This window comes from Mauremys reevesii, linkage group 1 (assembly GCF_016161935.1).
Source record: "Mauremys reevesii isolate NIE-2019 linkage group 1, ASM1616193v1, whole genome shotgun sequence".
In the NCBI taxonomy this organism is placed as follows: Eukaryota; Metazoa; Chordata; order Testudines; family Geoemydidae; genus Mauremys; species Mauremys reevesii.
The window spans coordinates 279740522-279794747 of record NC_052623.1 but is presented as its reverse complement, the minus strand read 5'-3'; the positions used below and the strand labels follow the sequence as shown (position 1 = coordinate 279794747).

The 54226-nt window shown below is 44.0% G+C and overlaps 1 protein-coding gene and 1 long non-coding RNA gene across 3 annotated transcripts; one reads left to right on the top strand and one right to left on the bottom strand.

The window, feature by feature from the left end:
• Window positions 1-12002: 12002 nt before the first annotated feature.
• Window positions 12003-26229, top strand: MRPL42 (mitochondrial ribosomal protein L42). Of its 2 annotated transcripts, none has more exons than XM_039496508.1 (6): window positions 12003-12158; window positions 15841-16028; window positions 18675-18738; window positions 22826-22910; window positions 24200-24363; window positions 26105-26229. In XM_039496508.1, exons 2-6 carry the CDS (start codon window positions 15944-15946, stop codon window positions 26148-26150), a joined length of 444 nt encoding a protein of 147 aa, XP_039352442.1. In that variant the 5' UTR covers window positions 12003-12158; window positions 15841-15943; the 3' UTR covers window positions 26151-26229. The 2 variants fall into 2 exon arrangements, with proteins under 2 accessions (XP_039352442.1, XP_039352452.1); XM_039496518.1 differs by lacking the exon at window positions 12003-12158 and adding an exon at window positions 12403-12604.
• LOC120375697 lies at window positions 26230-43995 on the bottom strand. The gene is made up of 4 exons (XR_005586693.1): window positions 43673-43995; window positions 35961-36043; window positions 34478-34610; window positions 26230-26358 (listed from the first exon to the last, which is right to left on the bottom strand). It is a non-coding gene; the product is annotated as an uncharacterized LOC120375697 (long non-coding RNA).
• Window positions 43996-54226: the final 10231 nt, after the last annotated feature.

Below are 54226 nucleotides of genomic sequence, written 5' to 3'. Positions count from 1 at the left end.
ATTTTACTGTACTGTGAGAGTCTTGAATGAGCGGTGCTATACAAATCCAAAGTATTATTATTAATGAAATTATGCAGCATCATGTGGACAGCTGCTCGCTAGCATGACATAAGCTGTAATTGTTCACGATCTGGTAATTTTGCAGGTGTGACGGGTTGGGTCACAGAAACCCCTTTTGGAACTGTCACCTGATGTGCCTAGACTACCTCTGAGCCCATTTTCTCTGCCAGCGTGAGAATTCAGTACTTTGCCTCATTTGACCCAGACACGCTTGCCTGCTGCAAACACAGATCCAAGTTTGAACCACGTCTCCTATAAGCTGCAGGCTTAACTGAAAACAGCTTAAGAAGTGCTCCTGTCTCCAACACTCAGATAGCCAGCTCCCAGTGGGGTCCAAACCCCAAATAAATTTGTTTTATCCTGTATAAAGCTTATGCAGGGAAAACTCATAAATTGTTCACCCGCTATAACACTGATAGAAAGATATGCACAGCTGTTTGCCCCCCCCCCCCCAGGTATTAATACTTATTCTGGGTTAATTAATAAGTAAAAGTGATTTTATTAAATACAAAAAAGTAGGATTTAAGTGGATCCAAGTATTAATAGAACAAAGTAAATTACCAAACAAAATAAAATAAAACACGCATGTTCTAAGCCTAATATAGTAGGAAGCTAAATGCAGGTAAATCTCACTCGCAGAGATGTTCCAATAAGTTTCTTTGACAGACTAGCCTCCTTTTAGTCTGGGCCCAATCCTTTCCCCTGGTACAGTCCTTGTTTCAGTTCAAGAGGTAGCTAGGGGATTTCTCATGACTGAAGCCCCCTTTGTTCTGTTCTACCCCCTTATATATCTTTGGCTCAAGGCAGGAATCCTTTGTCCCTCTCTGGGTTCCCACCCCTCCTTCTAAATGGAAAAGGTTAAAGATGGATTCCAGTCAGCCAGCATACATGTATACAGGAAGACTTACAAATAAACAGAGCCATTTACAACCAATTGTCCTGGTTAATGGGAGCCATCAAGATTCCAAACCACCATTAATGGCCCACACTTTGCATAACTACAATAGGAGCTCAGAGTTATATTTTATATTCCTAGTTTCAGATACAGGAATGATACATTCATACAAATAGGATGAACACACGCAGTAGATCATAACCTTTGCAAAGATATGTTACATGGCATATCTAGCATAAAACATATTCCAGTTGTTATATTTACACTCATAAGCATATTTCTATAAAGCATTATGGGGTGCAATGTCACACCAGGATTGTCCTCTTTGGCAGTAATTTAGATTGATATGTTAGTTTATCTGAAACTGAAAGGTCTCACTAGAAAACTGACTCTAAAGCTGATAAAGCTTTAGGAGAATGTTAGCATTGCTACCCCAGGACATCTGTACCACACCATGCAGCCACATATGACAGTTCTCACAATGGTGCCCTAGTGTTTCACCCCATCACTGTGACTGCACTCGCTCTGAGAACAAGGCTAAGCATCATGTCATCCACTAATGTGCCATTCTGCACAGTTGCAGTCCCACTGTAAGCCACAAGTATAAATAATTAATTTAATTATGTGGTTCTCCCAGGGCAATTCTTCAATGCTCCCGTTCACCCTTCAGTGACAGCTCTGGCTCTGGTCAAGTTACTCAGGTCCAGATCCTCTAAGATATTTAGGCACCTCGCCCTAGCTAATTTGAATGGGAATTAGGTACCTAAATATCTGTGAGGATCTGGGCCTCACTGATTGGCTTCATGTATGGCTTGACAGGCGCTGAGATTATTCTTAGCTCCCCCCAATCTTCTTTCCAATCTTCTTAAAGTCCGGTTGCAATTCAAATGTTATTTCAAAACTTAAACAACATTTTATACAATGGAAGGCATTCTGAAACTTTAACTGTCAATGATATTTAAAAACTTCAACAAAAGAACCAGCAAAAATACACCAGGGATATATTAATACACACACATGCTCTACATCCACATAACAAGACCTAGCTCTTATATAGTGCTTTTCCTGAGTGAATCTCAAAGTGCTTTACAAAAGAGGTATAAGCCTCATTATCCCCATTTTTACAGATGGGGACACTGAGGTACAGAAATCTGATGTGACTTGCACATACACTATACAGCATGCATGCATGCACAAATATACAGGAATGCTTCTACCTTGTGACAGTGACAGAGCTTGAAATGGGAGGCGGGGGGGGGGGGGAGATTTGCACTTTGTCTCAAGTTTCACTTACCTGGAACATCAAAACGGGGTGCCACTCACAGTAACCATCTCTGTGTCAAACCTGAAAGCATTTGATTTTATTGATGAATTTGCTGCCTGGATACAGGCCTTATACCACTTACTTGAAGCCAATATATCAAATTCTTTTGGCTGTACAGAAGCACTAGACACAGCTGATCTTTGTCACCTCTGTTATTTACACTTGTAATTGATAGCTAGCACTAACCAGATTGACAGATCACAGAATACATCAGATTCACGTACGAGGGGAGAGGCAGAATAAAACATCTTTGTGTGAAGACGATTTATTAATACAACATGTAGCCTAGATTACAAAGTTGACAGAAAATTTAGAACTCTCTAGCTATATAGTCATTTGAGAATGGGATAAATGCTCCTAAACAAATGGCACTGGGTTGAAAATATATAGAAAGGGACTGGCTTTTGGATATTTGACTCGGGTCTGTTATTTCAGGAGTAAGGGCTTATGGACTTGTCTCTCACTAATGTTAAGATATTGTCTTTGACATAGGATAAAACCATCAATTTATGGATAAAGTATCACGTCTAAATATGATTATTTTTTGTAATAATGTAGCACCTTTTCTATTAAGGATCTCAGAAGACTTTCATACATTTTAATTAAGCTTCGCAAACCCCCTGTGAGATAGGTAGCTATTGGACACATTTCACAGATGGGCAAATTGAAACACAGAGAAGAGACTTCCCAAGGTCACATTGCAAGACAATGGGAGAGCTAGCACTAGAAGTCCTGACATTCAGGCTCCTGCACTAATTACCATGCAACACTTCCTGCTTGAGTATTCCTCTGCTGGTAAGCTAATTCCTCAGAATGTTTCCTACTGACGTTCTCATCTGAATTTGTAGGAAAGTATATATGTGTTTTTGATTTGGCAGAAAAGCCAGTCTAGAATAAAACTGACCACCATATGATTTTCCAAAGCCGTAGGCTCCCAGGGGCTGAGACTCACAGTCCCATATTACCACTATGTGCCTTTACATTGGCCCTCAACATTGAACAGTTAATGGGCAGCACAGTCTATCTCAGATTTGGTTAACAGAGAATGAGACTTTCCTCTTCACTATCCATGACCTGCTGAGGCAAATGAAGTAGTTGGTAGTTCTTCGAGTAGATGCAGACTTGTATTCCACTTAGGTGTGTGCGCGCCCAGCATGCCAGAGCCAGGGATTTTGAGAAAGCACCACCCCGACCCTCCTATCAAGCTGTGTCTTAAAAATCTCTAAGGATGGAGATTCCGCCACCTCGCTAGGTAACCCATTCCAGTGCTTCACCACCCTCCTAGTGAAACAGTATTTTCTAATATCCTTATTTAGGTAGATTCCAAGCTCCATCTCCTTGGGGTACTACTTGGGAGTCATCTAAGTGGAATACACAGTGCATCTACACAAAAAAAAGAAGAAATAGTTACTTACTGTAACTGGTTCTTGGCGATATGATGCAGACGTGTATTCCATGACCCACCCTCTGTCCCTTCTGCATCAGAGTCTCCTCTCATGGTTGTTTGATGCAAAGGAACTGAAGGGGGTCAGGGCAGCACCACCTCATATAGCCAGGGGAGGGGCCACAGCCACAAGGTGCAAGTGGCAGAACTCTATGGGTACTGCTAAGCAAGATCTCTGGTTCCAGCAGGCTGGGTGCACACACACCTAAGTGGAATACACATCTGCATCACATCCCAAAGAACCACAGTTGCAGTAAGAAACTGTTTCTTATTAACTGCGTTTCCAGATGTATTTGGGAGGTGTGCAGCCATGCTTCTTAAGAGTCCTGAAGCAATTCCTGTCTGTCTCCCAAAAAGCTGTCACCTGGCAGAACCTGTTTCTAAGAATAGATTTTAGGAACATTATGTGTCTGAGGTGAAATGGAGTTAGTATACTGTAGCTTAAAGAACTGTTTGCTGTTTTCTAGAAATAGTCTTGAAATATACTGGGGGAATTTGGTTGACTTGGAAAAGAGTTTTTTGCAGATACCGCCAATTGTGACCTTTTAGAATTTAGAGATGGGGTTAGGTTACAGGATTTTCAACTTCAGTCCTAGCTCTAAAATGGACACATTTCAGGAAGAGAATTGCTCAATAACCCAGTGGCTACTTCATTTAAACTAATTAGGTCAGAGGATGTAAAATTAGGGAATCTTAAGATCCAGTGGAAAGAGGCCTTGGGAATCACAGGCTATTGGCAAGTAGATTAGGTTTATACAAGAGATAGTTGATTACATGTAGTCCATGGTAAACTATTGCACAGAATGTTACTTCTGGGGGAATTCTGCGCCACTGCATGTGTACGGAATTCATGTTCCCCCAGATTTCTTTGCTTCCCCACAGAAAAATGACTTTCTGATGAGGAAGCAAAGGGAGGCCATAAGAGCGGTCATGTGCCCCTCCTGAGCAGTATGGGTGCATTGTTTTGGGCACCTGGAGCAACTGGCAGAGAGGTAAATCAGTTTGGGGGCTAAGCTAGGACAGGCAAGGCAGGACTTGCTCTTCCCCCTGCAAGAAGTGACTAGGGCCAGGGCCAGGTCAGACACACCCCCAGAAACCTCCTCCAGCTGCAGGAAGCACCCACCCCCCTGCTTCCTGCCCCCATTACTCCTCAGATGTGGGGGAAGGATCCCTGTACAGGGAGCTGCTCCCCTGTCCACCCAAATCCCATGCATCCAGACTCCCTGTGATGGATTCCCCCCAGCGTGCCACCTGCAACTGGGGTACCACTGAGCCAACCTGGCCTACCAGCCTGGACTCCCTTTACACTGGATTGCTGTGACGGGCACCAGCACACATACAGGTAGGGACACACCCAGCTGCAGCTTCAGGGTCATCTCCCACCTCTGTGCAGTCAGTGGCCTGTGCTCTCCACTCCATGCTGGAGCCTCCACTTTTATTTACTAACAAAATCTGCAGATTTTTAAAATATTGTATGCGGTATTTTTATTTTTTTGGCGCAGAATTCCCTCAGGAGTAATTGAATGTATTCCACTCCAGTAGTGTACCAAAAAGATAGGAGTATAGAAGTGAGACACAACCCTAGCTACCAGCTTTTCATACTCTTGGGGGTAGTTTTTCTTCTGAGTTCAATAAGGCACCATACCCCTTGCAGAGGACCATGTGGTGTTTACACTGTGAAAAAATGGCAACGGAAAACAAGTAACACAGGCAGGGTGGCAGATATATTGATAGAACTTTTTGAAAATAGTGAGATAGCAAATTCTGTATCTTTTATGGTTCATTGAGAGATGCTCCGATTAATTGACTCTAAATTAGCTGTTACCACTCAAGAAAGAGATCTTGGAGTCATTGTGGCTAGTTCTCTGGAAACATCCAATCAATGTGCAGCAGCAGTCAAAAAAGTGAACAAAATGTTGGGAATCATTAAGAAAGGGATAGATAGGACCGAAAATATCATATTGCCTCTGTATAAATCCATGGTATGCGCACATCTTGAATACTGCATGCAGATGTGGTCACCCCATCTCAAAAAAGATATATTGGAATTGGAAAAGGTATAGAAAAGGGCAACAAAAATGATTAGGGGTATGGAACAGCTTCCATATGAGGGGAGATTAGTAAAACTAGGACTTTTCAGCTTGGAAAAGAAATGACTAAGGGGGAATCTGATAGAGGCCTATAAAATCATGACTGGTGTGGAGTAAGTAAGGAAGTGTTATTTACTCCTTATAACACAAGAACTAGGGGTCACCAAATGAAATTAATAGGCAGCAGGTTTAAAACAAACAAAATGAAGTATTTCTTCATACAACGCACAGTCAACCGGTGGAACTCTTTGCCAGAGGATGTTGTGAAGGCCAAGACTATAACAGGGTTCAAAAAAGAACTAGATAAATTCATGGAGGATAGTTCCATCAATGACTATTAGCCAGGATAGGCAGGGAGGGTGTCCCTAGACTCTGTTTGCCAGAAGCTTGGAATGGGGTGGATGGATGGATCACTTGCTGATTACCTGCTCTGTTCATTCCCTCTGAAGCTCCTGGCATTGGCCATTGTTGGAAGACAGGATACTGGGCTAGATGGACCTTTGGTGTGACCCAGTATGCAGTATTCTCATGTTATGTTCAGTTCATGAATGAGTGCCACTGGGCTACAGGTTTCTAGTGTTAGGGAAAATGTAGTTTCACAGCCACCTGTGGCATTTTCCAGACTTCTCTCAAAATGAACACTTAGAAGAGCGTGCGTGTGTACATCGTCTCCAACAAATTCACATAGCACTACTTCAAGATAAAAATGATCTTTGTACAAGCAAATACACTGGTATAAATAGCATTTGTTCTTTCTGCATAGGTTCTTATACTGCCCTTATCACCATAGTATCTATGTACTTTCCAGGAGTGTATTAAGCAACATGACTAACATCTGTCACATGGTTTGCTCTTTCTCATGCTTACCCTAGGGGAAGAACTGTGTGTGCAGGGTAGTGTAGTGTTTTGTTTTGGTAGAGCTTAATTTTTTTTAGTTTTTTTTTTTAATTCACACGCTGCTCTGTATTTAAATTAGAGAAGACAGGTTGAAGAAGTAAACTTTGGACTGGAAGGTGGTGAGGTTTGTGATAGCCCTTAATTTCTGGGAGAGCTTGCTCCACAGTCTTGTCCCAAGAAAGCTCTGTCTCCTGAACAGATGACCTTTACCCTTATTGTACAGAGCTCCATTAAGCCTGAGGAGCAGAGTTGTCAACCATAGTCAACCATCAAGGTGTACTGCCTGGCTGTAGTTCAGATAGGAGGTGACGTATGCTTGTATAACCAAAGTACATCATTGTCTGCCAGATGGGACAGTCTTCTAGACAACTGGAGATACTAAAACCTTTACCCGTGGATGCTGTTGTGTGTGAGAGGTTAGAATCGGCAAGAATCTAGAGGCATTTCTAAGATATGGACTGAACTGATCAATTGATATGTGTGCTTTGTCATCCCACCTGGAGCACCCTCCTGCAGCCAAACAGCTCTATCTGCCTACGTTTCCCCTTTCAGGCACCCCAAGGACTCCACAACATTCTTTTTTGACTCAGAAATAGGGCCAGTTTATTACAAAAACATAGTACAAATGGTCCATAACAAAAGTCCCCCACACAGTCCATTTCTCACCTCTCTGCATGTACTCCTTAAAATCCCAAGCCAACTAGTCCTTCAACACCCCTCATACCACACTCCATCACACCTGGGCTCCTTGTCAGTCCTGTTCTGTCCCTCTGTTAGGACAGCCATCCAGTTGGAGTGCAACCTTCGTTTTCCAGCGGGAACCTCCACAGCCTTTCTACTAGGAGATCATCCTCATCAGGGGAGCGTTCCTCACTCCCTGGCCCTCAGCCTTCTCCAGCTCGGAAGTCAGCAGGCAAATCTTTCTGCTGCTCTCCTGCCTTCAGCCCCCTCCATCCTGGCTTGGGGAGGTCAGACAGGAAGCCTCTCTTGCTACTTTTCTGCCTTCAGCCTTCCTCAGAAACCACCTACAGATTTCTTCAGGGACCTCCTACATTCTTCTGATTTTTAATAGCTCTCACCATCTCCTTTTTCTGACTGACCCTCCAGGAAGTTCCCATTTATGTGGCCCATGTGCCTCTCTTGACCCAATTAGAAAGCAGCTGACACAGGTGCACTGGTTTCTTCCTTGTTAAAGGGCCAGTGCAACCCTGTGACATGCCTTAAACGAAACAACACTGCACCATGGTTGCAAGTTCTTCAAAGTGCTTTCTTCTGCCCAACAGCATAACCTCTGTCTTTCTTGGGTTTGGCTTCAACCAGCTGTTCACCTATGACTGTCTACTTTATACACCACTGGTAGCTGCATGTAGTGTACTTGTAACTACATGCCGCAGAGAAAAGCAACCTGCGTTTATACCATGATATGTAGGTACATGCAAAAGTGTATGGCTCTGTCAGGGGTGATGCAGAAAGAAAAGGCTTTAGTAGCTCTCTGCTGCCGGAGCCTTTCACTGCAGTGAGAAAAGGCCCTGGCAGGGTGTAGCCTTTTCCCGCTGCCGGAGTACTTCCCTGTGGCAAGGAAAGGCTCTGGCAGCAGAACACTTCACTGCTAAAAATAACAGCGTAAATACCCACACCCTTCAGATGTGTCTTTACCCTACTTGCCTAAACCGTGCCTCATCATCTACACTGCTATTTATACCCATGCTAGTGGGCTATACAGGTATATACTCTACATGCTGCCAAAAGGAGAATGCAGTATAGATTGCTCCTACTGGAACTCTGCATCACTACATAATGGAGAATTTGCTCAGAATTAATATTCCCTGCAGAATTTTATTTTTTCATGCAGAATTTGTGATTTCTACCGGAATGCTTCCTTTGTCCAGTTTTTCCAGCTGGGACTCTGCTGTCAGCCCCAGGGGCTGACAGCCCGAGCTACATCCACCTGGAGCTGACAGCCCAAGTCCCAGCTGTGCGTGATTATATTGTGTTATTTTGACAAAATATGCAGAATTTTAAAATATTGTGCAGAATTTTTAATTTTTTGGCACAGAATTTCCCCAGGAGTAGTAGATGTACCCTATGAGCTGATCTACTCTAAGCACTGGGCTGTCTTGGTGGTAGTGATATGTGGAAAGGATAGATAGACCTGTGTCTGATCTGCATATCGCTGGCACATGAGTGCATAACTAGGTCTGTACAAAATTTTTTGACAAAAAAAAAGAGATTTTCTGACACTGAAACATTTTGCAAATTTGTGTCAATTTTCCTGAATTGTTTGAGTTGGAAAAAAACTTTTTTAAAAATCTAAATGTCCTGTTTTGCTATTTTCAAAATGAAATTAATAGATTTTTCAATTCAAAATGACATTTCATTTAGAAATTGCCTTTATTTTATTTTTAAGCATTTAAAATATATAAAAATGCTTGAAACCAAAATGAAATGTTTCAGGTCAAAATGTTTAGTTTAAAGGTAATAATTGGAGATATACCAATCTCCTAGAACTAGAAGGGACCTTGAAAGGTCATTGAGTCCAGCCCCCTGCCTTCACTAGCAGGACCAATTTTTGCCCCAGATCCCTAAGTGGCCCCCTCAAGGACTGAACTCACAACCCTGTGTTTAGCAGGCCAATGCTCAAACCACTGAGCTATCCCTCCTCCCTCTTTATCCACAATTAAAAAAGACTTTTCAATTTGCCAAAAATGTTCATTTTCAATATGACCCAAAACAAAGGTTTTATTTAGTGACTCATTGTAGCGTTGCCAGCAAAGCAACAACTTCATTATTTGGACAGTTCTGTCTAATAAAACATCTTACCAGGTCACCTAGGGGAAGCATGTTGAAGTTGAATAGGACTCAAGAGAGAACTGATCCTCCACAAGTGACAGAGTCTAGTGGTGGAGGTGCAGTTTCCCATCACTGCTCTTCAGCTGAGTCCTTCTAGGAAGGACTTAAACCATTTTAGTGCATCACTGCCACCTCTCTCAGGTGGGACTGCAGCATCTCATGATCAGCAGGATCGAAAGCTGCAGAGAGGTCCAGGAGGATGAGAATGGATGTCTGCCTTTGACAAGAGATCATTCACGGGCAAAAATGTTTTTCTGCTGGAATTGAGAGGTCACAATTGATGACTAATGCATTCTAGTTAAAATCCTACATGTAGCCTTGCAAATTTAGCAGTGCAACCAATTATTCTGCAGCAATAGACATAACTGCAGAATGAGGTAAATTTTGCTGAAGGGGTTGAAGCTTCCAAAGATGACTGCCCTGAAAAAGATGACACCTAGGATCAAAGGTAAACAAGATCAAATTGTGTGACGATATCTCGAAGGCCCTAGAGCAGAGGTTATCAACCTATTTATCAGTGTGGGCCGCAAATGCCCAGCCGGTCGGCCCAGACCAGGCTAGTCAGCTGCCCTGGACCGCCGACCAAGCCAGCTGGCCACCCCAGGCAGCCCGGAACTCGGACCCCGCTGCGCGGGCCCGGGGGCCTTTAGCACATAGCTGGGCTGCAGCTTTGTGCTAATTGGGCTGCAGGTTGAAAACCGCTGCCCTACAGACTTTTAATAGGAGAATATCTGAGTATCTCCAAAATGGGAAGTGACCCCACTGAAGGAGTTAAGAACTGGCTGGCTGAAGTGACCTCGAAGGACAGGGATGGTTCAATGGCATGCCAGTAATGTATGACATTGATCTATCTCCTTCGTTTTTGTAGTTTTATCGTTGTTACTGGGACTCAAATGCCAAATCAATACTGCATCTCCACAGCAACTGAATCGCTACACACTTCAAGCATCTGAAAGGTAAATAATTCAATTTTATAAGAGAAATAAGAATGCCTTCATTCCCCTTCCTGAGCAATTACAATGGAACTGGCTCTTGCTCCAGAAGCCACTCCAGTCTGAAAGATCCTGTACCATTACTACAAAATAAGGTTACAAATATTCTCCCAGTTCAGCAAGTTGATAGACTGAACCGCTCAACTACTATGCAATCTAATACAGAAAGCTGCTGCCAGCCCACAATTTTATGAAATCAGTAATAATTATCAATGAGAAAGGTACCTTCAAATTATTGTATCAATATATTTTATTGTCTAGCTATCACTGAATTATTACTAAATGCTTAGGAAGATAATTCCGCATGGACATGTTAATATGTCATTATGCACTGTAGGAATTTTATGCTTTTACTGAAACATCTCAATTTAGCAACTTGCCTAGATGGACCACTTGTCTGATCTCCTCTGTGTAAATTCCTGTTTCCATCCAATAAAGTATCTGTTAAATGCTACTCCAAATATAGGGACCATTAGGAGAGAAACAAAAGCCAGTAAACAAGAATCTAACCATGCAGCATTTAAGGAGACAAAAATTAAACAAGCCATGGTCATTGCCTGTAAACTGCCTAGAATTAATGCTGGATATTTATCAGTGACCTATGAAGATAACCTGTGCCCAATCCTGCAACACTTATTTCAGACAAGACTCCCACTGAAGATTAATGGAAGCATTACCTGAATAAAGATGGAAGAAAACAGCCTTTGAGGTAACATTATGGAGATGACCTTGCACTTCAGCTAAAGGCCATGTGGCTGGGCACTGCTGGGCCTGACACCACTAGGGTTGGCAGGATGCTGGGCTTGGCACCCCTTGCTGGTGGCAGAGGCAGTGCTGGACCTGGCACTCCTGTCTGGTGACAGGAGGGATAGAGGGGTGGGGCTGGTCCTGGCACTCCTGGCAGGTGGTAGGCAGTGGGGCTGACATACCTAGCTGGTGGCAGGACAGAGGGGCTGGGCCTGGCACCCCTATGGCAGGGTGGGGGCTGGGCCTGGCACCTCAAGCTGATGGCATGCAAGAGGGAGGGGCGGGGCTGGGTCTGTACCCCTGGCTTGGCAGCAGGCAGGGCTGGGCCTGGCATTCCTGGCTGGTGGTGGGCAGGGTTGGACTGGGTTGGCACCTCTCATGGCACATGAGAGGGAGGGGTGGGGCTGGACCTGACACTCCTTTGGCAGGCAGGGTGGGGCTGGGCCTGGCACCCCTATCTGGAGGCAGGTCAGGGGACGAGGCTGGCAGCCCAAGCTGGTGATGGGCAGGGGTGGACTTGGCATGGCACCCCCACTGGTGGCAGGTAAGAGGGAGGGGTGGGGCTGGCTCTGGCACCCCTGGCTGGGGCTGGACGCTGGGGCTGGCAGGGCACCCCTCGTGCAGGAGCTTTGGACACTGACTCTTTGTATTGTGCCTATACACCGATGTGGACTACATTTCCCATCGTGCCTGTCTACGTGAGAGTGTCTACGTCACCGGAAATATACAACGCTACTTCCGATCGCCGCGAGGACGGCAGTGGGCCGGTAGATACAGACTGATTAATTGAGCGTTTCTCAGTTGAATCTGTGAAACCCCGCAGAACAAGATGATGGCGCCGCTCTCCGGGCTGGGCCAGGTAACCGCTGCTCCCACCCGGCCGGGCGCGGCCTGTCTCTGGCCTCCAGCGGTGCTGTGATTGGTGGGCTCACGGGGCCGGGGCGCCGAGGGATGGAAGGCGATGATGGGGCCGGGGCGGGAGGGTGAGCCGCCGGAGATGTAACGTCACAATCTGTTTCTGCCGCCAAACCGAATTGCTGTTCGGCTGTTAATGAGCCTGCGAACTGAGCATGCGCAGTAACGTCTGCCGTGTTCTCTGCCTTTACTCCCCCTTACTGGGATTGCGGCGCGGGCACTGCTGTTCGCGGGGCTGGACGCCGGGGGGGGGGCTTATATATTAGAGGCACCGTTCTTGTTCATGGCTTTGCAACTCTCATGCTGATTGCGTGGTTAATACTGCATCAGAAGCATCTGCAGCCGCCCATTTGGATGGGTGTCATGGAAAACCAGTTACAGCATTTTAATGTAAAGGAATTAACAGTGACTTTTCCTCCCTCAAATTCCCTTATTCCCTTCCCTTACTAAGGGCTTGTCTGTGTGAACACAATAGAGGTGTGAAGTTAATGCACATAAGTCACAGCTCCTTAAATGGCTGTGTGGATGCTCTTGTTCATAAGTAAAGTAGCCTTTGTTTTGATGACAGGGCAGCCTAGAAGATTACGGGAGTCTTTCCCCAAAACACGATATATTAATCATCCATCCTTTGATCCGTCTTGAATATTTTTAAAGGCTTTTATAGTCCCAGTGTAACTTAGTTTTGTTTTTTATTTGAAGCCTAAAGAAAAGGAGGAAAGCAGTGGAGCTTAACTTTTCTGAGTGTGGCTCTTTGTAAAAAGCCTTTATAGTATTTCACAGGTATCAGTTTTGTGCTGACAAAGTTTCACTATATGGTTCAAGATTAATTTAAGGTGACCATGGTGCTTCTCTGTGCTATAATGAAGGCCTCACAGTGTTGTGGTAGATCCTGCCATGCATTCAGAAATTGTTGGCACTCCCCTGTATAAGCAGTGTACACAAAGTGGTGGCACTCTTGTCCCATGAGAATTAACCAGTTAATCTACAGTTTGGTGCTTTAAATTGTAAAGATTCCTTTTTGATCTCAGCTTCTATCTGCTTGCTAACCACACGTGCTGTACACCTTATCTTTATTAACTATGTGGTCCAAGGAAAATTTAACTTACAAACACAGCATTATCTTATACCTCTCTTACATTATGATGGTAATATTAATAAGTCTTAGTGCGATATGCGAGAGCACAGGCTGCAACAAAAAATATTTTCAGCTCACTTAACATTGTGATGTTATGTCTCAGCACATTTGAAAAGTGCAGAGCAGATGTCCTGATCCAGAAACATCCAGAAATGGGGTGTGGCAGTTACTAGACATGTTCTGCATTTGTTTCTGATGAAGTTGTATAGGATGTCTTTCATTATAGGCAAGCTACCTGGCAGGTCATTCCCTCTACACACCTGATTGGCATAGCTATTAGGACTCGAGGAGAAATGTTTTAAATACACCTCTATGCTGATATAACGCTGTCCTTGGGAGCCAAAAAATCATAACACGTTATAGATTAAACCACACTTGCTTTGATCCGGCAGAGTGCGCAACCCTCCCCCCCAGAGCACTGCTTTACCATGTTGTATCCAAATTCGTGTTATATCAGGGTAGAGGTGTATATCTGTTTGACAGCAGTGCGAGAGCCTATACATTTCTGCTGTGGGGGTGGTTTTGCTGACAACACTGATTCTGAAGTGTTCTGAAAAGGATGCTGATGTTCTTATCAAGATCTGAAGAAGCCAGGCCCATACACTGTATATTATAGAGACTGAGGACTAGATCAGGGGTAGGCATCCTACGGCACGCGTACCAAAGGCGGCACGCGAGCTGATTTTCAGTGGCATTCACACTGCCGGGGTCCTGGCCACCAGTCCGGGGAGATCTGCATTTTAATTTAATTTTAAATGAAGCTTCTTAAACATTTAAAAAACCTTATTTACTTTACATACAACAATAGTTTAGTTATATATTATAGACTTATAGAAAGGGACCTTCTAAAATGTATTACTGGCATGTGAAACCTTAAATTAGAGTGAATAATTGAAGACTCGGCAGACCACTTCTGAAAGGTTGCCGACCCCTGGACTAGAATCACAGAGATACTTAAAGGCCCAAGTCCAAGTTTTAGGTTCCACTGTGATTGCTAAAACTTCCAATGAACCTTGTAGGTGCTTAAACTCACTCAGTGCCTACATTTTCAGGATAAAAGTTCCTACGGTGCCTAACTTTCTGCCTTTGAGCATGCACAGTGCTTCCTTACTCTAAGCATCCAGACAGCTATCTCCTGCCTAAGCTGCAGGGCAGTTTGGGAAGGGAAGATAGGTATTTGTCCACATAAGTCAAGTGCTTAGCCTGATCTGGTAGGTGTGCTTAGAGGCTGCTTACTAGAGTGGTCCCATTCAAAATCTGGTTGGAGGAGGTGGTGGTATCCACCTTATAACTTTTAGCACAGTGGGTAGAACACTCACCATAGGTGCCTCCTCCTGCAAAGCTTCTGCTGTTAGTGCACCAGTGCTCGCTCACTCACCCCTCCCTGGCAGCGCAGATAAGTCTCTCTCCCCCTTCTCTGCACGGAGCAGCCAGGGCTGGGTCAAATCAACCCCCAGAAATCTCCCCCGAGTGCAGGAAGCTCTACACTGGGGGGGAGGGGGGGAGCCTGCATGAAGAGGGGGTCAGGCTCAGTGGGGTGAGGGTTCTGTGTGGGGGATGGTGAGGCTTGGTGGGAAGGAGTTAGGTGCAGTGGGGCCGGGCAGACGGGGGAGCAGCGCCACGTACAGTGATCCCTTCCTGGCCCCATTGCTCCTCAGCCACAGGGCGGAGGGGTCACAGTACGGAAAGCTGCTCCCCCTCTTTGCCCTCCCCCCACCTCCCTTCGCATCGAGCCTATTCCCCCCTACACCCAGAACCCTCCCACCGAGCCACCCCCACCCCAAGCTTGCCCCCCTGCATCGAAGCCTCTGGCAGCCAGACCTCTCTGCACCCAGAACCCCCACACCCTCCTCCCCGAGCCTCACCCTCTGCATTGGGAGCCCCCTAACCAGCTGTACCCTGACCCCCACCCCACCAAGCCTCACTCCCCCAGCACCCAGACTGCCTGCTGAGCCCCACACCTCCTCCCCCAGCTGAGCCCTAACTACCTTCACCTGGACTCCCCTACAGAGCCCCATTCCCCCTGCACCCAGAACCCCCCAATGAGCCCCTGTGCATCCTGATTTCCCCCCACCCCCACCACACACACACACCTGGACCCCTCCACTGAGCTGCCCACACCCAGATTGTGCCACCCAGAACTAATGTACTCTTGAGGGAATTCTGCACCAAAAATAAAAAATTCTGTGCACAAAAAATTTAAAATTCTGCATAATTTTATTTGTCAAAATAACACAATATAATCACTGTGTTATTTTGATAAATAAAATTATGCAGAATTTTAAATGTGTTGTGCACAGAATTTTTTATTTTTTTGGCACAGAATTCCCTCAGGAGTACTATTTAGTAAGTGGATGCTAATTCTTAACTCATTACAAATATTTCCAGCACTTGTTGAACAATATATAAGGTGCTGTTCAAGTCATATCTTTCATAGATCTTGAATCTTTTATAAATAAACTAATTGTCAACCCTTCTGTCTCCTGAACAGTGATGAAACCTGCTCCTTCAGAAGTGTGCACTGGAGTAAAAAGGATACCATTTGCGTCCAGAATATTTCTTTCTCCAGCACCAATTTTCTGTCTCCTGTGACCATGGCAATAGCATTGAGAAGAGCTGTGTGGTCCAGTACTATGTGGATGCATGTAGCAACATTCAGTAGGCAGGCCTCAGTACAGAGTAAGAAATAGTGCTGCTTTATGAAAATCCTATGTTTAGAAATTTTCTGGTTTTCTTCTTTTTCTTTTTTAAAAGACTCTTGCATTGATACTTAGTTCTGAGCAAAGTTTACAGTAACACAGGCAGGGAAGTGACCTTTATATTTCAACTCCATAAATATCAAACTTTAACCAGGTATGTGCTGTGTTACTAAGTCACGTTTTACCTTGGTTGCCCTTGAAGTTTCCAGTGTTGAACTTTAAAATAGATTAGCTCCATTAACTAAGCTTTAAAGAGCATTTTAAGATTAGGAGGAATCTGAGATTTGAAAACTTGATTTCTTAGGCTCATGTTTACCTTCTCTTGAACAAGGAGCAATAATATGCAAATGTTATGATTTTGCGGTATTTCAGATTGGCTTTTGGGGAGGTGTTAGTGGAAGATAGCAATATGTGGAAGAAAAAGCGTTGGGACTCTGGAGTTGTAAGCACTGCCAAGAAAATCTTATAGTATCTTCATATAAAGTGGAAGATGAGCTATGTCGCTTCTTCTAAATTGTGACCGCAAAAGTTGGAAGAAAAATGTTTTGTCAGTTGTGCTGATTCTGGGTTTTCTGCTTCCCAAACTCCTTATTGTTTCCTGTGAATGTAATTCAGAGCTTGAAGTGTGGTGGTAATAAAATCTCTCGCTACACTGAGGCTGTAAGTGTGAATGAACACCAGGCAGTGACAACAAAAGAAGAGTTTTCCAGTAAAACTTTCTGTTGTAGATTAGGCCTAGCTTTAGGTTTCTGTGCCTGTTTTTGTGAAATACGTGGGAAGTAAGACACTTGTGTCGTATCTGCCATAAGCAATGGAGTATTAATATTTAACAATATCCATACTTGTAGTAAACAGTAAAATAATGGAACATTAGAAGAACTGTATCCAGACTAGTTATTTTTATGATCACTTTCGGATGTTTGGAGTTTCAGAGTTTGGAGTTCATGAGCCTAATTTCTTACACAGATATGCATGTCATCCTAATAAATCCCTGAAAAATATCAGTTTAAAAAAAAAACCATAAATCTCAGTTCAGATTACCACTACATGTACTTCTTGATAAAATCATCTTCAAAGTGGAGACACACTGAAATGCTAATGTTTAAAAATAACAAACCCCCACAAGTTGAAGAGTACATCATAAGATAGCTATAAAATGTATGAGTTTGTTTCTGGTTCTGGCCAGTTCACAGGGTAGTAAAGAGGCATGAGCTCGTGAATTACTGTTGAACTAAAACCCCAAACAGTTTTGGGGAAAAGTGAAGATGCTGCAATTCTATGAAACATGAAAGCATTTTTGGAATTGGATGTTGTCATGGATAACGGTCTTTGTATTCATAATTTATCTTGTTCAATATATCTGTTAGCCTGGCAAAGCAAGGCTCTACATAACTTCCTGGCATTTCTGTTTGTCTGTATGTAATGTGATAGTTTTTGAACACTGCAGCTGATCAGTTCCAACATTTCAGGGAATGTTCTAGGCATCAGTGGGCAGAATCCTATTGATTTTGGTGAAAATCGGAAAATCAGGACAGCCTGCTTTACAGGAAAATCAGACTGCCTAGTACTGCAGGCAGAGGAATCTCTGTGGTGCCCCCTGCTGCTGCGTATCAGAGGCAGTATCTTAACTTGCATGGGGAGATTGTCTGTCTGTAGCCTGGAGTATAAGAAAAGTAAGCATTTTAGAAGGAGTTTTGAGAGTCAGGGAGAAACAGGGACATGGAGCAGGGAGGAGTGTGGTTGGGGGAAGCAGCAGGAACTGGAGGGTAGTGGGATGGGAGAGGAGAGCAGGGACCTGGGGGCGTAGTGGCAGGGGGTTGGGAGTTGTGGTGGTGGGGAGTGGTGAGGAAGCAGGGACCAGGAATGGGGGAAGTAGATATGGAAAAATCAGGGACTAGCAGTGGGGGGGCAAGGGCAGAGACTGTCTATAACAAACCCTAGGGTTTCAGCTCAACCTCTTCAAAAACAGCCTGGAAGGAGAAAGGCAGGCTCTGTGTTTGCAGGAACTGATTCCCAGCCAGGGCTTTGGGCAAGGGGATCAACCTCTGGGATCAGGTGAGAAGAGGATGGAGGCATAGGCTGAGTAACTAGAGGGTAAAAGGCAAGGCAACTCTGTGAGCAGGGGCTGGGGAACGTAACCTCCACTTCCCCATAATTTTTATTTCTGCCTCCCTCATGGTTCCCTTCATCACTCCTGTACACACACTTGAAGCAGGCAGCCCCATATTAAGCTGCTTTCTCTGAGTGCACAGCTTCGCCTACAGCAGCAACAAAGTAATGCAGCCCTCTAGCATAGCAGTGATCCTATTTCACTGTGTAAGAAACTATTACTTTAGGAGTAGTGTGCATGGCCAGTTCGGTACGGTATGGGTATTTTGCAACTTCTTAGAGTACTACAAGGATAACACTGGGATAACACCCACGTACTGGGCCAGTTGCAGTTTTAGAAATATGTATTATAATAGGATTGAAATATTGGCATGATATTCCAGACACTTTCTAAACTTAAACTAAAGGTGCATTTCTGGTTGAGCTCGCTCATGTTTGAGATAACAGAATGCGGGTATAAAATTAATTCTGCTGCAGTTTCATTTGTTCTCATTGGTGTTTTTTCTCGTCTTTGCAGATGGAGCAATGCATTGTGCTCGCCATAAATCTACATATTCAGTCCTTCCAGAAGACTATAACTGGTACACAATCAAATCTGTTTTGACCCACTATGGACTTCATTTGACCCATAGCTTCAGGGATAAATATTGGAGTAATTGCCCTACCTGCTGTCAGTCTTGCTGATTTCCTTATGCCAGTTATTCCTCTTGCAAGTTTTGGATTGATCTAGCCATTTTCTGAAGAGCCTTGTTTCTAGACATAAGGCTTGTGAAATTAACGTTCCAAATGTGAATCATGTGAAAAATTGATGCAGTGTTGTCTTCCTGAATCTATAGACCAGGGGTCGGCAACCTACAGCACGTGTGCCAAAGGTGGCACGCGAGCCGATTTTTGATGGCACGCGGGGTGGGCTGGGGTTCCCGCTGCTGGCCCCTTGCCAGCCGGGGTCCCACTCAGCACCCCCTGCTGGCCTGGAGGAAGGAACCCCAGGCTGGCAGGCTGAGACCCCAGCTGGCAGGAGCCGGTGGTGGAAACCCCAGAGCGGCGGCGGGCTGGGCTGCTTAGCCTGCCACTGCTCTGGGGTTCCCACTGCTGGCCCCTTGCCAGCTGGGATCCCACCGCCGGTCCCACTCAGGAACCCCAGGCTGGCAGTGGGCTGAGACCCCAGCTGGCAGGAGTCGGCGGCTGTAACCCCAGAGGGGGGCTGGCCCCTTACCAGCCAGGGGCCCCGCCGCTGCCCCACTTACCTTGCTTCCAGCGCGGGCCCCCTGCCAGACAGGGCCCAGGCTTCCGGCCCTGCTCAGCCCTACCAGCCGCCAGCTCCACTCACCTCAGCTGCCGATCTGGGGTTCCAGCTGCTGACCTCCTGCCAGCCGGTTATCAGCTTATAACTCAGAAGCCCGTGTGCAGCTTAAAGTATCTAAATACGTGCCACCAGACATTGGAAAACTCAGCAAGGGCAAGGATCACACTAAACTAATAAGATCTGCATTTTAATTTAAGTAAAGCTTCTGAAACGTTTTGAAAACCTTGTTTACTCTACATAACTGTAGTTTGGTTATATATTATAGACTTATAGAGAGACCTTCTAAAAAACATTAAAATGTATTACTGGCACACGAAGCCTTAAATTAGAGTGTATACATGAAGACTTGGGACACCACTGCTGAAAGGTTGCCCACCCCTGCTATAGACAAAGGGCTGTAGTACCTCTCCTGATATTCATAGGTTTGTCAAGAGGCCCAGTGAAAATTAAAGAGCATGGCTGCTTTTTGGTACTTAGACAAAAGTCATGGCACTTTCATGCAGCTGCTTGGGAAAATTGAGTAGCAACATAATCAGTTACTGGAGTTCTTTACTGGATAGAAATCTAAAGAAGTGGGGAAGGGAGGGTAGAATAGCGTAGATCCTCTCACCTCATAGATGCTAACAGGCTCTCCAGGGAAGATGAGACAAGCCTCATCTCTTCCAGCAGAATGAGTTTGGTGGAGCTTCACATTTATCATGCTTAGTAGCTAGAAGCTGACTAGTAGAGCCTAGCACTTGGTAGAAATCCCAGCTCCCTTTCCTGCCTAGTGGACTACAGGTGCTGGACTCTCTTCTGTAGAGCATTGGCCCTGAAATTTATTGAGAGGGGCTAGTTGCCATTGTCTTTTGTGCTTTAGTTCTGGCTTCTAGGTATCGTGTAGACATTTTAAGCCTAGTTTCCAAATATTAATAAAAAAAATACTGTGAGGAAACTATCTGGAAATCTTATGCATTTAACCCTGGTGCTGGGTACAATTTTCAAAGATGTCTAAGTGACTCGGAAGTCTAAGTCCCATTGAAAGTCAGTGGTTCTTAGTCTGCTAAATCACTGAGCGTATGTCTACACTACAGGATTATTCCAATTTTACATAAACCGGTTTAGTAAAACAGATTATATAAAATCGAGTGCACGCGGCCACACTAAGCACATTAATTCGGCGGTGTGCGTCCACGGTCCGAGGCTAGCATCGATTTCTGGAGCGTTGCACTGTGGGTAGCTATTCCGTAGCTATCCCATAGTTCCCGCAATCTCCCCCGCCCCTTGGAATTCTGGGTTGAGATCCCAGTGCCTGATGGGGCAAAAATCATTGTCGCGGGTGGTTCTGGGTAAATGTCGTCAGTCACTCCTTCCTCTGGGAAAACAATGGCAGAGAATCATTTCACGCCCTTTTTCCCTGGATTGCCCTGGCAGACGCCATTAGCATGGCAACCACGGAGCCTGTTTTGCCTTTTGTCACTGTCACCGTATGTGTACTAGATGCCGCTGACAGAGGTGATTCAGCAGCGCTATACAGCAGCATTCATTTGCTTTTGCATGATAGCAGAGATGGTTATCAGCCGTTCTGTACCATCTACCATGCCATTGTAAATTGGCAATGAGATGACGGTTACCAGTCCTTCTGTGCTGTACCATCTGCTGCTGTCATAGGTGCCCCTGGCTGAGATCGGCCAGGGGCGCAAAAGACAAAAATGGGAATGACTCCCTGAGTCAATCCCTCCTTTATGGTATCAAAAAATAGAATCAGTCCTGCCTAGAATATGGGGCAAGTGTACTAGAGAACCAGTGTATCAGAGAGCACAGCCGCTCCATGTCAGATCCCACAGAAATGATGAGCTGCATGCCATTCACAGGGGGTGCTCCTGCAACAACCCCACCTGTTGATTCCCTCCTCCCCCAGCCTTCCTGGGCTACCGTTGCAGTGTCCCCCCATTTGTGTGATGAAGTAATAAAGAATGCAGGAATAAGAAACAGTGACTTGTTAGTGAGATAAAATGAGGGGAAGGCAGCCTCCAGCTGCTATGATAGTCCAGACAGGACATTAAGCAGTGTGGGGGAGAGGAGCCCAGCATCCCACTGCTATGATAGTCCAGGCAGAACAGAATCTTCTTTACATATGAAGGGCAGGGGCTGATGGAGCTGATCAGCCCCCTGTTGCTATGATGAAGACGGTTACCAGCCGTTCTGTACCATCTACTGGGAAGTAGTAGCACTCGTGGGCTGATGGTGAGGATGGATACCAGTCCTTCTGTACTATACCATCTGCCACAAGGCTGATGATGACGATGGATATCAGTCATATTGTACCATCAGCCACCAAGGAGGGGGGCAAGGATGCTACAGTTCACTGCCACAGCATCGCGTCTACCAGCAGCATTCAGTAGACATAGGGTGACATTTAAAAGAGTCAGACTATTTTTTCCCCTTTTCCTTCTGGGGGTGGGTGGGTGGGGGTGTAAATTGACGAGCTATGCCCTGAACCACCGCAGACAATGTGTTTGACCCTACAGGCATTGGGAGCTCAGCCAAGAATGCAAATGCTTTTCGGAGACTGCAGGAACTGTGGGATAGCTTGAGTCCTCAGTCCCCCCTCCCTCCCTCCATGAGCGTCCATTTGATTCTTTGGCTTTCCGTTACGCTTATCACGCAGCAGTGTGCTGAGTCCCTGCTGTGCCCTCTGTCTGGAGATTTTTTTTAAAATGCTTTGGAATTTCATCATCTGTAACGGAGCTCTGATAGAACAGATTTGTCTGCCCGTACACCGATCACATCCGTACGGTCCATGCTGGAGCTCTTTTTGGATTTGGGACTGCATCGCCACCCGTGCAGATCAGAGCTCCATGCTGGGCAAGCAGGAAATGATATTCAAAAGTTCGCGGGGCTTTTCCTGTCTACCTGGCCACTGCATCCGAGTTCTGATTGCTGTCCAGACCGGTCAGTGGTGCACTGTGGGATACCGCCCGGAGGCCAATACCGTCGATTTGCGGCCACACTAACCCTAATCCGATATGGTAATACCGATATTAGCGCTACTCCTCTCGTTGGGGAGGAGTACAGAAACCGGTTTAAAGAGCCCTTTATATCGATATAAAGGGCCTCTTAGTGTGGACGGGTGTGGCGTTAAATCGGTTTAACGCTCCTAAACCAGTTTAAACGCGTAGTGTAGACCAGGCCTTAGTGAGTAAAATTTTCAAGATTGCTATCTAAAGTTCAAAAGACAACTTATGAACGTAATACCCTAGACTTTCCGCTGGTTTCTTGGTCAGCCAGTCTAACTCATGTCTCTTCCAGAGTGCTCTCACCTGAGCAAGAGGGTGAATAAAGAGATACACTGATCTATATAATGCTTTCATCTTTTATAGTAAAGTGGAACTTGCCATGACATCGGATGGAAGGACAATTGTCTGCTACCATCCTTCAGTTGAAATTCCATATGAGCACACACAGGTATATACAGATTTGCACAACTGTTTCCTGTTTGCTTGAAAGCACAGACAATCTTTAATTTGGCCAACAATGTTCTTTTGGGCTATCCTTTTTTTAGTTCTTATGAAGTGTCTCAGTACACTGGATAACATGGCCAGAGTATTGTGATATAAATTTATAATGAATTTGGCTACTATCTAGAGCAGGGGTGGGCAAACTTTTTAGCCTGAAGGCCGCATCGAGTTTCCAAAATTGTATGGTGGGCTGGTTAGCAGAGGTAGTGCCTCCTGAAACAGCCAGGCGTTGCCCGCCCCCGCCCCCTATCCAACCCTCCCTGCTTCTCGCCACCTGATGGGGCCCCCCCTCCCCGAGACTTCTGCTCCATCCAGCCCCCCAGTTCCCTGTCCCCTTACCACACTGCCTGGAGCACCGGTGGCTGGCGGTGCTACAGCCGCACTGCCCAGAGCACCAGGACAGGCAGCCGCACCACCCGGCTGGAACCAGCCATGCCGCTGCGCAGCACAGAGCACTGGGTCAGGCCCTGGCTCGGCAGCTGTGCTGCCCCAGGAGCTCACAGCCCCGCTGCCCAAAGCATTGCGCCGGTGGCTGAGTGAGCTAAGGCTGCGGGGGAGGAGGAACAGTGGCGGGGCGGGGGCTAGCCTCCTGGGGCAGGAGCTCAGGGGCCGGGCAGGAGGGTCCCACGGGCCGTAGTTTGTCCACCTCTGATCTAGTGGTAATTCAAACTGTTGATGGGTGCAGGGAAAAATATACTATTGAGAGGGGTGCAGTATATGAACTTGAATAGAACAAATCTGTGTTTTCCTTCTGACTGCCACTCACTCCTGTGTGATCTTGAACCAATCACTTCATCTCTCTGTGCTGTAGCTTCCACAGGAGAGATTTACCTGCAGGGGATGCAGACAGATCCCCCTGTAGGCATGGGGGATACAATTCTGGGAACGAGATTTACAACCAGAGTAGGACAGGCACAAAGTAGATTGATTTTAATCAAAGCAAATCTGGCTTTCTATAGGAGCCTAACCTGCCTCTAAAACCTTAGATTTTGATAAATTAATTTTCTTTCTATCATTTGTGTCCTTTGTATTCCTTGCACTTATTCAACTTGGATAAGATAGAATAAATAGACATTTTCTTTTGAGACCGTTTACTTTTCTAATTCTTATGCACTAGTAAAATACTGCAGTGATGGATTGTGAACAGTTCAGGGGAGTGGTTAAATGTTTTAGTTAGAGCTAAAAAAATACTAAGAGCTTACTAAAGTAATGTGCTCATTACTGATGATTTTGTAGCCCATACCTCGACCAGATCCAGTGAATAACAAAGAAGAAACACACGATCAAGTGCTGAAATCTAGATTGGAAGTGAAGGAGCTAAAGAATAGCAAAGGTCCTACATTTGAGGAGCTCAGCAAAATGTTTTATACAACAAAACATCGCTGGTACCCTGTGGGACAGTAAGTGTCTTTTCTGAAGTATTTTTTCTTTGGGGGTCGAAGGGTAAGAGGAATAAATAACATGGGCTAAAATCACTCCTACAGTAACTCATTAGGTATGACATAGTAATGTTAGCATCAGACTATTAAGTATTTTACATAACACTTAATTTTACATAGGGATAAATTCCTTAACTAATTTTCACTGGAGATACTGTCTTAGAATCTTACTAAAAAGAATATTGTACAGTAATGTCAATGGAGATATTTTCTTCATCTGATTAGATAATTATTGCATTCTTCATTAATGTCTCACTGTGAAACCAATCTATTATGTAAAGTACCTTTGACCAAGAACATTAGTTTCTGCCTAATATCTCTGTTGTCGATTAAACCTGCTCTGAGCCGCGTTAGATGACACGGTGCTTATCAGTGGCAGTCTACACTAGGGCTTCCAACATTCCGAACAACAGTGGAGCTACACCAATATCAGCAATGCTGATAAACTTGGTAATATGTCCGTAGTGTAGACAAGACCTTAGTTACTGACCTCAGTTCTCCCACTTCGGTCAAATTATTTTCTCTTCAGAGACTTTAGGAAGTAAAATTCCCAGCATTATCTACCCCTTTTGAATACGTACATTCTCCAGTGGTAACTTTCTAGAATCCTTCCTAGTAGTAGTTGCTTTTAGAGCCTTACATTACTGTGAAAACCCGTGGATGCTCCTTTGTCTCAAAGGGCCTGTGATAGGCAAGCATTGTCAGCTCTTATATTTGCAGTCTCTTAAAAGGTAAGATTTGTGAGGAGAAAGCACTCCTGATCAAGTTACTTTCACTTTAAGCACTATCTATGTTCAGCTGTGCCAGTGGAAACAAAGCCTGTTTTAGCCTCTGTTATGCGTCCTTTCTAAAGTGGCTTCATAACACTTTAGGTTGGCTGAAATTAACAGAGAACTGAAGAGCTGGTCCAAATTTGTCCCTGAATGACTGCAGTTATATAAGAGAGAGCATATGGGACTAGATGAGGAAGAATTGATTGTAGAAATGTGTAAAAATTCTGCTCTTTCACAATAAGCAACATCATTTCATTTTCTTGTATATGAAATCAAGAATATCTTCTGATTTAGTGTAGTACTAGTTTTAGTGGAAAGGACACTGTCCACTTGAATTTTTAGTGAAATTGACTATTAAAAAATGATACCAGTTAGGCCATACTTTTTTTTTTTTTTTTTAAAGGATGTTCAGATTTTTTTTTTAAATGCTTTTAGAAAGTGGGAGGGAGTCATTGGTGGAGTCATATGAGCAGATCCTGATGAAGGATCAGGTCATTTTTTATTTTCTTGACTTTTAAGGACCCTTTTCAGCAAGGGAGAAGCTATCTGACCATCTAGTGAAATGAATTTTATCCAAAGTGCTATCAAGTGCATAGCGTAAATAAGCTTGGGAAAACTGAAGTTTTATTTGCCAATTGTTTTTAATAATCTTGGTCGTGGTGGTTGTAACTAAAGTAGGTACAAAATTCAGATGTGAATTTTCAAGTAGGTTGTATTGTGTACTTGTTCATGCAGCAGTAGAAGGGGCAGTGTTATTTATGTAGGTAACACCTTGTGAACAGGAGACAAATGTGTTGAGCAGCTCTTGTGTATCTTTTTATAGCTCTAATAATATGTAGGCTGTAGACTACTGGTTACAAACAAATCCTGTCAGGAAAATCCAAGAAGACGTACCAAATTGTTACCACTGCAATTCTTTTTTCTTCCAGGTATCACAGAAGACGCAAGAAACTCAATACTCCTAAAGACAGATGATTACAATAATTTGTGTCTCTGCTCTGTGTCATTATCCATACTGGAAATAAACCACAAAAACAGGAGTTTTGCTGATCAATTCTGTATTAGTGTTCTATCATTAGTCTTTTTTCCATAAATAAAACTTGATTCTGAAATTCTTGTATGGGTAGGAACAGATGATCAGGATGGAAAAGTCCCAGCAACAGAGTTTAATGCCTCAGGCTTCCTAGAAGATTGAAATTAAATAAGTGAAACACAGATGACCTTTAAGATTGAGATGAAATAATATTAGGCTCCTGCAGCTGTTGATGGTTGCAAGTAATGTAATTGCCTCCAGGTAGCACCTTACAAGTGTCTAAAATTATCGTCTCTTACAGAAACTGGCTAGTTCTAGTTACAGCTTAGTTTCAAGGTATAATTACTCATATTTTTACAGACTGCCTGGAGCTCCCAAATGTAGCTATTTATAAAGCTAACATTCAATAAGGTTATGTCAGATGCACATGACTGTATGGTTGTAGCTGTGTGGAGGAAGGGATGTCTGCCATGGCAGGGTAGTCACTGAAGATACCAGGGCCTTTCCAACCTGTCATGGGAAGGCTTGGCCCTTAAGAAATACTTTTTCTAGTCTCTCTCTAAAGTTCAGAAGATTGATGTTTTATATCCTCCATGTTCTAGTTGAAGTTTGCCTCATGTGGGTGAAATTTGTGGGGAGTCAGGGCAGTGGAAGATAGGGTTTGACTACAGGTAATTTGAGCTAATTGGTAGCATTAATCTATGACAAGCTCAGCTGCCTTTTGGACCCTGGAAGGCTGAAAGCTTGGCAAATACTCCATTTTATGGGAAGGGGCAGAGGACTGAAACCAGCCCCATTGAATCTGTTTAATAAAAGAAGTGACTCCTGCCATATGGCACTAAGTATAAATACATATAAATATTTGTTAGCTGTATTTGACATTACTTCCGAACACTTCAGTGTAACTGAAGCTCAGTTCCAGGCCAGCATCTAAAATCTCTGTATAGTGCCTAGCAAAATGGGGCTGGGGCATTTGGGGTAGCTTGCCTTTTTTGTTTTTCCATGGCAGCCTCCAGCAACCATTACATAGATTCTATTCCTGCATCTCTTTACCCTCTGGGCTTTTAATGCCTGACCTACCTAGGGGGAAAAAAAAGGCATGGTTGCTGGATGTTAGATGGGGATTAAGTGCAATTCTGAGAGGAAATAACTCCTCTGAAACAGCAGAGCACACCACCATCTGCTCAAGTATTTTTATATTAAAATGCCCTATAAAAGCAGCGACCTCTCAATAATAAGGAGATTCTTTGGATCTCTTATGCCTACTACTGTTTTAGGCTCCAGTCCTTTATTAGGCAGTGCTAGCATGGATCCTTGTGTGTTTGGAGAGATCCAAATGACTTTGGTGGAGTCATGTTTGTGCAGGATCAGGTCATCATTTTTTCTAGAGGGGCACCTAGATGCCCCAAACTAGATCATAGCCAGGTTGTGTCAGGTGCTATATAGTCAGTCACAGCGTTGAAGAGCTAACAACCAAAATAGAAAGAGGGTTGGAACAGAAGCAGGCACAAAATGACCAAGGTCACACAACAGGTTAATGGTAGAGCCAGGAACAGAACTGTGGTCTATTGAGTCTGTCCATTGTCCTACCCACACAATTGCATTGCCTCTGTCATACCGCCAAATCAGATTCCAAGGCCAAAAGCAATCATGATCATCTAGTCTCACCTCTAGTGTGTTACCTGTTAATTGTCATAGACAGTTGAGTACCAATTCATTTTGATCACTGTTTCTGCAAACAAGTCTTTTTTTTTTTTTGGTAATAATTACAGAGCATTTTATTTCCATGGGGGAGGGGAAAAATTGGTCAGTCTGCTGTAAGGTTAACATCCTCTAAGGAGCTATGTACACTAAAGAGGTTGCTGTAAATAGTAATTAATGGAATAATGAAGGTATTATTACCAAAAGAAATAGAGCACAAGTGATGTGTGAAGTTGAAAGTTCCAGTACATGAAAATTGGTAGCAAATAACTCAATATTATTTAAGCACGACAGTGAATGGTGACTTTTGTGCAAGACATTATATACTCCTGGAAAAACTATACATAAGGTAATTCAATGTATTTAGAAGATACAGTTTAATCCGTAAAATTCAAATTTTTAAAAAAGTGTTAGCCAAATCTAAATGCAAGTTGGTTTGTTGACCAACCCCAAAACAAACATTCTTGCTAGCAGAGTATGAAGAGGTCGCACTCCATCCTGCTGCTGTGCAGTCAAGATAGCTGGTTTAAAATTAATTCTGAAATTGGCTGGTGACTTTTGGCAGCATATTATACAATGTCTTTGACATGCTGAATAATAATAATAATAAAAAAAGTCTACCATGAAAGAGGATTTGGCCTGTGTAAAGGCATATGTTTTATGTTGTCTGTTCCAGACATTAAATAACAATCACAAATTGAAAGAGAAAGGAAGATTTTTTTTTTCCCCTCACCTGCAAAATGTTATTTCCTATGAAATACCAGTTAGAAACGCATAATATGTCTCAGTGTTCACAGCAGTTTATATTGTATAGGGATATTGGTAGTGTGTTTGGAGCTGCAACTTTTGATCTTATGTCTAAACTATTGGGTGTATTGTCTTGCACACGGATTATGCCCCCAGATACTAAAGAGTGTAAAGGAGGCATTGTTAAAGTAGGCCTGACATAGTGGGGCAGATTAGATGCCATTAACATGGTAATACTCTGCACCTAACTTTCCTTCTGAATATATTGCCCCTACCTTTTCATGCAGTCTCTTACAAAGAAATTAATGCCTTGTCAAATTTTCCCAAGAGGAGTAAGTAAATAAGACTTGATCTTAACCTGTTCCTGTTTGTTTTTTTCCTTCAAATACTCAGTGATAGTGTGATGCTGTCCTGCAAAATCCCCTGATGAAAACTGCCTTGCTATGTTTGGAATTGCCTGTCACCCTTCCAGTTGGCATTATTTCCTTCAGTGGTTTTCCCCAAACCTATTAAGTATGCAGAGTGTCCTGAGCATTAGGTACAACAATGATACGCTACAGAAAGCCCTAACAGAGAGATTGATTACTGGAAGTTTTAAACAATCCATCACCGAGCCTAAATCTACCCCTCCTTGGCTTAATCCCAAATTTAAAAATCACTAGATTCTCTGATCAAATTGCCTTCTTTAGACTTTCCATTCCCCCCACCCTCATCCAAAACTTTTATGCTGCTCAATGTCTTTCTCCATTATAACAGTTTGCTTTACAGAAATCTCATGTTAGAATATCATTACGTGCTGCTCTTCCCCTTCTTTGCATCTTAAACTCAGTTAGTTTGTGGTCAGATCTCTTCAGCTAGAGTTAAAAATGTCTGAGATGTCTTGGGGTATGTCTGCACTGCAGCTGGAAGCATCCTCTCAGGCCACATGTACAGATGTGCTGGCAAGGCTTGAGCTAGTGCAATTAAAATAGTGGGCTTAAGAGCCCACACTCTAGCCCAAACTGCAATGTCCACAGGTTTAAGGCCGCTACCTCGAGCCCTGCTAGTGGAAGTCTGTCTACCCAGCCTGGGTGGCTCAGTCCCAGCTGCAGTGTAGACATATCCTTGGTGGCTAAAAATCTTCAAGATTTAAAATATTGCTATTAACAGTATTTCCTCCTCTCCAATTCTGAGATATTAGACAGCTGTGTAGAGGCTAGGAAGAGAGCTTTCTGGACTATTGTTTCAGTTCACTTGGACTTAGTTTTGAGCTTAACCATATTTTTGTTTAATTCTAGTGTCTAGGAGCCCTAGTCCTGAAGCAGGACTCCACTGTGCTAGGCACTGTACAAACACAGAACAAAAGACAATCCCTGCCCCAAAGAGCTTACAATCTAAATACAGGACAAGAGATGACAGATGGGGACAAACCCAACCAAATGGGGAGTACAACTGAGTTTGAATGGTTCAGGATTCACTTGAAACTAGTCAACCAAGGTCCATTTGAAGTCAGACCAGAATTATCAAAATCTCTTTTACAAATTTAGCCCTAGGGTTATGTTTGTAATAAAACCTGAAAGCAGGCAAATTTCTCTGAGTTAAGAATTTTGTACAGCTCTATTAGACACTTTGTTTTGCATGCACACATCTGATTTTTTTTGGTTTTTTTTTATGCTGCCTTTCAAACCCTGCCCCTGTCTCTGGTCACAGAGAGTTTGGTATACTACATCCTTCTAGCTTACTGTGGTCTTGATTTTAAAGCCTTCTATGCTTGCTACCCTATGACTGGGAAAGTTTGATTTCAGTCTTATACCAAAGAAAACTTGTTCCCAGATTCATATATAATTTAAGTGGACTGAGTTCTTTGTCTCCAAGTGCAAGGAAGATTGTTTCATCTTAATAAATTGTCCAAACCTTAACAAAACACACCTGAGACATCACAGCAATGCATGAGAGGAGGTTTTCATTTGTCAGCAGGCCTTCCCTTTCCCAGGTATGAATGATGTGATTCTGTAGATTCCCCATAGAACCAGCAGAGGGCAGTCTTGTACAAGAGTTCAATTAGACTAGTCTCAAATCAGATCTATAATTTAGAGTTGTATACTTGAATATTGTGAAAGGAGGGATGCTGGAAGTGTGCATGATTTTTTTTTTTTGTAATGGCTTTTTCTGAAGTAGACTCGGCTTTGAAATACTTGAGAGACGAGGACTAACCCATCCATATGTCTGCAGCAAGACAGGTATACCTTGCATGTTGAGGACAGAGGGGTATGAAGGGGGCTGTGGTTTGAATGGGAGCGTGGGTTCTTCTGGTGTGGGCTGAGTGGTGCTAATGGCTGTTGCTAGGGTTGTTTGCTAGTTTTAGCTGATTTGTTTTTTGTAATTTATGCCAAAAGGTACTGGAGAGCCTTTTTATACTTTTTAAAATGAAGAGTAATCTAATAATCAACACTGTTACTTTGAAAAATGCACAAGGTAGGCAGTGGGCAGGAATCAGATAGGAGGTGCTCTCATTCCCTGCACCAGAGAAAAGAGGATACTCACTTGATTTCTTTGCTGCCAGGAGTGGATCTGTGGCTTGAAGTGTGTAGGGACACACATGCACAAAGAGAGAGGCTTTGAGATGAGTAACAGTCCGATGCTGTTTGTAAGTCAGTGACCCAGCCTTGGGAATGGCTTTTTTTCCCCCAGCATGTAGTGAGTTCAGATAAATGTATTAAATATACAGTACAATAAAAGGCAAAGCAGACCTATTGTCGGTCATTACTGTAAAAGACTCCCCCAACTACAAAGACATAAACCCTCCAATTCAGCTCCCCTCCTCCTCCGGAAAGAATGAATTAAAGAGGTTCTGGAGGATGTTTTAAGATGAACACATCTGGGCTTTGTTGCACCAAGGAGTTTTCATACAGGTTAAGGCCAGAAGGGCCCATTACATCTAGTCTGAGCTCCTGTATGTCACAGGCCATTGTGTCATCCAATTATCCTTGTATTGAGCCAATTAGCAGGGTGAAAGTAAGGTAGTACAGGCTGGTACGCCATACCGGTAAAAAGCTGCCAGTACCAGCCTGTACCGCTGATTTTAAAGCGCTGCCATGGCAGTGCTTTAAGGACCCTGCTTAAAGTGCTGCCATGGCAGCGCTTTAATGTCACTGCCACTTTTGCGCCCCTGCATCAGCGGCCCTGCCCGGTCCGTACCAGGAGAGCCGCCGATGGGGGAGCGCAAAAGGGGCAGTGACAACCCGGCAGGGCCGCCGATGGGAGGTGCAAAAGGGGCAGAGATGTTAAAGCGCTGCCACAGCAAAGGACCCTGCTTAAAGCGCAGATGGGCTGGCTGGGAAATGCTGACCCCCAGCCCCACCCCTTCTGCCCCAGGGCTTACCCCGTACAGGGGGGCCCAGAGCTGGCCCCATACTGGTAAGAGCTCAATTTTACTTTCACCCCTGCCAATAAGAGGAGTAAAGCTCCTCCTATATGCCTACTTCTGCTTTCCCATCTGTGGCCTCCTGAGTCCCTTCCCACTCCACCTGTTGTGGCCTCCTGTTTCCTTCTCCTATGAGCTACTAGAAAGGAAGGATGATCATTTGGCAAAGGCACGGAGACAGGGATGCAGAAGATCTAGGCTCAGTTCTTGGATTGCCATAGACTCCCGAGGAGACATTGGACAAGAAATTTAATCTTTAAAAGGGAGATGGTAATATTTCTTTCCTCATATTTTGCCTGTCTTGTTTACATTGGTTGTAAATGCTTTGGCACAGAAATGGTCTCGTATGTTGTTTTCAGTGCCCAGTATAATAAGGCCTTGATTTCAATTGTGAACACTAGTTCTACTATACTACTCTTCTACCACCACATCTAAATGGCAAGATTAGAGCTGGACAGAAACCTTTTGGGTAAACAGTTTTTGTTGGGAAAAGCCTTTCATCTAAACTGAAAATTTTCACAGAAATCCTATCAATTTGGACAGTTTCCTGTTAAACAAAATTTCAAATTTTGTTTTGAAAACACTTTGGAGTTTCAAAAAATTCACTTTTTTTATGGTTTTATTTTTGAATTTTATAGAATTTATAAAATTGAAAAATTTCAAGTTCTGAAACATTTTTCCCGATGAAAAATTTTGGAATTTTCATTTTGCAGGAAATTTCAAAAAGCTACTTTAGTTCCTATTCAGAACTAGACATATTTCCAACCAACCAAACTCCAAGTTTTGACAATTCTAGTCAGGATTTTTACTATCCCAAAATAACTCATTTACCGTTAATTTAAAATAAGTCCCACTTGCTTTTGAATCTTTAAGGGCCTGCTCTACTAGAGTTTTCAAATATTTTCATGCCCTTCTTAAAATTAGTATAAGATTGCATGAGAACAAGAAGAAGGGGATCACTTTGTCTTTCCATTGGCATTAATAGGCTTTAGTTAAATTCCTATCTCTGTATAGAATTTAGGTATCTTTTGTCAGTAGGTGAGTTAGAGGCCATATTTTCTACACAGAAAAGTCATTCTATTCTGAACTTAATTTATTGTCCTTTCCATTTATCAAATGGGGTGTGCTGTATGCATGCAGGCGGGGCAAATGAGTACATTGGAAAAAGGCTATATACGGCAAATAAAAACAGACATATGCTATTCTTTAATAGGTATTCTCTTCCACTTCTGTGTGTCTAAACCAGAACTGATTAGCTGGTTCTGATCTTTAGCATTATTGTCATGCAATAGTAGTTATTTGCACATCAGTCTTAAAACACTTTAATATCTAGAGGAAAATAAGGGTGGACCTGAATAGGCTTTGCCTATATTATATGAATGGTATTTCTGTACATTTTGCAGGTTTCTCTGTCTTAAAATCATGGGAAAAGAACAGCTACCAGAAACCATTCTTGCTATTCTTCTTGGTACTTACAGTAGTGTGTATATAAGAGAAAAATGACTTTCTATTTAGAACTGTGATAAGACAATCCTTGCCACTGCTGAGTCTCATTAGCACATCATTCAGATAAAGAATCAATAAATACAGATGTGGCTGAGTCAGTGAAGTGTGTTTAGTTTCTTCACGCACATCATCTTAAAGGATATTTAGAACTTTCTTGCTAAAGAATGTTGTACAAGATGGCTTGTTCTTCAAAGTTACTGAGGTTTACCAATACTTTGTTTTGTTAAGTTTCCCCTGCTTACTCCTAACCCTTGATCAACCCCGTAAGTCTCAAAGACAGACTACAAATAATTGAAGTCATGTTTAGTTTCCTTACGTTTGTTCACCTGTCTCTCTCATAATATGGACATTAGTTTTCCATGGCTCTCAAGCACCTGACATAATGGAGCTCTGATACTGATTGCAGCCTCCAGGCACTTCTGAAATACACCTGTACCCCGTTATAATGCCACCTGATATAACACAAATTCGGATATAATGTGGTAAAGCAGCACTCTGGGGGGGCGGGGCTGCGCACTCTGGTGGATCAAATCAAGTTCGATATAACACGGTTTCACCTATAACGTGGTAAGATTTTTTGGCTCCCAAGGACAGCGTTATATCGAGGTAGAGGTGTACAAGTAGTACCTTTCATTGACTTCTACTTTTAATACAATTTAGAGTCTTAGTTCTATGGTATTTAACTATCATATTTAGAACACTGTGCACAGTAGAAAACAAATGAAAATGGCTCGTACAACAAGCGCAATGGGCCTGAAGGTTTGACTTCTATGCTTCTTAGATTAGTAAAAAGTGGGCCACCTGATTTTGATTAGAGGCATAGCATGATATAATTGGGATATTATAATCACATTTTATTGTTTCTCATATAACAAGGGCGATATCACAAAGGGCCTGTAAAAGGGCACTCACCTCTTGAAGCTTCCAAGCAACTGGATGAGGTATCACAATCCTTCTCCTGCCCTTAGTGACCTTTGCAGGCTGCTGACTGATCTTGGCAGGTCTTCAGTGGTTTGGCCCTCCAGTCAAGTCACATAAATCTAGTCTGGGATATTAAAGAGTCCAGCAAATATGTCTCTTTGCCCTTGCTAGGCTCTTCAGCCAAGCTCTAAGCCCTTTAAATTCAGCCCTTTGTTTGGGCTCCCAAATCAGCCCTGCCCCCTTTTGCAGTTTATGCCACTTTACCTGTGTGTGGCCAGTAGGTTCCAACCCAGGAACCCTATACACAGCAGCCACATACTGCTCAAATCCAATCAACCGTTGCTATTGGGCCCTTTTATCTCCAGCCCAATCTCAGGGTCAACATCCTCAGGTTCTTCTCCCACTGCAATCTTAGTGTAAGTTCAGTCAACCATAACCTCTTCTTGTCAGGCTCCTTTGGCCAAAGAGGAGCTCCCTTCTTCACTCTTCTGGTCCCAGTCAGGAACAAATGGGCTAAGGCCCTGCATCTCCTTTTATCTGAGCCTGCTGGGCACTGATTTGCTGTTTGTAGCCTTGGAGAACCAAGGCTTTCTAGCTTCAAAGATGGCTGCCCAGTGATGCCTAGGTCCTCTCTAGGCAGGCCTGGAGGACCTACCTTTGCTGCTCTTCTCCTCCCACCTTGCTGCTTCCGGGGGCAGGGTGTGGCAGAAGGGGCCATAAAGCCCTGTTACACCCTGTCCCAGAGGCATATCACCACTCTGACTGCAAATTGGTCCTGTTTACAGTATTAATCTAGATATGTGTATAACTTGAGTGTTATGATTAATAATAAGCTATATAATTGAAGAAATTATACCTCCTCCATTACTCACAACCTTAATGCTGAACGTGTGTGTGTGAGTGTGTGAGACATAAGATAGCACTAAGAGGTGCACCAAAGTTTGTTGGAAGAAGCATGGTTGTGTTGTACAATATGGACTGATGAACAGCTGTGTCCCCTCAGACTCTAACCTGGGGTGCCTTTTACACCGCTTCTTTGTGAGAGTTACCACTCCTACTCTGCTCTCACTCAGCCTCCAGCCTGTAGGTTACTCACAGTTATTGTAGGAGTGCTGCAGCCAGCCACTCTTGAATCTCACTACAGAGCAACACCAGAAAACTCCCAGTTCCAGACTTTCCCTAGAAATGTATGTCATACTGCCCAGTTCTTTCTTGGACAATACAAGTGCATATAAAGTCCACCATTTTATTAGTAAAATATGATATGCACAAATCCTGTTATCCCAAATTTAGTTTCCCAAACACTTCAATTGAAACATACTGGTTTAGATAAAATAAAACAAGTTTACTTTTATTCACTTAAAATCTATCCTTTTGTCATTAATAAAGAGGCATAAGTCAGAATTGATTACAAGAAAAGTAAAAGTAAAACGCAACTAATGCTTAACTTAAACTAGAGCAAGGTCTCTGTCACCATGTTTCAGAAATCCTGCTGGCTGAACTTCTTTTAGTCAGGCTCCCTCCCTCAGTCCAGTGCTGCTTCTGTTCTTCAGGTGTCTGTGTTGTGGAGAGAGAGAGAAAGAGAGGAATCATTTGGGGGCGTCTGCCTTCCCTTGTAGTTCTTTCTCTTCTTTGGGAAGCATGTCCAGCTGAGGTTCGGAGAACCCCAAGCTGTTTCTTTTTAAGATGTACATTTTGCCCATGTTCCTTTTCCTGCCAATGAATAGCCAGGTAAGCAGGTGATGGCCCATTTGATCTGATTACACCTGGCTGAGGCATCAGCTTGTCTTTTGTCTCTGAGGAACTGGTTTGGCCACTTCCCAGCCTTGGAATATGTTTTAGTAACACTATACAGTGGGATTTTATAACTTTACATACAATATTCCCACACACATTTTATCAAGACAGTATTGACCAGTGAGTTATGAGTTTTCAAATGATACCTCACAAAGCATTCTTATACAAAGACTGTCATAATAGTGCACAAGGGATGAATACGGGTTCAGATCATGTGTGTTTTATGGTTTCTTTTCATTTGCATATGAAGCTTTTGTGACAGCAGTGCAACAGAGAAAATAATAATGGTGAGTTGGTGTAAGGTGTCATTGTAGTAACTAGATGGGAATGTATAAGGAAGGGTTAATGTTATGAAATAATGTGGTATTTGAGAGTTAAGGTTGCATAAGTGCAAAAGTCAATACAATCTTGACTTTTTATTCTATTTTAATTTAGAGAGATTTCCAAGATGATGGGGGGGGTTTTTAAATCAATATTGATAGCTTGTCATGTATATTGCTACCAACATTGATATGTATTGTCCCCTCATGTCCCACCTCCCACATAGATGCTGGGGGGAGGGATAGCTCAGTGGTTTGAGCATTGGCCTGCTAAACCCAGGGTTGATAAATTCAATCCTTGAGGGGGCCATTTTGGGATTTAGTTGGGGATTGGTCCTGCTTTGAGCAGAGGGTTGGACTAGATGACCTCCTAAGGTCCCTTCCAACCCTGACATTCTATGCTGTCCTTCCCTGTACCACCAAATCCCCCCCAACAGCTGGAATTATCCCCAAGTACCCACATCTGCACAGCACCACACCTTAACATACTTCACCTCCTAACTCTGCTTCTCATCACAGGACTCTCAACTCCCTTACCACATTTAGCTTTCAAACATATTCCCTGCTACCATGCCTGTCTCATTGGCTCCCCAGGGTCACTGTGAGGAGTGATGCTGGTCAGACAGGCTGGCAGTGTCAGAGAATAGAAGTAGCTAGCAGAACTTGACTGTTCTATCAGCTAGTTTTTGTGAAGATCAAATACAGGGAATAACTGTTTTTGTGTTGAAGTTTTACATTTTTAAATGGCCTTGTCCTTGAGCTATTATGAGAGAGAGAGAGCCCCAGAAATGTGAGCCTCTCAGGAAAAATTTCAAATAGAGCTCATTTTCATAAGTTACTCTGCTAAAGTTAGAAAATATTGTGGAAAATTCAGTTGATCCATGAAAAGTTAATGCGTTGGGTTTGGAAGCACATGCAAATAATTAGATTTAGAAGTAGAAGGATTGTAAGTATTGTTTCTAAGTACAAATCTTAATACCTTAACTATGAAACCATTCAAGAATGTTCATTTTATTCACTCTCTCACACTTATTTCCTACTCATGTAAGCTAAATATTCGGGCTAAAATTTCATCCAACAGTTATCATTTTTTAAATAATTCTAATCTCTATTATATCTGTTAAAGAAATGGCTAGGAATCTTATTTTGGAATGGACAGACATAGGAATTGCCATTCTGGATCAGATCCATGGTCAGATCCAGTGGCCAGCACCAGCTGGTGGTACAAAAACCCTGCAGTGGAGGCAGATATGGGATAATCTGCCCCCAGGCAAAGTTTTCTTCAATTAGTTAGAGGTTGGTTTATGCCCTGCAAGTTGTATTGTAGTACTAAATGTCAAGGAGATTGAGAGATTATATGAAGGATGACATCACCAGAAATCCCAGCTTCCTCAGTGTCACCAGAAGTCTTGCCTTAACCAGAAATGACAACATCATAGGAAATGATGATATCCCAAAACTGATGTTCTGACTTAAACCTTTCCCCTTCAGATTCTGTCCTAATCCCTTTCTACTCCTGATCCCCAAAAGGAAGACTCTCCTCACTTAGGAAGGGAAAACAGCATTTGGTGGATGGATGGAACCCCTAAATCAGTGACTGAGAAGTATTGCTATCTCTAGAAATTATAAGAAGCACAACTAAATGCATTAAAAAAGCTAGAACATGAACACAGTGAGATCTTTTAAAATATATGCAGAGGCTTGTTAAAATAGATACTTGTAAATCTAAATGATCCTACATGAATAATTGGAGATGGGCCTGGCCCAAGCCATTATGACCTCCCCAAGGGCCCTATGGAGGGAAACCAATAGGATTTGGTGTATGGCCCAGAACCACAAAACCAGACTGACCTATAGTGCCATCCCTACAAATGAAAAGAACTACAGCTAAAATAACGGGGGAAAAAAGCTAAAATGCAAAAGCCAATGTTTTAAAATCCTATGACCTCTACCCGAGGCCCGCCTCTTTTAGAGAAGGAAGCCAATAGGATTTAGTTCATGGGCCAGACCCTTTAAGCCAATAACTTACATATAGTGCCAACCCTAGAAATGATAAAGAGCTGCAACTAAAAGTATGCGAACAGGTAAAATGTAAAAAGAAAGATGTGTAGCATATGTGCAAAGGAATAAATACAGAAAAATACATCTAAATGTTAACTAAAATGTCTCAATGTGTGTTCGCACAGAATAATTGAAGAGAAACAAGCACTGAAAATACAAAACTACATTCTTAGTTGTAGCTGCCCACTGACAAATGAAAAAGAAAACTGTAGACATCTGTTCAGGCGATGCGTGGGGGAGGGCATGCAAGGTCATGTGCCCCTCCCCCCGCCCGCCCTCAATCTGCTGCTTGGCTTGCACAGACTGAGCATGCTCAGTAACACTGCTGAAGCTAGCTGCCCTCACTCTGCCTTTGCCCCTCTCCACACCCACCCTCCCCCCAGCAGGAGCACTGGTCATCTGACTGTTGCTCAAACTGTCCCAAACTCCTGAGAAAAGTTTCTTGAAGAGGCAATTGATTTCACTCTGGTACCTTCTGAGAGGAACTTTATCAGTGATCATAAGGTAGCAGTTTTCCATTGTAACTCAGACACCTGTTAAAACTAGTTTTTATAAAGCACAGAGAAAAGATATTACTGTCTGAATCACTGGTAGCAAGGCTGCCCAGGTCACCTTCCTATCACACCCTGCTCCCAATTCCCCCTTTCCTTTCCCCATGTTTTACACCCAGCTTTGATAACATTAATATAGACAAACCCCAAAGTATGCAGACACACTCATATTTGTTTTTTTCAAAATAATTGAAACACAAACATCCTACTTTAAAAGAAATTAACTGAGAAATATACATTATGTATTTACTGTTAACTTTCTATCAAAGAGACATTATTCAACTTGTGAGTAAAGAGATGGGTTGAGTAAATTATGAGACAAAATGCACACTTTGCTTAAACTATTCGTGGTAAAAGGATTTGATAACATTTTTGCTTGTTCTTATCACAAAGTATCTCCATTCTGCTAACAAACTAACTCTTTCAGAATGTACATTTTAGTATCTGTAAGATTGTAAACACAAGCAAAAGGCTTTCTGTAAGATTCAGCACATCAAATGCTTTAGCAGTAAATATTTTGTTTATGTAGCAAACTACATACAGAAAACAAAAAGCACAAATCCCTTTTGCGTAGGTCTACACTGCAGATGAAGGTATGATTGTAGCAAGGGTAGACAGAACTGTGACAGGGTTAATCTAGCCAGCACAGGTAACAATAGTAGTGCAGACATGGTAGTGCATGCTACCAATCTGAGTTTAAGCCGTCCAGGGAGCCTGGATATATACTCATTTGCTTGCTAGCCTGTGATAAAGCCTGTACCACCATGCCTACTACTGTTATCTATGCTGGCTAAATTAAAGCTAGCCTGGGGTCCGCCTACCCTTGCTACAATCACAGTTTCGCTTGCAGTTTACACATAAGGAGTTGATGCTTATTTTCTGTTTGTAGTTTGCTACTTGAGCAAAATATTTAGAGCTAAAGCAGGCAAGATATGCTGAATCTTGCTACAATCACATCCTCACACTATAGCCATAGCCTAAGGGTGTGCAATCAAAGGTGACTGCAACTGAGGTAGGCAGGCCTGCGCTAGCTTGGCTAAAAATAGCAGTGTAGAGGTTGCAGTGTGGGCTTCAGCAAACTGAGTTTGCAGCCAGATTCCAGGAGGGTTTGTACAGCCCACACTGCATCTACAGTTTAGTAGTGCTAGCACAGGTAAAACTAGCACAAGTATGTCTACTGAGGTATGGTCTTGGATTGCGCTATACACATACCCCCAGAGACAAACATATGCACGCTGCTGCAAACTAAACGTACGTAATGGTCGATAGTTAACTATTTTAAAATGAAAACAAATTGCTCACACGATTGATCTTCCGAAAAAAATGCCTTCCTTCCTTCCTTTCTTCTAGTTTGTCAAAAAGGCTGAGTGCAAGAGTGCATCTAGCCATTGTGCCTACAACCAATGAGGCAGAAGTTATAGCCCATAGTTGGTGAGCAAGGCACACATGTTTGCAGACTACCTTGCCCCACCCACCCATTCCTTCTCTTTATTCAAAGCATAGAAAACTGGAGTTTGTGGAAAATTTAAGGCATATATAGATTTTACCTAACAGGGCTTTGCCAATTTTGCAAATACATACAGGGACCACATGAACATCAGATGTAATCGGGACAAGTCACACAAATAGAAGCACAAAGTTAGACACACATGAAGAGGAACACAAAGAAGCCACTTCCAACCATGCATTATTATTATTTTTTACAATTATTAAAAATATATAAAGCACCCCCACATATATGCAAAGCCAATGTACTTGCTGAGTGTGAGAGAAAGTGAATGGAGCTGGTTAATAAAGTCACCAGATTGCAAGGCAAGCTAGACAATGTCACAAGCCTTCTGAGCCAATAAGAAAGCAGGTCACTGAAGTCCATTGAAGAGTTTGTTTCCTGAAGATGTGACTCTAGGCTTACACAGGAGTAGTTGCAGAAAGAGATGTGCCAGAAGCTGAGGAAGAAGAGAGCTCCAAGAAGCAGCAAAAGGCAGGGGGGTAAGACCATGAGGTCCACCTTGTAACTGCAAATCAGTTGCCAAGCTCTGGTGATGGAAGAGCAAAAGTGTGCAGAAGAGAAAGTGGTGAAAGGAAACATTGGAGCTTAAAGGGGAGGTCTTACTCATATAACAATGTGGGTGGAAGAATAAATGGGGGTTCGGTTAAATGAAACCCTTAAAGCTTGAGGCGAAGTGATTCTGACCTTAATAACTGGAAACCTCAAGAGGAGGTTAGATATTGTCATGGTCAGTCTCAGTGCTGATGGGGGTTATGCGTATTTTGGAAAACTCCCAAAGAGCAGTGAAACAGCTTTATACAAATTTAATCAGACTCACAGCATGACCTTGCTGATTTACTTCACCGGTAGCCCAAGGACTGGATGTTTAAAATATACAGTGTACAAATTATGACATGCCAAGTGTGACGGGTTGGATCACAGAAACCCCCTTGGGGCTGCCAACTGATGTGCCAAGACTACTTCTGTCCCTGCTTTCCCTGCCAGCTTGGGACTCCAGCACCCTGTCTTGTTGAGCCAGACAGGCCCGTCTGCTCCAACACAGACCCAGGGTCTGAACCACATGCCCCAAAGCTGCAGACTTAACTGAAAGCAACTTAAGAAGTGTTCCTGTCTTTAACACTCAGACGCTCAACTCCCAATGGGGTCCAAACCCCAAATAAATCCATAAATTGTTCGCCTTCTATAACACTGATAGATATGCACAGTTGTCGTCCCCCCCCACCCCACCCACACCCAGTATTAATACATACTCTGGGTTAATTAATAAGTAAAAAGTGATTTTATTAAATACAGTGAATTACCAAGTAAAATAAAATAAAACATGCGAGTCTAAGCCTAGTACAATAATAAAACTGAATACAGATAAAATCTCACCCTCAGAGATATTTCAGTAAGTTTCTTTCACAGACTGGATGCCTTACTGGTCTGGGCACAATCCTTTCCCTAGTACAGCCCTTGTTCCAGCTCAGGTGGTAGCTAGGGGATTTCTCATAATGGCTGCCCCATTTGTTCTGTTCCACCCACTTATATATCTTTTGCGTAAGGTGGGAATCCTTTGTCCCTCTGGATTCCCACCCCTCCTTCTCAATGTAATTGCACCAGGTTAAAGATGGATTCCAGTTCAGGAGACATGATCACGTCACGGTAAGACTTCATTACCCACTTGCCAGCACACGCGTATACAGGAAGACTTACAAGTAAAACAGAGCCATCTACAGTCAATTGTCCTGGTTAATGGGAGCCATTAAGATTCCAAACCACCATTAATGGCCCACACTTTGTATAATTACAATAGGACCTCAGAGTTATATTTCATATTTCTAGTTTCAGATACGAGAGTGATACATTTATACAAATACGATGACCACACTCGTAGATTATAAGATTTGTAATGATACCTTACAAGAGACCTTTTGCATGAAGCATATTTTAGTTACATTATATTCATACTCATCAGCATACTTTCATAAAATCATACAGAGCGCAATGTCACACCAAGAACCCTTGAAGACCACATGAGTTGTATGAAGTGCACCAGACATAGTGTTGGCCAAGCTTTGATCACGTGGATGCCAAGAGGGGGGCTATCAATAAAGATTTACAAGACCTTTTCCTGTCAGAAGTGCCCCCTTGGCTGGAGAATTTAACAAAAAGAGGACCATAGAGCCTAACTTTGGGTATAAGAAGACTCTGGGGATGGGGCGAGGTCACTGGATGACTGGCCTCTTTAAAGGGGGGAGGGGAGGTGCATTGCACCTGGGCTGATTATCTGCTCCCCAACTGGGCAAAAGGGAAGGCACCTGGGCCTTACAAAGGAGAAGACAACTGTAGGTAATCAATGTCTGCGGACACTGCAGGGACTAAGAAGGCTCCTGCAATGCCTTGAGTCAGGAAGGGAAAGATCCTAGTTTTACCTCTGGAGAAGGCCAAGCCCTAGGCAAGAAGTGCTGGGAGAAAAGGAAGACAGACCTGGAGGGGGCGGTCAGCTCAGTAGAAACTGGGAGGAAGCCATTGTGAATTTTCTTTTGTAAGGTTTTGTGTAGGACTTAATAAATTGGACCCCAGAAGAGGAATGTTTTAAATATCTTGGCAATGTGGACTTTTTAAGGGTTCCTGAGTAAAGGGAAAACTGAGACTAGCCTCACCAGAGCCATATTTAGATGGAAGGGAGCACTAGAGGGCAGGCCTGGCCTTTGACAACATAATAGAGTTCCTAATTTGATATGGACCTATCTCAAGCTGTCATACATGGAGTCAGGGTGTCTGGGATAGGAGTAAGAGTGAACAGTAGGATTTTTTGTTTTACTTCCTTTACAGTATTGCACATTCATTGGTATAACAAACATAGCTAAAGACAAAGCATAACAAAACAGTAACTGGTGCAGAACAGGGTAACTTACATATTATTTTAACCTTTAACTTAAAAATCAGGCAGCAGTGTACTCACCTTCTGACAATCCCAGTACAAGACTGTAGAAGCAGGAGAGATGGAAGTGTTTATATAAAGATTCAAAATAGATACAGGAGGTGTTATAAACTTGTTCATAACAAAGAATTCACATTTTACCAATGCCGTATGTGGATTAGGATACCCAATGAGTGGGAAACCTGCAACCAGACCAGGGCTGCTCACTAAGCAGCCATGACTTGCACTCTGAACAGAGCCTGCAGTGACTTATTATTCAGGCATGCTGCACTGACTCATCCTTCAAGCAGAGCCTGTGGCAACTCAGCACTCAGGTGTACTGCAGCAGCCTATCCCTGGGCAGGACCTGGATCAGATGACCCCCAGGCACCAGTATTTCTCTGACCATGCCAGAGTCTGCACAACAGCATTTCCTGGCCAGGAACCCTCCTGCTTTCTCACAGTGTCACAGACTTCTATGGTTTCCAGCCTGCCCTTGATCCAGTTCCTGCCCAGGCCTTGCCTGAGCTTCATTCATGCCTGCTTCAGCCTTTCCTGTGCCCTACTCTGACCGTTCATGCCCTTTTACTGACCCACTCCAGCCCTGTAGCTGCCTCCTGACCCCCCAAGTGACTCCTATCAGGCTTTGACCTTTGCCCTGTGTTTGGACTCTGACTACCATCCTGAATTGGCTCGTCTAGGTTCTGACCCACAGTCTGTCCCCAACCTTGGGTTTCAGCTGCCCTCAGCTCAGTCCCACCTCTACAACCAGCTCCAACCCTTTACCTGTTCTTGAGTATAGCTCTAACCACCAGAACTGACTGCTTCAAATGCAGACCTTGACACCCATCTGTTTTCATTTAGACATTTTCAGGCTATCAACAACAAAAACTCCTCTGACGAGAGATCTGTCCAAAAGATCAAAGTGATACAATAATGCTCTTTAGTCGTGGATTCAGCTCCCTCTGGGAGCCTCACCACTCTTAAATTTCAGCTATGTTGTCTCATACTGAGGTCATCTAAATGTGAGGATAGTCATTTTATCTTTCAGCACAGGTGGTACAGTACCCTCAAGGCCAAAGCTACGAGGCTCAGGGTCTATCATTTTGAACTCCAGCTTTTGTACTCATCTAAATACTGGCCCACATCTTCAGCTCTGGCCCAGGAGCACAGCACAACTGAGGAAAGGACTGCACAGGTGCCCTTTTTGAACTTCCAACTCTGGACTGGCTGTGTGCTGGTTTAGTCTCTGCTCTAGTGTATGTCATGCTGATGGACACAAGGGGTTGTAAGAGCAGCAAAGGATCCCTGGGGTTCAAACAAATGTTTACCACTTTCTCCTTCTCCAGCTACAAGCAAGATGCTGTGGGTACTGGAAAGCATCTGACCTGATCCTCCCAGGGCCAGTTTTGCTTGATTTAGCAGTACAGCATAGGTGTAGTTTGACTTCTATATTGGGGGGGAGCAAGGGGCAACTCTAGTCAGGCCAATGGAGCCACGTGTGTGGGGAGAGCAAATTCCATGCTTTCCCAAGGCTTGCAGTTTGGGAGAGGCAATGTCTCCCCTAAACTACACCCTTGCAGTACAGCGCTGCTGACACTCTGGGTCAGAGAGTCTATTCTTGGCCCCCTTTCAGACACAGACACTCCTGGGAGTTTGGCACCTAAATACCGTTGAGTAGCTGTGCCAACATCCTGCATGGTGTCCAGCCTCTGTCTCAAAAAGTTCATTTAATGGTTTACTGTCTCTTCATCTCTCTCCCAGGATAAAAACTGTTCCACAGCAGAAGATGCTGCAGTTTCTTTGGACCTAGATTGATGTGGCCTGAAATTCTACTTTGTCTCAGGCATCTTTCCAGATAAATTATACCTTTATGAATAAATATGATCAGGCAAGTAAGCTCAGAGAAGAAAATGAGTGCTAAAAATCCACAATGCATGACATAGCCCAGAGCAGTCAGAAAAGATATTCTACCAAAACACATGTATGTGCTCACATGTATGTTGTTCTTAAAAATCTCATTTATTTTTGTTATTGTTCAGGGATCTCAAGTTTGTTTGTTTTCTAGTTTATCTTTAAAAAAGACAGTGATGACAATGTCACCTCAACAACAGGTCTGAATTTGGTTACACTGGGCCAATTAAACAAAAGTACAGTCTTAAAAAGTACTGTCTTTCTCTTACTTTGGGTACCTCCCAGCTCTCTTCTTTTGGAACTGTCTGCTATATGTCCTGTTTTAATTTTCCCTATTAGCTTCAGAGCTGACTTTTTGCCACCATGTAAATGCTAATTACCCATAGTCTGGCCGAGGACAGATGATTGCCTACATATTGTCTGCCAGAAACACAGACATTAACTCCTTTCTTCTACCTTGAGCAACAGAACTAACAACTGTGAAGAAAAACTTTTGGGCTCCTTGAAGTGTAAATTCTTGTTTTTTCCTGGCAACTTCTAGAACACTAATGCAGAAATATCGTAGTGCATCCAGCTGTGCTATGTGTGGGATTTTGGAAGAGAGAGATGTGTGTGTGCGGGTATGTACACACACACAATTTTAAAAATATCCAGAACTTCAAGGGAGTCTATACAGAAGAAACATGATAGTGTCTGTGCCCTCTATCTCAGCCAGAAATACAAGTGCCTGAATGTTGCAGCTATACCTCCTTATATTGGCTGCCAGTGCATGCAGCGCATCCCCTAATTTTTCCCTGTGTATGCTCCAGCCCCGGAGCACCTAAGGAGTCAGCGCCTATGATTTGTCCGGTTGGCCCGGGCGCCCCCTGGAGTCATGCCTCTATGGCGCTCAATATAGAGCCCTGTCAAACCGCCATCCGCTCAGTTCCTTCTTGCCAGCTACTCCAACAGAGGGGTAGGAGGGGTATTGCAATGGACAAGAACAACACATCTCAAAGAACAACAGTTACCAGAAGGTGAGTGACCGTTTTTTCTTCTTTGAGTGTTTGTTCATGTCCATTCCAATCAGGTGACTCCCAACCCTAAGTTCTGGAGGCAGGGTCAGAGTTCAGAAGACTGCAGCACTGCTCTACCAAAGGCCACGTCATCTCTGCCCTGCTGAGTGATAGCATAATGCAATGTAAAGGTATGTATAGAGGACTACATCTCTGCTCTGCATATTTCCTGAGTGGGAACCTGAGTCAGGAACGCCACTGAAGAAGCCTTCCCCTGATGCAGTGTGCTCTGCCAGGTTATAGCACTCACGGATGCAAGACGTGATCCACAAAAAAATTCACTGAGGAGACTGGAAGACCTTTCACCCTGTCTGCCATGGCCACAAACAGTTGAATGGACTTCCGGAACAGTTTTGTTCTTTCAATGTAGAAGGCTAGCGCTCTGCGGATGGCCAACAAGTGAAGCCTCTGCTTCCTGGCGCTGGAGTGTGGTTTAGGATAGAACACTGAGAAGATGATGTCCTGGTTGATATGAAACTGGAAGACAACCTTCGGGAGGAAAGCCAGGTGAGGCCTGAGCTGAATGTTGTCCTTATAGAACACGGTGTAAGGAGGCTCTGATGTTAGGGCCTTGGGCTCAGACACCCTCCTGGCTGAGGTTATTACTACCAGAAATGCCACCTCGTACGAGAGGTAGAGCAGGGAGCATGTCACCAGTGGTGCAAAGGGCAGCCCCATCAGTTTGGAAAGGACCAGTGTGACGGGTTGGATCACAGAAACCCCTCTGGGAACTGCCAACTGATATACCTATACTACCTCTAAGCCCGTTTTCTCTGGCAGCTTGGGACTTCAGTGCCCTGCCTGGTTTGAGCCAGACCCGCTAGCCTGCTACAAACCCAGACCCAGGTCTGAACAACATCCCCCACAAAAGCTGCAGGCTTAACTGAAAACAGCTTAAGAAGTGTTCCTGTCTCCAACACTCAGATGTCCAGTTCCCAATGGGGTCCAAACCCCCAAAAAATCCATTTTACCCTGTATAAAGCTTATACAGGATAAACTCATAAATTATTTGCCTTCTATAACACTGATAGAGAGATATGCACGGATGTTTGCCCCCACCCCCCAGGTATTAATACATACTCTGGGTTAATTAATAAGTGAAAAGTGCTTTTATTAATTTAAATAAAAAAGTAGGATTTAAGTGGTTCCAAGTAATAACAGACAGAACAAAGTGAATTACCAAGCAAAATAAAATAAAATACGCAAGTCTATGCCTAATACAGTAAGAAAACTGAATACAGATGAAACATCTGAGGGTGAGATTTTAATAAGCTTCTATCACAGACTGGATGCCTTCCTAGTCTGGGCACAATCCTTTCTCCTGGTACAGCCCTTGTTCCAGCTCAGGTGGTAGCTAGGGGGTTTCTCATGATTGCAGTCCCCTTTGTTCTGTTCCACCCCCTTATATAGCATTGGCACAAGGCGGGAATCTTTTGTCTCTCTGGTCCCCACCTCTCCTTCTAAATGGAAAAGCACCAGGTTTAAGATGGATTCCAGTATCAGGTGACATGGTCACATGTCCTATGAGACCCCCCCCAACAAGCCTTCATTCCTCCTAGCCTGACTCACAGGAAGGCCTGCAAGCAGAGTCATCCACAGTTAATAGTCCTGGTTGATGGGAGCCATCAAGATTCCAAACCACCATTAATGGCCTACACTTTGCATAATCACAATAGGCCCTCAATTATTCTTGTATCTGAAACTACAAATATGAAATATCATACATACATACGAATAGGATGACCACACTCAGTAGATTATAGGCTTTGTAATGATACCTTACAAGAGACCTTTTGCATGCAGCATATTCCAGTTATATTATAGTCATGCTCATTAGCATATTTTCATAAAATCATATAGAGTGCAACATCACAACCAGATTGAGGTCCCAGGCTGGGACCAGTTGTCGGACATGTGGGTATAGCCTGTCAAGACCTTTCAGGAAATGGCCGACCATTGGGTTGGCAAAGACCGACCGGCCCTCTGCACCTGGATGGAAGGCCAAAATGGGGGCCAAGTGAACCTTTACTGATGACATGGACAACCTCTGCTGCTTAAGATGCAGAAGGTAGTCCAGTATAAGTGGTATGGAGGCAAGCGTCAGAGACAGACAGGGTTGCACCGACCAAATTGAAAATCTCTTCCATTTGGCCAGGTAGCTAGCTATGGTGGAAGGTTTCCTACTGCCAACAAAGACTTGTCTAACTGGGTCTGAGCAGGAGAGCTCCACTAGGTTCAGCCATGGAGCTTCCACGCTGTGGAGTGCAACGATTCGAGGTTTGGGTGTTGGAGAGGGCCATGATCCTGAGTTATCAAGGCTGGGAAGAGTGGCAAGTGATTGGAGCTTCCACGGACATTTCCAGGAGAGACATGTACCAGTGTTGGCAGGGCCAGGGTGGAGCTATCCATACCACTGAAGCTTCTTCCCTCCATATCTTGTGGAGCACCGTGTGAACGAGAGGGATAGGTGGAAATGCGTATAGAAGATGGCTTCCCCACAGGAGGAGGAACGCATCCGCAATGGAGCCCGGGCTGTGATTCAGGAAGAAGCAAAACTGCCGGCACTTCCTGTTGCATCATGTGGCAAACAGGTCTATTTGCGGAAAGCCCCACCACTGGAAGATGAAGTTTGTGACATCCGGGCATAGGGACCACTCGTGGCCATGGAACGACCCACTGAGATGGTCCGCCAACTCGTTCTGTACTCCAGGGAAGTACGATGCTTGCAGGTATATTGAATGCTCCACACAAAAGTCCCACAGCCTAAAGGCTTCCTGGCACAGAGGAGAGGAATGCGCACCCCCCATCAGTTGATATAAAACATCACTGTGGTGTTGTCTATCATAACTGATACACATCTCCCTGCCAAGTGGGCGAAAGTCTGGCATGCCAGGAGGACTGGTCAGCTCTCTTACACTGCATCCTGAGGTCTCCCAGATGTGCTCCCCAGCCCAAGGCTGACGCGTCCATCACTAGTGAGAGGGATGGCTGGGGGGCTGATGAAGGGGACCCCTGCACACACTACCTGCGGGTCAAGCCACCACAGGAGGGAGTCGTGGACTGCACGAGGCACAGTCATGACCTTATCCAAACTGTCCCGACCTGGCCAATACACTGAGGCTAACCACAATTGGAGTGGCTGGAGTCTAAGCCTGGTGTGTTGCACCACAAGTGGTCATGTGTCCCAGGAGTTTGAGGCAATTCTCTGCTGTGATGGTGGGGAACTGTCTGAGACTGTGAAGGATGTCACCCAAGGCCCAGAACCTCACTTCCAGAAGGTATGCCCTGGCCAGTGTCAAGTCCAGTACCGCCCCTATAAATTCTATCCGCTGAACCAGGAACACCACAGATTTCCCCACATTCAGGAGAAGGCTCAGTTTGTCAAACGTTGTTCTTATGAAGTCAACTTGTGCCTCCAGTTGGGCCCTGGAGTGGCCTTTGATCAACCAGTTGTTGAGGTACAGGAACACCTGTACCTGCCGCCTCCGCAGGAACGCGGCCACGACTGCAATGCATTTGGTAAATATTCAAGGCGCCACTGACAGGACAAACGGAAGGACAGTAAACTGGAAGAGGTTGTTGCTCACCACAAACCTGAGGTACCTTCTGTGGAACGGTGTGATTGCTTCATGAAAGTACGCGTCCTTCAAGTCGAGGGTCGCATACCAGTCCCCTGGATCCAAGGAAGGGATGATGGAGGCCAAAGAGGCCATGTGGAACTTGAGTTTCTTCATGAACCTGTTGAGCTCTCGCAGATCTAAGATGGGCCTGAGCCCCTTTAGCTTTCGGTATTAGGAAATACCGGGAATAGAAGCCCTTGCCCTTCAGCTTGTGAGGAACCTCTTCCACTGCTCCCAGTGATAGGAGCAAGTGCACCTCCTGTCTGAAGAGTTGCTCGTGAGAAGGGACCCTGAAGAGGAAGGAGGTAGGAGGGTGGAAGGGCCAAGAATTTGAGTGAGTATCCCCTTTCTACCGTGCGGAGCACCCATGGGTCCGATGTGATACGGGCCCACGCAGGGTAGAAAGGGGATAGTCAGGACGTGACAATAAGGCGGGTTGGATTCAGTCCATGCACTGGTGCGCCGTCCTCATGCGCACCTTCAAGAGGCCTGTTTCTGGCCCAAAGATTACTTGGATTGGACAGAGTCATGGCCTGAGGACAGGTGTTGTCTTTTCCTGCCGCTCCTGTTCCTCCTCTGGGAATCATCCTGCCAGTTCTCTGTTTGGTAGAACAGTGGAGGGGGTTGTGGCCTGAAGTACTTCTGCTGGGTGGCAGGAGTGTGGAGGCCCAGCAACTTGAGGGTGGCTCTTGAGTCCTTTCGGCTATACAGCCTTTTAATTGTCTTTTCGGAAAAAGAGAGCTGAACCCTCAAAGGGAAGGTCTTCAATAGTCTGCTGGACTTCATAACGCAGACCAGAAATCTGTAGCCAAGAGCTTCTTCTCATGGCAATCCCTGTGGCCATAACCTGAGTAGCCTCATCTGCCCCATCCAGAGCAGCCTGTAGTGAGGCTTGGGAGATAAGCTTCTCCTCCTCCACCAGTGCTGAAAACTCGGCATGGGAGTCCTGCGGGAGCAGCTCTGTAAACTTAGCCATTGCTCTGCAAGTATTACAGCAATACCTGCTAACGATGGCCCGCTGGTTAGAAACATGGAGCTGCAAGCCAGAGCCACTCCTGGTATTCCTGGAGGCGACGGAGCTGGAGGGGTATAAAGGTAACTGAAGATACCGATGCGCTCTAGACTGGGACCCCTGGCTTCGCCCTTGGCTTTGGCGGAAGGCCCTGGGTGTCCAGAAGGGCCACTGCGTCAGTTGTTGCCAGTGAGCAGGCCATGGCGCTGGGTAAGGATGACGATCCCACCGCGACCTTGATCTCCTGCTCCTACTCCTGTCTGAGCAAATGGATCAGACTCTGATTCCGAGGTCTCTGAGGAGCTGCACTGAGGCGCTGCAATGCAGGGCACTAACAGTTTGTGGCATGGGCTAGGGGACCGGCATGGCTCCCGCATCTGGGCCATTCCTGCGGCGTGGAGGTTTGGAGATGGTGAGTGCCGTGACATCATCACCAGCTTTCCTCTTGACAGTGCCGTGGGACTGCCCATTTCTGGCGATTCATCGCTCCTGGCAGGGAAAAATGGCGCCGTCTGGTGTAACAAGTCCTGGGCTGCCACAAATACCTCAGGAGTCGATGGGAGCTGTAGCTGTTGGCTCTGTGGGGCTGGCAAACGGGGAGGGTCTGGATTCAACTGCGCCGCCACTGCGGCAGGGGTCAACGTGACCCTAACAGGTGAAGGGGCCACGGTGGTGTGACCCAACTGGGGTCTCACAGCGGCCGGCTCCTTGATCTTGGCCGGGTGAGAGCGCTCCCTCTCTGGTCTCACTCAAAGCAGAACAGGATTTGCCCCATTATTTGGTAGAGTCTTTAAGATCCTTTAATATGACGGGACCTTTATACGTGTATGGAATGCTATGATTTACGTTTGATTCTCTGTGCCATCAGATTCCACCTCCCCTGCACCAGCATTTCCAATCAGTTCCCAAAGTATCAAGTCAATGTGTGTTTATATTTTATCTTAAAATGCAGTTAATATATTTGCAAAGCTTATGAAAATACTGAATTTGACATGTTTCTTACAGTTCCTTAAGTATGTTTGTACAGCGCCTAGCACAATGAGGCCCCAGCCTGGTTCAGGCCTCTAGGTGCTACCACAATATAAACATTATAATATAAAGCATATAATTAAATGAGAGAAGGGTCCTAGTGCCATATCGTCCCCCCCACGCACTACCACTACCACCACCACCACCATCAAAGCAAAGAAACAGAGGAAACAAATGAGAAAGACAAAAGGAAGAAGATTACATTCAGAGTTCTTGGTTTGCTGGCAACCGTTCATCTAGCCATCCAGCAAAGGAAATGATCCTTTTCTCTCACCGCAATCTCTGCAGGAAAATAATATTTTTATTTTAGAGAGACAAGATGAGTGAGGCAATATCTTTTACTGGACCAACTTCTGTTGGTGAAAAAGACAAGTTTTCAAGCTAGACAGAGCCCTTCTTCATGTCTTTTTATTTTGTCATTTAATGTTGCTCTTTTAATTCAGATATCTCCTGATCTAGATTTCTTTTATAACTAGTCTTTTGACAACTTCAGTGATTTACAAAAGAAAAATGACTGAGTATATTGAATCGATGAGTATTCTCATTTAGCACTTTCATATTCATAAAGAATATTAAGAATTCACATCTAAATAGCTAAAATGGCAGGAAATACTGGTGGCAGCTAACAGGAAAATTATTTGATAAAAATCATGATTTATTTCATAAAAACATTCTGTTCCTTCAGTGGCTGGAAAGAGCAGGCCAATCCCATTTACAAAAATATCTGTTGTATCTCTGTTGTATTTATTTACGTTTTAGGAACTATCTAACTCAATCCATTAAACTGATGGAAAGAACAAAAACAGTTTGTAGAAGAAGAAGCCCTTCTCCTTCTCCTCCTGGCTGCAGAGTCAGGAACCAAAGAAGTTTTCGGGGGTTCCATCAAAAACCCTGTTCTTGGGGTGTGTGTAAAACTGGCTTGTTATAATTTGCAAGGCCTGAAATTTGGCATGCACATTTCTCAGCCCAGAAGCTGGGGTATTTGGGTGGTTGTTACAAAAGTGGGATGGTGTGGAGGGCTGGTGGCTATAAATTGTTATTTATATCAATTCTGGTAAGGAGTTGTCAAAATACATCAAATAATTAGTAATTGGGGATGCTTGAGAAACAATACTGAACTCCTTAAGAAATATATTCCCTGGCCAAGGAGCTATTCCAGCAGTGGGGAATTATCAGAGTACAAGGATGTTCTTGTGATGTATTCTGCACCAGGGCTTTGAGGGGCAGGGATGGAAAGAATTAGGAAAGGCTCATTTACACTGTCCATATATTCCCCTCAGTAGCTGGATAAACCTACTTTACATCTATTTAGAAACACAAAGCAACCTTAACCTGGCCATAATCTGGGTGAAGGCCCCCTTCCTCCACTCATTCCATTACACAAATAAAACACTGTGCTAACCTGCCAATAAACTCAGCATACTTTTCAAGAACAAAAGTAAAAACATTTCCATCAAAAGGCATGTCATGTTTTTGCCAAAAACTATTGCCTCCCTCCTTGGTTATGAAAAAAAGAATTTTGCTTAAATGAGAAAATACACAAATAAATCCTCCAGTCTCTCACCCCTCCTCTTTGTGAGCACATCACTGAAAGCATGTCTGACATGCCAGTCAGTGTATTCTGTTCCTGATTTTCAATAGCACTTTGAAAATATAAGTATTCTCAGTAGTACAAAACTACATACATCAGTTCAACTATTGGATATTGCACTGGACTAAACAAGATTTATGTATTGTAGAAAGTGTCTGGAAAAGGCTCCCAAGAGACTTCTGAAATTCATGCTTTTAATCTTTCAGTGGATGAATTGGTCCTAAAAACTGACTTAACCTGTCTTGAATACTCAGAAGAGCTTCAGAATATTAACTAGTCAATACATGCCAAAAACTGTAAGTTTCGGCTATACATGTATGTTACACTTCCCCTAGAATTGTTCCCATAAAGCAGGGAGACAGAGGAATAAACCTT

What these genes read in the sequence shown, in the direction of transcription:
- MRPL42 (XM_039496508.1), top strand. Translation starts at nt 15,944, where the DNA reads ATGGCAATAGCATTGAGAAGAGCTGTGTGGTCCAGTACTATGTGGATG. An exon ending in TTCCATATGAGCACACACAG is followed by an intron (nt 22,911 to 24,199) that starts GTATATACAGAT and finishes ATGATTTTGTAG; the next exon opens with CCCATACCTCGACCAGATCC. An exon ending in CGCTGGTACCCTGTGGGACA is followed by an intron (nt 24,364 to 26,104) that starts GTAAGTGTCTTT and finishes TTTTTCTTCCAG; the next exon opens with GTATCACAGAAGACGCAAGA.